The sequence below is a fragment of the Coenobita brevimanus genome, chromosome 85 (genome assembly GCF_032717465.1).
Source record: "Coenobita brevimanus isolate Jiangsu-jjx chromosome 85, ASM3271746v2, whole genome shotgun sequence".
Classification (NCBI taxonomy): Eukaryota; Metazoa; Arthropoda; class Malacostraca; order Decapoda; family Coenobitidae; genus Coenobita; species Coenobita brevimanus.
In genome coordinates, this window is record NC_137038.1 from 8,278,099 (window position 1) to 8,339,046 (window position 60,948).

Consider the following 60,948-nt stretch of genomic DNA (forward strand, 5'->3'; position numbering starts at 1 on the left):
ACCCTACATGGAGTTGTTAAACTGAATACAGTAAGACCTCACTATAACAGACTAATTAGGGCCCAAACCGTTCCGACAAATGCAAAATTCCAATAAAAGTGACATCGGATTTCCCCCTGCTAACCCGGACTTTTCCCAATTTATCAGACATTAGTCCAGATTGCATGAACGATTTTTAAACTGTTTTGACTACCATTGGGGTACTTTACTGTGATATAACTTAACTACATTAATCAAATGGTATAATATGTATAATGATACCCTTCTGTACACTGATAAACATGTCTTTTATATACCTTATTGTGGTGAACATACCTGAAGTGGTCAGGCAGTCCGGACTGCCTCTGGCTTTATCAGACTTTTTCCAATATATAGGAACGGAATATAGTCTGGTAGCTCCTTGGGTCCGATAAAAGCGAATTCCGGTCTATTGAAGTCCATTATATCGAGGTTTTACTGTATTTATGCTGTTTTTGGTAGATTTCTGCACCAAAACCCTATCGTCTCTGAAGGGCAACCAGTCAGTTACTACTGACAGTGATGGGCAGTCAGGCTGGTACTATAGACTTATCATTCTCTGCTATTAACCACTGATAGTGTCCCAAAGCTGCTATTAAATATGTCCATGATGGCAGTCCGCAGACATACAGTATAATTAGGGTGCGACGGATAACTCAACAGCAACATGGCTTCACTTACATTTTCTTTGAAATTTTATGAATCTGGCCGCAGGTCTCAAACCACCTCCTGGGAATGTTTGGCTTGGGACAGTATCATATAGTATTGTATGACCATGATATGACAGTAGAAAACGTGACATTTGTTTGGCATTCTTTTTACTGTATGTCGGCAAAATCAGCCTAACCTAACTTAATGTAGAATGCAATCCTAACCTGAAGTTCAATAAGTAGAGTACAGTATGATCTTAAGACCCATACAACTTCTCCATTAACCATTTCACTCTGATGACTTTCATTTTTTTCTAGCTACCTGGAGGCAGTTTCGATGAGCTTAGGAGAGACATTTTAAAGTGAGGGGAATATTGGAGATTGATCCTAACCCCTTCCCTACCAGAGGTATCTCCTAAACTAAAACATGCCAGCTGGAGGTAGCAAGAATAAAACAGGAAGGACATCATTTTCATTTTCTTTTTTCAAGGCTCCATCATGCTTGCATGCGTCAATCTTTGTCACCTAATGGCAGCACTCAATGCAGCTCGATCTCTGGCAGCTTCACAACTAAGTCCCTTAACCCTAAAGTCACACTCGATGACATCATCCCATGTCTTTTTCGGTCTGCCTCTCAGTACCCTACCCCCAACATTAACACTTCTTACTTTCTGCACCCATTGAACATCTCCCATCCTCTCCACATGCCCAAGCCCTCTCAATCTACCTCTCCTTATCACAGCACCAGTACACTCCAGTCCCATCCTACCTCTCAACTCTTCCATCGTAAACCTAGTCTTCCCAGGCCTTGCACTCAAGGACGCACTGCACATCCACCTAATCTTGCCATTTCTGTACTTTTGAGCCTGCTTAATCTCCTCTTCCTTTACTGCACAGGTCTCACTACCATACAACATTACACTCCAGCTGGAGTGGACTGTAGCACCAGTCGAGCAGGGCAGTACTCCCAAGGTGGATGGAAAGCTGATGACAGGGAGAGCTGGAGCTCCCGTTTCATCAGCCCTCGGGACTAGGTCCCGATCATCCCCCTTTGCTGAACTTCTTCAGTGTCTCAGTAACACAGAGAGTACACCAGCATGCTCTCCATTACAAGTTGCTCTAACTATCAACACCAAACTACAACAGTGGTGTTCCTCAGGGCTCTGTCCTATCACCAACTCTCTTCCTTTTATTCATCAATGATCTTCTGAGCTGTACATCTAACCCTATCCACTCATACGCTGATGACTCCACCCTTCACCTTTCCATTCGGTTCCCGCGCCGCCCATCTCAACAGTTACTTCAAGAAACAAGGGATGAGGCTATGGCACACCTAATGTCTGACTTGGCTCATATCTCTGACTGGGGTAAAAATAATATGGTTGTCTTTAATGCATCTAAGACTCAGTTCTTACACCTATCAACCCGACAAAATCTTCCACAGGTATACCCACTAATGTTTAATAATATTCAGCTTCATCCTGCATCATCTTTGAACATGCTTGGGGTTTCATTTACTCAGGACTTATCTTGGAAAGATCATATTACATCTCTTGTAAAATCTGCTTCCAAGAGATTGGGTGTGCTAAGCCGACTCCGCTCTTTCTTTACCCCTGCACAATTGTTGACTCTATACAGGGGTTTTATCCGCCCCTGTGTGGAGTACAACTCTCATGTGTGGGGAGGCTCCCCACATACAGCTCTTCTCAATAGGGTGGAGTCAAAGGCTTTTTGTCTCATTAACTCTCCTCCTCTTACTGACTCCCTTCAACCTCTGTCTCTTCGCCGCACTGTTGCATCTTTATCTCTTTTCTATCGCTACTTTAATGGTCACTGCTCCTCTGAACTGTCTGCTTGCATTCCTCCACCCCTACGACGGGCGCGTAGCACCCGTCTGGCAGCAAACTCTCATCCCTTTTCTGTCCAACTCTCTAATGCAAGAGTTAACCGTTACTCCCAGTCTTTCATTTATGCAACAGGTCAGCTCTGGAACTGTCTCCCTCTGTCTGTATTTCCTCCTGCCTATGATCTCCAGTCTTTCAAACGTAGTGTGTCCAGGCATCTCAAAATGATCGGATCTTGAATTTGGCTCTCTGTTGTATTTTGTTTTTCTCTTGGAGGGAACTGTCACTGCGGGCTTCCTCGCATTAAAAAAAAAAAAAAAAAAATGCACAGTACACACCACACTTCCTTTTCAAAATTTTGAAAAATGGTGTCGAATAACATAATCTCGGAGTCCCCGGGGGGGGGGGAATCATAAATTCCCCCACTTTCTATCCCTCTCCCGGTGACGACTCAAGATCCCTGGAACCACTGTCTGACTCTCTTCTTCTTCATTTCTGCAACATTCGTGACCTTTCCTCTAACTTTCGCTCTGTTGAGCACCACCTCTCCTTCTCTAAACCTCACCTTCTTTTTCTAACTGAGACTCAGCTGTCTGAGGCAACTGACAGCAGAGACCCTTTTCTGTATCCTCCTACTTTCTCTATGCTCATATCAAAGCCAAAGGTGGCTGCTGTGTATATATACGCAACAACTTCTTGCTCTCGTGTTCCTGAACTGAATTCTCAACACTCTGGCTTCTGCTTTCCTGTCATTCTCTAACTAAATATATCGATGCTGTTTACTGATCTAATTCTACTTACTATAAAAAACTCTTTGACTATCTTACTTCTACGTTGGAACACACTCTATCCATTTCTCCTTTCTCTGAAATCTCCATTCTCTGAGATTTCAATGTTCACCACCACCTTTGGCTCTCCTCTCGTTTCACTGATCCATCTGGTGAACAAGCCTACACTTTTTCTATCCTTAACCCCTTAACCGCGGGGCGTCACTTTTGTGACGCTTGGGAGCAAGGGATCATACCGCGAGGCGTCACTTTTGTGATTCTGTGTTATTTTGAATTCGCCCGGGCTTTCAGGTGGTGGCTTGTATCATCTATCAGTACTGCCAATGTCCAACACTAGTCAGCACTCCTAATCTCATCTGTACTCCCATCCATTGTTGACAATTTAGCCATTTCTCCCCGTTCTTGACCCCTCCATTACCCTCTCCTCTCGCCTGCCTGGCTGTGCTACGCTAAGTAAATCTTCCCTGGAATTTTCCACTGATTTCATTCATAGAAATAAGCCCTATGCCCTATTCTTATACCAAATAATATATACAAAAAAAAAAATAAGGTAAGTGATAGTGCCATACACCTGGAATTGGCTAATTATCACCTGACAACACCTCACGAGCACTCGTTCGCTAATTTTCGCTGTTTATTTCCCCTTGAAATATGCCGTATAATCTATTCTCGAAACAAAAATATATATAAGAAAGGAAGGGAGAACCCTAAGTGATATTTACATTCACCTGGAACTACCTAATTTATTATGTATTGTCTAGATTTCCTGCCAGTCATTTCATAGCGTATATATTAGCAGCTGTCACCATGCTGACATTGGCAGCATTGCACTCCCCCTAGGCCACCACACTGTGTTCAGTTTACTGTCGTCTTTCAAGGTGAAACCACGTCAGATTCGCGCCTGTCCAATTCCGCCGCATTTTAGCCCCATGCAAAGGGCCCTGTGACCTCTGTCCCCTACTAAACCTCATGTGGAAAGGGGTAAAGGGCTAAGTGACTGCTGTGGAACATGAACTGGCTAATTTGTCATTGAAAATGATAGACAGTGACTACGATCTTTCTGGTGAGTAAAACAGTGCAAGTGGAAATGTAAATAATGTGTAAACAGCAAGTGAAAGCAATGAATGTAAATATAAGTGAACAGTGGAAAATAGTTTTATAAGTTACCGCAAGTGACAGTGCATAACACAGCAAATAAAATAGAAATGTAAATAATGTAAATAAAATAGAGAATGTAAATAGAAATGTAAATGAGTAGTAATATAAGAATACGAGTATACATGTACAGTATATACTAGGAGTAATGAAAGTGAAAGTTTCACTCTAGCATGTATGAATACTATGAGTTATGAAACTGGAAGTGAAAGTGACAGATGCACTCTCAACGCTAGTATACAGGACGAGAAAGTGAATGCTACATATTTCACTGAAAGAGAAATTGTATGCCTACAGTGACAATAAACTACTATTACTGAAGGAAACTTATGGATAAAGACTGTAGATATATATAAGTGTTATATAGTAATAGAAATATAAAGTGTGAGTGTTTTTATGAATAATAAATGACAGAACACCAGCTGCAAACGAGCGAAAGTGGGAAGGTCATATGCCCTCGTAATTTTCATAGCTTTCACAGTGTTTTTTTTAGATTCCAAACTATTTGAGAATCATAGAATAGTGTTTCTAGTGATAATATCAGGCTGTGGTAATCATATTATGGGTTGTCAGGAAGTGTAAAGTGGAGATTTCGTTACCCAACTTCAGAGGTCTCCACAAGTCTTATGGTACTCGACGAAGGCTCATCAAACATCCCAAGAGAAAGCTGAAGGTATGTGCCATATGCATATTTAATTTTAATATTCTAGGACTAATAACTGATTTTTGGCAAATATTTTTAGAGAGTCTGTCGGAGCATGAATATGCCCGCAAGACACGCAAGTCAAGCAAAAACAACCCTGCGGTTTAGGGGTTAATGACCTAGAGCAGCTTGTACACCACCCTACCCATATCCCTGACCGCCTTGGAGAAAGCTCCAACATACTTGACCTCTTCCTTACAACTAATCCTTCTGCTTATACTGTTAATCATTTCTCTCCGTTGGGCTCCTCCGATCACAATCTTATCACCTTAACCTGTCCTATCGCTCCGGTACGGCCTGCGGACCCTCCAAAGAAACGTCGTCTGTATCACTTTGGAATTCCGGATTGGGAGGCCCTCAGGCAGTACTTCTTTGATTTTCCTTGGAATGATTATTGCCTCCATGGCCGGGAGCCATCTGGGTGTGCCTTGTGCATTACAGAGGATATTCTTTCGGGCATGGAAGCATACATTCCTTTCTCACATCCTATGACTAACGCAAGAAAGCAGTGGTTTAATCATGCTTGTTCTAATGCTGTCCACAACAAAGAGAGACCCTATAAAAGGTACCAGAGCCATTCTAATGCTGTCCACAACAAGGAGAGGGCCTATAAAAGGTACCGGAGCCAACCCATCCTTGAATCACACCCTTTTTACGTATCTGCCTGGAATCGTGCTCTGTTCTTCGCTCCGCTAAAAATAATTTCATCTTTACTAAATGCTCTCAACTCTCCAACTCGAATTCTTCCCACTACTTCTGGCATCTTGTCAAAAACGTTTCTAACAACTTCTTATCATCCTTCCCTCCTTTTTTGTACTCTAATGGCTCTGTAGCAAGTTTTTCTACTGATACCGCATATCTCTTCGCTCAGATTTTCTTCTCTAATTCCACCCTAGACGATTCTGGTACTGTTCCTCCATCACTTCCCCCCTCTGACTTCCTCATGGCTGACATAAAAATTTATTCAACTGATGTATCTTCTGCCATCACTGGCCTCTATACTAGCATGGCATATGGGCCTGATGGGACCCCTCCTTTTGTCCTCAAGAACTGTACTTCTGTGCTTACATCCTGCATAGGTAAACTCTTTCGCCTTTGTGTATCAACTTGTACCTTTCCTTCTTGCTAGAAGTTTGCCTTCATTCAGCTTGTCCCAAAGAATGGTGGCCATTCCCAACCCTCTAGCTATCGCCCAGTTGCTTTAACATCCTGTGTCGTAAAAATTTTCGAGTCTGTTCTTAACAGAAAAATTTTAAAGCATCTCTCCTATCACAGCCTTTTTGATCGTCAGTATGGGTTCCGTCAAGGACGCTCCACTGGCGATCTTCTCACATACCTTTCAGACTCCTGGTCATCCTCCTTTCAATACTTTGGCGAAAGCTTTGCCATTGCACTTGACATCTCAAAGGTTTTCGATCGAGTCTGACATAAATCTTTAATTTCCAAATTGCCCTCTTACAGTTTCTATCCTCCTATCAGTGCCTTCACCTATAACTTTCTTTCCTGTCGTTCTGTAGCTGCTGCTGTAGACGGCCACAGTTCTTCTCCTAGATATGTCAACAATGGTGTTCCTCAGGGCTCAGTACTATCACCAACTCTCTTCCATTTATTCATCAGTGACCTTCTAAGCTGTACGTCTAACCCTATTCACTCATACGCTGATGATTCCATCCTTCACTTTTCAATTCTGTTCCCGCAACGTCCATCTCAGCAGTTACTTCAACAAAAAAAGGATGAGGCTATGGCACACCTAATGTTTGAGTTGGCTCGTATCTCTGACTGGGGTAAAAGTAATCTCGCTGTTTTTAATGCATCAAAGACTCAGTTCTTACACCTATCAACCCGACAAAGTCTTCCACAGGAGTACCCACTAATGTTTAACATTATCCAGGTCAGTCCTGCATCATCTTGGAAAGATCATATTACATCTCTTGCAAAATCAGCTTCCAAGAGATTAGATTTGCTAAGCCGACTGTGCACAGTTGTTGACTTTATACACGGGTTTTATTCGCCCTTGTGTACAGTAGAGTACAACTGTCATGTGTGGGGAGGCTGCCCACAAACAGCTATTTTCAACAAGGTGGAGTCAAAGGCTTTTCGTCTCATTAACTCTCCTCTTACTGGCTCCCTTCAAACTCTGTCTCTTCGCCGCACTGTTGCACCTTTATCTCTATGCTATCGCTTCATCAGTGGTCACTGCTCCTCTGAACTGTGTGCTTGCATCCCTGCACCTCTACGACGGGCGTGTAGAACCCGTCTAGCAACAACTTCTCATCCCTTTTCTGTCCATCTCTTTAATGGAAGAGTTAACCATTACTCCCAGTCCTTCACATATGCAATAGGTCAACTCTGGAACTGTCTCCCTCTGTCTGTATTTCTTACTTCCTGTGATCTCGTCTTTCAAACGCAGTGTCCAGGCATCTCGAAATGAACAGATCCTGAATTTGGCTCTGTGTTGTATTGTTTTTGTGTTTTCTTGGAGGGAACGGCTTGCGGGCTTCTGGCCTTTGGTTCCTTATTCCTTGCATAATAATAATAAAAAAATGATGGTAGTAATGGGGTTAATAATCCCGACCCGCTGCATGATGTCCAACAGGCTACCATGACGACTCCCTCTTACCACTCCCGCTTGTATGACTCGCACTCAACTAAATCAGATAATCTGGCTGAAATAGATCACTTGAGTCTTGGTTCCAGTATTAACACTCAGGCTCCTACGACGCACTGAACTAAATAAAATCCTGTATGATCTGAAATAGAATACTGCACTTGAATTCTGCTGGTGAGAAACTATCAGCATTAACATTCAGCCTTCTTTGACTCATCTAGCTGAATAAAATCGTCTTACAGAGTCTGGAGTAGATTACTAGAGTTGTCCTGATCATTTGAGGGTTAATATTAGCGGCGTCAATACTCAGGCTTCTATTACTAAGGGACGAATACTAGATTTGTCGTGATCATTAGAATTAATAATAGCGGTGTCAGTACTCAGGCTTCTGAGACTACGGGACGATTTCAAGTGACATATGGGAGGCTTCGTAGCACATCTTTCTTAGCGTTCAGTCAATCAATCATTTCCCGTGGCACCCCAGGGGATGCATAGGGCCGCGATGAATTCTCTACACCAATATTTGTCTCTTGCCATCTCCTTCAGGTTCCACCAACACTCCTCTCCTGCTTCTCTTTTCATTGTCCTCTGCCAGGTTTCCCTCGGCCTACATCTGCCTCTTCTTCCTCTGGCAGTCCACTCTGGCACATCCTGTATTAAACTGCCATCTTTTTTGTATATGTGCCCCAGCCATTTCCAGCGAGGCAGTCTAACATATTCATCAACTGGTTCCACTCTCTTAATATCCGTTACTCTTTCATTTGTAACTCTGTCTTGTCACTTTACCCCAAGAATCCTTCTCAGTATCTTAGCGATACAAGTTGCATATTTCACAGGCCGGTTCACACGAGCAAAATCGCGGTCGTTTTTTGCCGGAATTTGCTTCCCGGTAGAAATTCCGGCCGCTTTTTTCGCCGGTATGGAGAGACCGACATGTCGGTCTTTTTTTGCCGGAATCGGGAGAAAGAGGCCGGGCCGATTTAAATGGAAGCACCGAACAAGGCAAAGCTCTGGGAACGAAGACGAATACAACATCTTGTTTACACTACCACCACAACTAATCTCACTTTAACGTTCGTTCCAGTCTGGGTGTATCTGATATGAGCATGAGTATAAAAGTATGATTATTTAAGTATGAGTTAAAGGTAAAGGAATCTTGTACATTATTTATGCTTAAGAAAATTTATGCATACGGCCCCCGAAGCCCCTGATAGCTGAGTGGCAGTAATGTTGCTTTTATATTTGTAAAATCGACACGGTTTTTGTTAATGATATCAAAAAGAGGATATTCAGGTGTAATGTTTAGAATGAATTTCTAAGGCATAGATGATACGAAATTTCCAGTGCCTCACATAATACGACCCTTACTCAGCTAAATAAGTCTCCTGGTATTAGCTGGAAGAGCACACCAAAACTGTCCTTAATATACAAGGGTTGATGGTACCTGTTAGATATAGTAAGATATACACCACTCTGCAGCTGAAACAGATAGATAAAAACAGCAGCAGACGCCTTGCAAAAACATAAGGCCAGACTTTTCACATTTTTGCATATCACTGTGAGGTTGTGAGAGAGAGGGTGGGGGGAAGGGGAAGGGTGGTGCAGGGGTGAGGGCACAGTGTAGAGCTCTAAACTGTGGGTGAGGATGAGGGTGCAGGAGAGTGTAGGGGTGGAGGGATAGGGTGGGGGCTATGGAAGTGAGATTGGGAGTGAGCAAAAAGGGAAAGGGGTGGTGGAGAGTGGAAGATTGGATGGTGGAGTTTGGGGGGGTATGGGGTGATGGAAGTGAGAGTGATTGAGGAGAGAATGGAGGGGGTGGAGACTGGAAGATTGGATAGGGGAGTATGAGAGGTGATGGATGGGGTGAAGCTGGGAGTGATGGTGAGGGTAAGGTGATATGGAAGAGAAAGGGGTGGTGGAGAATGTAGGCTGGGGGTGGTAAGAGGTGAAATGGAAGGGAAATGAGAGGTGGAGGTGCTTTGAGGTGAAGGTGGGTGGGTGATGATGGAGGGGTGAAGTGGAAGAGAAAGGAGAAGGGGAGGAGAGTTAAAGAGTGAAGGTGGGGTAGAGGTGGAGGGGTGATATAGAAGAGAGAGAAGTGGAGAGTTGGGTAAAGTCGAGGAGAGGGTGGGGGGTGTTATGAAAAAGAAACGAGAGGAGGAGGAGGGTATAGGAGAGAGGGTGGGTGGGTAATAGTGGAGGAGAGAGGGTGGGTGGGTAATAGTGGAGGAGAGAATGGGAGAGGTGCTGTGGAAAAGAACGGGAAGGTAGAGGAAACCTTAGGGATGAGGGTGGAGGACGAGTGGTTGTGGGGCGATATGGAAGAGAGGGAAAGGTAGAGTTGAGAAAAAGGGGGGGGGGAGAAAAAAAAAAGAAGGGTTAGAATGAATGCCTACTGATTACAAGGTGGTCATTAAAGCTGTCAGTCAGTTTTTACAGAGTCCCTTCTTCCCTCAAACTATGAGAGGCAACCGTTAGTTTTACTATCCAGGTCCTTTTTTAATTGGGTACCGAAAGACCAGGAAAAAAAAGACACGACCAAGTTTCGTTTAACTTATGGAATGGGTTGTGTGGTGTTGGTAGTGAGGGAGTTGTGGGGGTGGGGGTGGTAGGGGAGGGGAGTGTGTGGTGGTGGTGGTGGTGGTGAGGGAAGAGGGTGATGGAGAACAGGAAGGGAATCACCCAAACCACCGCCAAGGTTAGGGAAGGAGGGGCCTGGGGTGGACCAAGGGCTAGGTTGGTGGTAATGGTAAGGTGAAAATGATTGAGGTACTTGTTGCGATGATTCTCTCTCTCTCTCTCTCTCTCTCTCTCTCTCTCTCTCTCTCTCTCTCTCTCTCTCACAACGTATATATACCGTAATAATATTTTTCTCGTAATTAATGTTTGTTTTTGCAGGAAGAACGAAAGATATGGAACGTTTCCGTATTCACCTTTCCATGCCCTTCACACACACACACACACACACACACACACACACACGGTAATGATAATAAGAATAAGAATATTTTCCCCTTCGGCCTAAGTGAGATGTTTATGGAGACAGACCAAGAGACACGGAAAGGTACAGTCCACGTCTTTCCAACAAATCATGGTTGCGACAGGGAGATAATCGTTAGTTCATTTCTGAATCCGGGCCCACGAATGTCAAGGCAGCGTAAAAAAAATCAGTGGGTAGTGAAATATCCGTCATGGGTTTACTGTAATCCCACGAAGCAAGTAGCAGTCATACTGTGTTACGTCATGGCGTACTCCATCTGGCAGAATCAGGTGACGTCATTTGCTGAAACTGATACAATAACTTACTGTAATGCTAGGTGTTTCAGGGTCAAATATAATTCTTAGGCCTAGATATGGGTTGTTAGTATCGCGCAGGATACTACTCAGGTCAAGGTCGGGTAAGGTGAATAGCACTTAGGGCAGAGGGGTTATGCACTATTATTGCAGGAAGTCCAGGTTTTATATATTGGTGGAATTGATGGTACTATTTCGCTGTGGGTAATTATTACTTTAACACTGTGGCCTGCGTATGATCTTAGTGTTGTGCGGCGTTATTATTTGGTAGCGTATTCACTGTGATAGACCCGTATTTCACTGCCTTGCTGTGTTCACTGTTTCACTGTTACCTTGTTTATTCCACCACTTTTTTATTGTCACTGATGCTTTCTCACTGACTTCTTTTATACTGTTAATTCGCTGTTCTGCCTTTACTTCACTATGTCACGGACACTGTGCTTTCACCGTCACTCCTTTCGGGTCTGGTCGTCGTGGCGGTCAGGTACAAGGGCTGCGGTCTCCGGTGTTCGGAGACGCCGTCAGGAGGGGGCTGCGGCGTCGGCCTACATCGGGGTCTGTCAGGCGTGTCCTCTCAGGGTCCGGCTGCAGGGAGAAGAGCCCGGTGGTAGTCATGGGGCCTCTCCGGTACTCCTCCAGGCTGGGGGCTCCATCTGGGTCGTAGGTTGGTGAACAGGAGTCAGCACCTGACGGAGGTGTGTATGTGTGCGCGCGCACACACACAAATATACGTATGTTTTTGTTTTAGTCGTGTGTGTATACTGTACAGTAAATATACGTATGTTTTTGTTTTAGTCGTGTGTGTGTGTGTGTGTGTGTGTGTGTGTGTGTGTGTGTGTGTGTAATAATACATCCTACTCTGGACATAGGCTATAAAACCTGTTTCCAAGGTCTAGTAGTCCACCCACACATGGACTTCCCACTCGCCCTTGCACTTCACCACAGGAGCATGCCAAACACTGTATAGGCCAATCTGCTTATGACATGGCTACATTATAATATAGGAGGTGCTTAACTAGGTGACATCGCAAAGTACATCAACATCATAACCCTGTTTTACACAATACCCTGTCGACTTTTAACGACCTTGAGTTGGTATTTTGTCATTTTGAATGCTGAGATGGTGGTAAAAATAAAAAAGTGCTGGAGGCCATATTCTGGGTATTAGTTACAGGAAATAAGAGACAAAATGATGAGAATCTTTGCTCATTTGAAGTGGACGAACTGTATGCAATACTGTACATGGATTAAGAAATCACCGAGTTTACAGTACAGTAGTACAGGTCAACTCTGGAACTGTCTCCCTCTGTATTTCCTACTTCCTGTGATCTCCAGTCTTTCAAACGCAGTGTCCTGGCATCTTGAAATGAACGGATCTTGAATTTGGCTCTCTTTCCTATTGTTTTCGTTTTTTTTTTTCTTCGAAGGAATGGTTTGCAGGCTCCTGGCCTTTGGTTCCATCTTCCTTGCATTAAAAAAAAATAAAAAGGAAAATTATACAGCTGTTTAAATAATGATGCCGTAGTATATTTGGGATTGAAAGAGTTCATCCATCCACCATCCAATCCTATGTTGCCTCAAGAGGAGCATAGGAGCCCGAGGCTAGGCAAGTTGGTTCTGACATTTAAGATGAGAGTGACCAGCCTCACTCATCCCTGAATGGCATTATGTGAACAATGAACCCCAACCACCCCATGGGGTAGAAAGAGTTACAGATCAAAATATAGGAAAAGTACCATAAACATTTGTGGTAGGTGGTGGCGACCATTATCCACTCACTTAATGTAGTGCTACCTACTTCTTCCTTAGCCTTTATCATTCTTTTTCTGCGTCTGCTCTCCTCTCCTTCTATTTCCCCCATCTTCCCTGTCACTTCTTATTGCTTTTCTTTCCTTTACAGGTGGTTTTACATTGAGTGACAAGCCAAATGGTTTCCTGTAAGCCAGGAAATCATTTACAATGCTGGGTGGTAACCATATAACCAAACCATATGTGCTTCCTACATGTCAACAAGTGGGTTGTGGATGGTTAGTCCCCTTTCCCGTAAAACAAATAACTCGAGGTCAAATGGCCACCCCTTACGGGATTATGGTGTCTAGCAATAGATAGATAGATAGATAGATAGACCATAAACACCTCTTCTGTTAATTCAGACTTGTGGTTCAGGGGCTGCAGACACTATTAGAGAGGCTGATCCAGTGACAGTACAGTAAATCAGTGTCGTAAATACTTTTTTTTTTTTAATTTTTTTTATTCATTTTTTGCTAGTACCAGTAGGGTACAGTACTAGGTATTCCAAGTGGATATGCCCCATATAGGGTTCAAATCCGAGGAATGGCTGGGGTTTTATTGCTCACTTGTTGCCATTCTGGGGTGAGAAATTGATCTTTCTTCCCTTAATTGTCTGTACTAAGCAGTCAAGACCCAGACCTTATGCTTCTGTTGGGACATTAAAGTGGATAAACTTTGGTAACAGGTGAATACACCCCCAAAATTCATGTCCCCAAGTCATTCCAGTTAAGTTTGTATAGTTTAGTTAAAGTTAGGTAAGGTTAGGGTAAATTAAATTAGGTTAGATTTGGTTAGCAGGGATGAAAGAATGGGGTGGATTGGCCATGGGGCTGGATTGGCAAAAACATACCATGATATTCCTATCCACCTGCAGGTAATGTGATCATGACGCGGAGTGGAGGGTCCCGCAGTGGAGCTCCTCGTCCACTGAATACAGTACACGTGGAGCATCCCTCCCACACGGGCACACTTCTCTACGGACTCAACACCCTGCGCTCAAAGGGACTCCTCCTTGATGTTACCCTGGTGGCTGGTGGTGAGGCTTTTAAGGTGAGTGATGTACTGTTGTAAATGTTATCATTTGACTAATTTTTTGTTGAACAGTCCTGATGCATATTCTGAGTTGTGTGTTGGATTTAAAAAAAAGTGACTTGATGATGATTGGGATTATGAGGTACCATAGTAGATGGTTGGCTGTAATGACTCCGGGAAGTTCTACCATGAGATTGAAGTGTGGCATGAAGTTTGTTACCATGCCACACAGTCATCAGTCTTAGGCAGGAAAATTCAGCAATATGTAGTGTAAAAGTCCAAGCTGAGACTCTCAAAGTGTTACAGATCTTGTTACACATCTGTGATAACTTTTCCCAAGAGTTCCCTGCAGCTGTTGGGAGTTATTTACCTGGTTTGGCACTTGGTTTAACTTACAATCCTTAGAAATTTTTGGCTGTACCATAGCCAACCCTAATATGGGACTTCCTTAACATGTAAACTGCATCATACCTCAGTAGAGGACCTGCCTCTGACTGTGATGTACAGTCACGCGTAGAAGAAATGATACCTTTCTAGCCAACCCCTCCGCATTTTGTCTGGCAGCATTGTAACCTTTACAACTTCAGGTGATTGGAGTTGGGCTTTGAGGTACTATGCCTGAGTGAACCCCACCTCGAATTTAGTTTCACTTCTAGATGAACTAATGTAGCTATGCCATGTGTGGAAATGCTCTTCGTAATATAACTTTGTATATTAATTAATCGTATTATAGTGCAAGCAGCAAATCCTTTAACTTCAGTAGATAATCGAATGTTGAACACTTTCACAGTGTAGCATGTATCATTCACATTAAAACATGATGAGTTGATACACAAAAACAGTTATGATGTCGTATCTGCCAATGATTTCCAGCAAATCCCCACACAATTCAAAGCATTCCTTTGAAGTGATTACTACAACTTGCACCCTATAGCCTAACGTATGACACGTTTAAAACTTTAATGTCACATTACCGACTGGGAGTTGTTACGTCAGAACATGTCCTGGAAAGACCAGTGATCAACCTTGTACTGACCTGCACATTATAAACATCTTGAGGCTGAAAAAAAAAAAAAAAAAAAAAAATGTCATTTGCATGAGGCTACTCAATTTTAAAGGTGGCATGTCTTCATGATGTGTTATTTCAAGGTAGGCCACAACACCATGGTGAAATAGGGACACCTCTTTGACATTATTATGGTTTAACTCTTTTGATGAGGTTTGTAAAATAACTGTGATCTTGATGACCTCTTCAAAAGAAAAAGAATTGATGCATAACCTACAGCCGACTTTGTGATGTATTACTGGATAAAATATATTACTGCGGGAATGATACTGTTATAACTAAAACAGTAGTTTACTGCAAAAATAAAGATGAAAGTTATACCTCTATTAGGCTGAGAGTTTCAGATCACTCCTGTAGAATTACTGCATTACATGCCTCATGATATTTTCACAGAATATGAATTTCTTCATTATGTTTGTTTATTGATTTTATCGTACGTTTATTGTTAGGTATTTCATGTTACCCGGTACATTTTTGTGCAATAAGTCTTAGATAATACATCCTCTTAATATCTTACACAAAATTTTAGCATTTCACTGTTGGTGCCATAATGATCATGCAACTCAAATCACCTGAAGTTGTAAAGGTTACAGTGTTACCACACGAAACGCGATGGGGTTGGCTAGCGATGTATCGCTTCTTTTATGAGTGACTGTACCTCAGCAGACTGATGAGAATTGAATTTCCTGTATTCTTATTATTTTGTTGCCCAGTACAGCTAAAGTATTGTAGATATTGACCTGGAGATATGTCTGCCCACATTTCAGTATGCCTTCTTCCATCTCATATCCATAAAGCTGGTACAGATATTTGATGAAAAAAATGAAAGTCATCATTATCATCATCCGGACCTTCTTTCTTACCCTAGGGCAAGTTGAGGAGTAGCAGTGTCCAGACAGCCCAAGTTTTCCCACTCCAGTGGGCCATGCCTCCATTCACTCATCATTCAAGCCCCCGAATCCTGGCTTTACCTGACAGGCCCAAAAATTTCATCACATTCTGTAGCTTCACATAAACGTATCCAGTAGAGTCAGTGTGAACACTGGCTTGTTAAAAAAACGGTGCCAAATCCTTGATCATGCACATCTTCGCACAACAATAATCCAGCCAGCTCTCTCTTGTCAGTCTCCTAGCCTCACTGACTTCCATACCTCTGTTCCTCACACATTCATCCACATCCCTCCACCTTCTCCTTGGCCTACCTTGCCTCCTCCCTCCTTCAGATTCGCTCAGATATGCCTTTTTCATCACCCTATTGTTATCCATTCTCTCTGCATGACCATACCATCTCAGGACACTCTGTTCAGTTTTGGTGTCCACAGACTTCCTCACTGCACATCATTCACGAATCACATTATTTCGTATCCTATCCACTCTCTGCACTCCACAGACATTCCTCAGCAGTCCCATCTCCACTACTGTCATTCTTGACTTCTCATTTTCATGCCACACCATAGCCTCATATTCCTATGTTAAAGTTGGCACTAACACTCCTTCATGTAAGCCTTGTGGAGCTGCAGCACTCAAACCTCTGTTTCTTATCAAGGCCTTCATAGCACCAGCTACCTTCCTTCCATGTGTCAGTCTACTTTCCACTTCTTTTGCACATTTTCCTCTCTTTTCTATCAATATACCAAGGTATTTGAACTCTCTCACCAGTTCCAGTCTCTCTCCATTCACTGTAACATCACACTGGGAATCACCTTTTCTCTCGATTACCATCACTTTACTCTTTTCTGACTCTCATGGCACGACACTCACCGACATCAGCAAAACTCAACACTAGTCAACCAAGCTTTTGTCAGGTATTTGCAAGTAGCACTGCATTATCAGCATACAACAAATTTGAGATATTCCATCCATCACCATTCATTACCCACACCATCCCTCTCTCCATTACTCTTGTTTTTACTTCTCCCATCTCTCTGAAAATTCACAAGTTCAGGACACCATAGCATCTGAACTGGTGTGCTTTCTCTTTGAGTCAGTATGACTTGTAAATTGAGGGGGTGCATTACTATATAATAATCATCCTTTATATTCCTAGTATACCTATTAAAACCTTCACTGAACACACACAGGCTCACCGTGTAGTCCTAGCCTCATGCAGCGACTACTTCCGTGCCATGTTTACCGATGAGATGCGGGAGCGGTGCCAGTCGGTCATCCACCTGAATGGAGTGAGTGCTGGCGGACTGGGATGCCTCTTGGAATATGCATACACAAGTCGTCTCTCTCTCAATTTGGCCAATGTGCAGGAGGTATTGGCGGCAGCAGCTCACGTCCAGGTCCTGACAGTGGTGGAGGCATGTTCTACCTATCTCCAGGTGGGTAGTCATTTTGATTGTACAGTACCTGACATAGATTTGCCTCTTGTTTTAGTCAGTTGCTTGTTATTTAAAGTGAGAATCAGATAATGCCACAATCATACATCATTTCCCTGACATTATCTCATAGCTAGCAACAGATTTTATTACTGTACTAATTTCCTATAACAGCTCAATGTTCAGCGTGTAGAGGCAGCAGTTTCCCATCAAGTTAGAGTAAACCAGGTACTATATAATGAGGTTAGGGTAGAGTAGCGGAGGGTTAAGGAGGAAGAAATTGAAGATTGTGAATGAAAGAGGAGGGAGAGTTTAGAAAGAGAGATGTAGACTAGGTGTTGTGTTTACATTTAATTTAGTATAATTCTACACTGGGTGGTAACCATATAACCAAATTTTGGTGCCTGGTGGTTTAGTGGGTAATTATGGCGCTCCAGTCGGATTGAGCCAGTGAAGGTTTATATCTAAGGGGTTGTTGGGGTTGATTGCTCATGTAATGCCATTCAGAGATGAGTGAGGCTGGTCACTTTCATCTTAAATGTCAGGACCAACTTGCCTAGCCCTGGGCTCCTACACTCCTCTTGGGGCAATGTAGGATTAGATGATAGATAGTTAGATAGAATGTTTTGTTGCTGAAAAACCTTTGTAATGCCCTGAAACCTCATCAGACATGAGAATTTACTTGTTAAAGTGTATTTTGAGATATTTGAAGGTACAGTGTATTTCGTACACAGAATATCTAAATAATAAAATCAAACTGAGTATGTGTGTGTGTCTTTGGGTTTGTTTGTTTCTTTCACAAGAACAGTAATGTATATCGACCTAATTCATTTTGAAATAGTTTGGAATAAGTCCAGGGCGTGACAGAAAAATACCCTCCCAAAAATTTGGCAGTTGTGCGTGATGCTGCAGTGTAAAATTGTCAGAAATCATGACACACGAAAATGTCTGTCTGTGCATTTGTTTGTTTCTTTCATGAGAACAATAATAGATATCAACCTAGTTCTTTTTACATTAGATTGGAGTAAGTCCAAGGGGTGTCAGAAAAATACCGAACAAATTTTTGCGATTGCCCATGACCCGATGACACGATATTGTCAGAAATTGTGATGTATGAAAATATGCTCAAATAATTTTTTCGACTTCTTGGTCAGAATTGGTCATTGTTGGCTCAGTAGCGGTATAGTAACAAAGGTAATGGTATTTGCAAACATTTTGTGATGGGAAAGCTATTAGGTAGTACTGCAAATTTCTGTGGGCAAGCACTAGTTTTGTTATAAGATACTGTATATAGCAGCGGCATATGTTTTTTTATATCAGCCCTTTGTTGTGCCCCAAAACATCATCAGACAGTACTGTATAATCTGCCCTTTTTTTGGTCATTTACATATATAATTGCACAAAATTAACTAACTATCAGGTGTTCTGTTCTGCTTACTGGTCATCACTAGACATAATCACATGATATGAAGTAACAGGTAATTGGTATTCTCACTTAGGAATGTTGTGTGTGTGTTAGAGGAGTGGGAGTCTGTTGCAGATGTAAGTATAATGAGTTTCAGTGTGGTATCTGGTGTTTTTGTGTGTCACTGAGTTTGGTCCAGTGAATTCAGCCAGCTATACAGTATATTATGACTGAATTGACAGGTTTAAGTATTGTCAGTATAATTTGCCTTCGCAAGAAAATATATACAGATTTCTATCTATCTATCTATAGCCCGACGCCCTAATCCTGCAAAGGGTGGCCGCAGACAAAACGCCTCCAAGTCGCTCTGTCACCCACCATTTGACTACCCTCCCCCCAACTCACCCCCCTTCCCTCATATACCTCTCAATTCCATCCCTCCACCTCATCCTCGGCCTACCCCTCCCTCTCCCTCCCTCCACTTCACCTACATACACCCTCTTAGTCAGTCTTTCATTTTCCATTCTTTCCACATGTCCAAACCACCTCAGTGTATTTCTCCTAATCTTCTCAGCCACATCCACATCCACCCCACAACATTCCTTCACTTCTTCATTCATCAACCTGTCCCTCCATGTCACTCCACATGCTCCTTTCAAGTAACTCATTTCCACTTCTCTCACTCTTGACTTGTTCCCCTCTTGCAAGGTCCACGCCTCGCTTCCAAATGTCAGGGTAGGGATCACAATACTGTCATGCAGTGACTTCTTAACTTCCATACTCACCTCCTTATTTCTCATCACTGCTTTCAGTGAACCAACAACCTTCCTTCCCTGCTGTACCCTTTCATGCACTTCATCCCCCAAAGTTCCATCCTTACTTAATATAGATTTGCTACTGCAAATATTATTGCTTCAAGGATGGTCAACTCGGAATAAAGGCAGAACTTGGCACCGTGAGACACCAGACTTAACTTACAGTGTACAGTAATGGGTTTAAGTTATACACCTGATCTAGTTGCCTACTCATATCAAGGAGGTAGGGCCACCTTTCCAAAATAGTGAGCTGATTCACTGAGCCAAACTCACAAAGGGATGAATCTGTAAACAAATGGAGTTGGTACTCTTACTGAGCACTGCTGATGGTACATGATGCAGTTGTTTTCATGCACAGAACGTTGTATACCAGCCCTTGCCATTATTGGAAGGCACAGAGTTCTTAATTTTCAATACTTTTTTGGGGGAACACTGCCACATAGTTCTGTGGCCACAAAGTGATTGGAAGCCCTGTCATGGCCTTCCCTGATGTTATCCACAGTGACTAACTTTCAACATGTAAATAGCATCCCCACAAACATGTAGGACTGACTGTATTCAGATCAGTATTTTGTAATCATGAATAGGAAAGTTTTTTGTGATAAATGAAGTGTAACACAAAATTGTGGTTGGTGGTGGAGTCAGCATGTAAAAGTGACCCATAATGAAGTGTGAGACTGTTGCCCTGGTAGCTAAGTGGTAACATGTAGCTGTCTCGCATCTACCAGGCTGAGTAATGCATGTGTTGTTCACTGACCCCTGCAGTTTATATAAACTAACTCTGAACTCTTGGTAGTAGCACAGGTTTTAATTTATTATAACATTTGTAATTTGGTGAAGTATTTAGAGTCATTTTGGCAGTGTAGAGAAGTAAGAGGAAAAAGGGTGATTTTGTCAAAGTAGTTAATAACAGGTTGGCCTTTATAATTGTTTTCTAACACTTGATCGATAAGGTTTTAGTTAACGTGGTCACATCTTAGATAAGTTACCTATATTACCCAAGGGCCCAGTACTTGTATGTGTTGTGTCATGTCAGAGTAGTAAAATGCAAGAATCATATTGTTTTTATTAATGATATTTGTAAGATTAGTTGAGCAGTAAAAGTTATGGATTTTTAAAAAGTAAAGTTTATTACTGTAGCAGTAATAGTTTGGTATAGTTTGTTCATTGCAGTAACAGTGATAGTTTAGTATAGTTTGCTCATTGCAGTAACAGTAACAGTTTAGTATAGTTTGTTCATTGAAGAAACAGTAATTGTGCATTTAGCAATTCTCAATGCACTTCCAGAATCAGATTGACTTGGACAACTGTGTGGACATTGCAACCATTGCTGAGACGTACAGCTTAGGTCGACTACGTGGGCGTGTGTATGCATTCATGAGCGCCCACCTGCAGCAGCTGGGTCGTTCAAGTGACTTCCAGCGACTGAGTGTGAGCCAGTTGGTGCACCTGCTGTCTTCAGACTACCCTGTGGACTGTGGTGAGGCACAGGTGTTAGGTGTGGTGGCAGGCTGGCTGTCTCACTGCCCTACCCGTGCCTGCCATGCTCCTGCCCTTTTGCATTGCCTCAACCTGGCTGAAGTGCCTCGCCCTGTCCTAGAACGTACTGCTCGATTGCCTGGCCTGGGGGATGCAGTAGTGGCAGCAGTGAGGGCAATGGGGCCAGGTCGAGGCCCCGCACCTCCTGCAGGCCTGGTTAATTCCCGGGGGCTGGAACTAGGAGTGGTGAAGGTGGGAGGGTTCAGCATCAGTGGTATCACTAATGACCTGAGCTACTACCTAGCTTCAGCAGGAGTGTGGCGCCACCTCACAACCATCCCCCATGTGGAACAGTGTAACTATGGCACAGCAGTACTCAACAATCACTTGTATGTTGTGGGTGGCTGCTTTAACCAAGCCCTCCAGGAAAACATTCATCCCTTTGGCTTTCGGTACAGCCCCCAAGCTGACTGCTGGACCACCATGGCCCCAATGATGAGGGAGCGCTGCCGCTTCTCTCTCAGTGTGCTGAATGGCCGCCTTTATGCAGTAGGTGGAGCATGTGAGGCAGGTGAGGGAGGAGCTGGAGAAGAGGAAGGCCCCTGCGAGGCTTATGACCCCAAAACTGATGTGTGGAAGAGTGTGGCGGGGCTGCCAGGACCAAGGGCACAACATGGGGCTGCTGCACTGGCTGGTCGTCTATATGTATGTGGTGGTTTGGAGGGGGACAGGGTGTTAGACTCCTGCTTGGTTTACTGTCCTGCTGCTGCTGCCTGGCTGCCTCGTGCCCCTCTCCCCACTCCTCGTGCTGACCACTCTGTTGTGGCATATGCTGGATGTTTGTATGTGGCTGGGGGATGGCGTGAAGATGAAGGAGGTGGAGGGAGGGTGTTGGTGGACACTGTGGACTGCTATGACCCCCGCACAGACACCTGGACCCCTGTCACCCGTGTCCCCACTCCTCGTTATCACGCCGGCATCACTGTTGTCACATCCAGACTCCATGTTGTTGGTGGTTTTCACTCTGATGCCACTTTTGACCGTGCCACAGGTGTGATAGAGTGCTATGACCTGGACACTGGGTGTTGGAGTCAGGACACACCATATCCTCAGGACATCTGGGAGCATGGGTGTGTGCCGCTCTACATCCCACGCTGCAGGGATGATATGGAAGTCCCGGCACCCACAAAATAGTGTAATGCCCTTCATTTACGGTAAGCCATACCCACACCCACAGTAAGTAATGCACATTCATCGTCACATACCAGTATACAAGGAGACAGTTATTCACACTTGCCCAGATTATATAATGCACAGTCATTGTCACATACACAAGCATACAGTTGCTCACACTCATCACTCAGCACAATCTCTTTTACTCCTCTGCATTATTCTGCATGCCGTGTTTACCCAGCAACATAGCTTCCTAGATTACTACATATCACTTGCTCAGTCACTCACAGACAAGTACTTCAACTTACTCTCATATTCATATATATTCACCTTGACTGCACTGCCCATATTGCTTACACTGCCTTTATTGCCACAGCCCTTAATCCCTTGAAGCTGATGACATTTTTAAAACTTTATTCTTGCCACCTTCAGATAGTATTATTCATCTTAGGAGAACCCCTTAGCAATGAGGAGGAACTCTGTAAACTATGTAACCCATTCAGTTCAAAAAGGCTCTCCTAAGCTGAGTAAAATTGTATGGAGGTATGAAGAATACAGTAAAATAAAAAGTCATCATGTTAAAGAGGTTGACATTGATGCTTCCATATGTTGCAGTTTATGGCCTAAGGATGAACATACAGTGTAAGTCTGATAATACTCGTACGTACAGTGTATTTAATTATCAGGCACTGTCGTCTTGTATTATCTTTTATTCAGTACTGTAGTTATATCAGGAATTTAGTCCACACTTTATCAGCCCCATCAGCATGGGGATGGGTGCTGGAGAGGGACTCATTTGTTTGGTGGTAGTGATATAACAAGGCAACTCAACTGCCTGGTTATGCAAACGTCCCTTAAGTACTTTCCTCTCCACCCAACGAAGATGGTGGACTACAGAAGGGCAGTTTAAGCCAGCAGCTTATGAGGGATCATGTTTCAGATAACCATGCATTTGTAAAAACAACAGCCTGAGGATGTACATTTATTTTCCCTCTGGCTACTGAACAGACAGTTTAATGCAGTTAGGGGAGATCCCATGTACAATATTTGAAAATGTTAATGAAAGCTGTTTCAAACCTCTTCCATTCAAAAAGTCTTTCCTAAGTTGAGTAACTGTTATCTGGCAGTAACAAGAATAAACTAAAAGAGTCTTTATCATTTTCAACTGGTTGAGCCTTTAATTGGTTGTAGGATACTTAACAGTATGCCAAATGCCAGATGATAAATAGGTGAGAGAAATCCCCATTAATTAAAAACTTAAACTGTTTCCTGTATTTATGCTTGTTTAAGAACATGTTCATACTGGTACAGTATTTATGTGTATGTATCAGTTCACTAAGATGACATAACATTTATAATTTATTCTTACTGCTACCAGGCAATTTTATTTATCATAAGAGAGCCTGCTGATATTGAAGATGTTGTTGAAGGCTATATCTGGCCCCTCCAGTCTGCAGTGTCTCCCCTGAGTTGAAAAAAATTGAAGGTAGCAAGAATGAATTATAAAATTCATCACCAAATTAAATGGTTTATTTGCCTCCAGCTTGGAAAAATGTAGTCTGGGGTTAGCAAAAATAAAACATAAAGAGCTGTCATAATGCTGAAGGGGTTACTTTCTTCAAGGTCTCAGGTCTTACTTCTTCCACGTAGTGACATTTATCATTTTCATCAAGTGAACCTGTGATGATGTTATTTAACTTAGTGTAGATTCTGTGAACTGGAGGAGTCAGAACTAGCTAAACCATCACCGGTAGGGGTAATTTCTCAGTTGAAGAAGTTGTGTAGAGTTGTAAGAGTAATATGAAAATAGATTTCCTCAAACTGAAATGGTTAATCGTCTTCAGTCTGGTGATGTATTTTTTGTTATACTGTAATTTTGATATCTCCAGATGATTTTATCCACCAAAGAAGCGACAAGAGGAACTGGAAGGGTATACATCCTTCATTAATCTCTTCATTGCTAGGGTCTCTTCTAAGCTGAATAACATTGTAAGTAGTAGGTATAAACTGAAAAAGGTGTTCTGTGATTGAAACAGTTTATATTATATTATGTCAAACAAACAGTAGGAAGGATATGACAGGTACGATAATTGCATTCTGGAAGATATTTTTATTATTATCATTTTTATCATTATTATTAACATTATTATTATTATTCAAGATGTCAAGGAGAAAGCAAATTTAACATAAGGACTATATACACGCAGAGTTTGGGCATTTTTAGAGAACTGCTGAACTCTTTCAATCTGATATGTATTATACATTTCATTCTTGTTACTGTCGGATGATTTGAGGGGTCGCGCGACGTAAGGTGTTCTCACACCAAATCATAAAGCCCCATATTCTCGCAACCTTAACTTTTTACATTTTGACTGTAGAATGTTTATTTTATTTTTTTCTAGGAAAGGTTTTTGAGTGTAGATTGTGATTATTATAATATATTGGCCATATCTGTAAAATTAATATTAATTAATAATATATTTTTAAGTTTCTTATTTTCCTGAAATTTTTCCCCTTTTTCTGGCAAAACTTGACTGCTTAAGCAAAAAACAACATTGACTAGATTAAAGATAAGTACCATTAAACAATATGAATGTGTTATGGCCCCCCAATAAAGGTGGTTTGCCATTATTGCTTTAGAACAACTTCGCCACAAACTTACCGTTTTTACCAGTTCCTGAACACTCAGGAACACTTTCATCACCATCACTACAATGACCGGACAGTGTTACCCTGTAATCACACACGAACACGAAACTTCGTAAAAGTTGCAAAAGATGGCTGTAAAACAGCAAGACTTTCCTTTTGTGTGCTGCAAACAAAGCACAACAATTGGGACTGATGAATGGCGTGGCAAAGACTCCTGCCAAACACACCACCACTTACGGCCAGCCAGTCAGTAAGGGAAGCTTGCAGCCTGGCTACTTTCACACTGGCCACAACTAACACATGCACACACAAGCACATACCGCCAAGATGTGTTTCTCCAATCCTGGGCGAATGGCGAGTAGTTAGCATACGGACGATGCACAATACTTTTTTTTTGAAGGACTTTCAACTATACTTCCAGTGGCAGAAGGTGTTTTCATCCAAGGCTATATGATAGAATATGGGTGAAAATAGTGTTACCCAACAAAAATGCATTATCCGGCTGGTGATCTGTGAACCCCTTACGTTGCATAGCCCCTCATTTTATTCAGTATAGTGGTTATTTAAGTCTGTATTCAATCCCTCTTGTTTGAAGAGGGGTCTTCTGAGTAAAATGAAATGGTGTTAGCAAGAAAAAGTTTGAAAAAATTGTCTTCGGATTGAAGGGGCCACTTAAGAGATGTTGAAACTTTATATTAATGTAATGTGTACTTTATACTTTTTACCATTATGATTAAAGGAGGGAAGTATTTTTTTCTTTAACTCTTTAAAGTCAGATGATTTACCCTGCATTTTATTTTATTCTTACTACTGCATAGTTTATTAACCTTTGGATAGTCAGTATGAACTGGAGAGGATAAATATAGCCTTCAGTAACCTTTTGGATACAAAGAGTCTTTGAAAAGTTTTATAAAATCATCTGGTGATAACAAAAGTTGAATATAAAAGTCCATAATCTGATTGAAGGAGTTAAAAGTGCATTAATTATGATTACTCTTGCAGTTTGATTGTTTTTTAGTGTGGGAATGCTGTCTTTGTATATATCTTGGGGTAGGTATGATCAGTCTTATTTTAGAAAATGACTTTTTTTCTTTTATGTATGGTGTGGATATTTATAATGCTTGATATCTGTTCTTTCAGCATGTTATGATTCATTTTATAATATCCATTCACTGTTTTCAAAGCACATGCCTAGTTTGCTGTATGAGGTGTTTTAGTGTTTGGGATTTTTTAATTTTGACATTTTTAAGTATGGTATGATAGTGTATGCTTCTTTGTTTTTGTGGGTGCATTAGATGTATTATATATTTTTGGTTTTTGTTTTTTCCCCTTGTGCAGTATTCTTAGCTCAAGTCATTGAGTTGATATTAGAGTATAATGCAATATATATATATTTTACTCAGAGTGTTTGATAGATTTGGTAATCATTGTTTTATTTGTTTCCTTTTATAGTCCAAGACTGTCCTGCTTAGGAGCCTTGATAGCTGGTGTTTAAAAACTGTAGTTTGCTCACTAGCATCAATTTTACTGCTGCTACAAATAATGAAATTGTCTTTCATTCAGTGATATTGTAATAAAAAGAAATACTGTAGTGGTAGAGCCATTTTTGTTTTGTGGCAGATAAAACCTTACTAATGTTAGATATAAGATTTAGCATAAGGGTCAGAGTGGTTGTGACAAGCATAATCTATTTATGTTTGACAGGAGGGTGAATTTCTTGGTATATATAAAACCAAGCAATGTACAGTAATATTTATGATAGAATTAAGCCTGTGAATACACTGTCAGTGTAAGTAATTGATGTGAATGCAAATTTGTAGTGTCCATTGTGCTTATGTTCTTTAATGAATCTCTTAAGCTATGGACTGTTCAGCATTAGCAGTAATATTAGTCCAGGGGCTTCTTAGTGCAGAACATATAGAGAACTTTTTTTTTTTTTTTTTTTCCAAAATCCACAAATTTGCCATTTGTTAGAGGAAGTTTTTTTTTTTTTTTTTTTAACATGTTGTATAACATGAGAGAAAACAGACTGGTTTAGGGCAGAATTTACTGTATCTGGAGATGACATAATACCTGTAGTAGTATGAAGTTTGAACTGAAAGTGCTTTATCAGTAAGAAGTCAACAAACATGGAAAGAGCCATGTAGAACTGTTTAGAATGCATGAAGAGAAAGTCGACATTTTTATGCATTGCTGTTAACCAGACCAAACCTAACAGACATATCTATTTATCTATCTGTAGCAAGAAGCCATAATCCTGCAAGGGTTGGCTGTTTGTGTTTGAGTTAGTTGTTTTATGGGGAGGGGCACTAACCCCCTGCCAACCCACTTGTTGACATGTAGGGAGTGCATATGGGTTGTTTATGTGGTTACCACCTGGCACTGGAAATGGTTTCCTGGCGTACAGGAAACCATTAGGCTTGTCATTCAGTGCAAATCCACCTGAAAAGGAAAGAAGAAGAAGAATAAGTACAGGAAAGATGGGAGAAATTGGAAGAGAGGAGAGGAGACAGAAGAATGATAAAGGTGAAGGAAGACTCAGGCAGCACTACATCAAGTGAAATGACTCTGGTAACTTAAGAACACAAGCTAAAAAAGAAATATTGACAGTGAGCTAGGTACTGTATGTCCATAATTACTACTGTTTTACATTAAATTAAATAAGAGTTAGCCTAATGAAATGTAAAACATTTGAGGGCTGTTGCAGCCCAAAAAGAAAAAAGAAAAAGTCCAGATGTTCCATTTTCTGATGGAGTTGCAGAAGAAAACAGCCATCTGTGTCCTGCTGAAATGCCTCTCTCTCTCTCTCTCTCTCTCTCTCTCTCTCTCCAAGTACTACACCACACAGCTAGTTGGTGATATGCCTAAACTAGACTAGTCACCTTGCCAATATTTGATTCCCAAGACATGACTGGTGGATTGTCACTCATGTGGTACCAGTTAGTTAGTGTAGTAGGCTGGTCATCTACCCTCAGGTACTGGACTAGGGTAGGCTAGCCATGGGCTTCAACACCTTGAAGGGAGTAGTATATGATTGGCTGTTACTATTTTCTGCTAACAGCAGTATGCTGGAAGAAAAGATTTTGCAGTATGTGGTTGGTGGGGGTACCCACCAACCATTCACTCGATGAAGTGCACTCTCGGGTGACTGTCCTGTCCTCTCTCTTCCTTCTTTCCTTCCTTCCTCTTCTGTCTTTCTTTCCTCTTGTGTCTGCGGGTGACTCTACAATGAGCGACAAGCCAATTGGTTTCCTGTACACCAGGAAACCATTTACTATGCTGGGTGGTAACCATATAACCAAACTATGGCTCCTGGTGGTTTAGTGGGTAATTAAGATGCTCCAGCCAGATTGAGCCTGTGTAGGTTTTTATCCAAGGGTTGGGTAGGGTTTATTGCTCACATAATGCCACTCAGGGATGAGTGAGGCTTGTCACTTTCATCTTAAATGTCAGGACCCACTTGCCTAGCCCCGAGTTACTACGCTCCTCATGGGGCAACACAGAGTTAGATGATGATGATGATTCTGCTGTTTATATTAAAAAAGTAGTTCAAGAGGCAAATAAAATATGTAGCAGTAGTATAAATTAAAAAAAAAAAAAGACCATCATACAGAAGAAGTCAGTAGAGCTTAATGTCCACCATCATTACTATTAGAGTTCTCTTTTTAACTAATAAAGTCTGGCAGTAGCAAGAAATAAATATTTGTGTCATCATTCTGAAGAGATTAAATGACTTGCAACAAGAAGCTAAGCCATTTAGTAAAGTGGGAGGCCTATGGACAACTGTTATTATAAAATATGTCAATACCTCATGCATACACAGGTAGTCCTCACTAAAAGTCTGGGGTGTGTTGCAAAATATCACACCTTTGATCCATAATTTTGGGGAACTTGTAGTTTTATGTATACCAGTGAAAATTTAATAGGCAGCTACTTTTTAAGGTACTTGCAAAAGCAAATGTCAAAATGGCCATTTGTAATGAGGGCATACTGTAATGTTGTATGAACTTAACCCCTTTAATCTGGTGACATATTTTCTGTTATATTTTTGCTAACACCAGGCAGTTTTATTCACCTATGGAAGGGCCTCAATTAGTGAAGGAATCATTGGAGGCTGTTTGTAACTCCTCCAGTTAAAAAAAAATGCTTATAAGCTGAGTAAAATTATCTGGTAGGAGCAAGAATTAAAAGAAAAAAAAATCAGATTCAAGGGGTTAGGAAATCAAGGTAGTAAGATTAAGGAGTAGATGTCCAGTTTTTCATATATTGTGAATTGCTGAAGAGTAATACAGTTGGTCCTTGTTAAATTGTCAGGAGTGTTTGAAAATATATATTTTTCCACACATTTGGTGGTGCAAATTGGGGGAACTGGCAGATCACTCTTATAGGTATCAGTGAAGCTTTGAGTGGTAATACTTTTGGCACAAGTAAATTAAAAAATACATGCATAAATAAATAAATAAAGGCATCATAACGAGGACTTCTTATGCCCCTTTCTGTTGCTTAGGTTGGGACAATCAGAAAACTGGAAATGTAAGAAAAAACAGTATGATGTCAGTTGGAAGTTTTGCACTTTTTTATGCAGTTATCCGCTACTGGATGATTTTATACCATTTAAGAGAACCTCCCATTAGTGAAGGTTAATGGAAGCTTTATTTTACTCCTCTATTTTGCAAAGGCTCCCTTGAATTGAATACAGGCATCTATAGGTAGTTAAAATAAAATTTAATTGTCATTAAACTGAATGGGCAAAGTGCATAAAATATAAGTTATAGCTGTAGAAATTCCTGAGACAGGCAATGGAGGATGAAAATACACCTACACCTATTCTTCCAGTATCAAAAAGTAATCCAGGCACTGATTATAATTCTTGTGTGCTCCTTTTTAACTTCATCAGCCCAAGGAAGTTATCTTCATTTTATCCTTGATACCTCCAGACAAATATGTTAAGCTTTGGAGAGATCACATGTAATATTAGAAACATGTCCATTAACCCGATATCTCTTCCTATGCTGAATAACATCATCTGAAGGTAACAAGAATAAAATGAACCAGAAAGCACTCAGAGAGCACATACCTCCACCAATGCCATTACCATTAAAAAGGATCCAGATCAGGATCTGTGGATGTAGGATCTGGATGTGGATCTGCCCCCAAATTTAATACATTCCTTTTTGGTCCGTGGTCCACTCTTCCGCAAAATTTCATTGAATTTCATTGAGAACTTTTGGCAATATTGTGTGGGATATTCTGGATCTGCACCAAAATTTAATAATTTCTTCCTTGGCCCATGGCTAACCCGTCCATCATAACTTTTTGAGTAATCCTGCCAATGGACACAAACAAAGAAACCAACCCTGGCAAAAACATAACCTCCTTGACGGAAGTAAATATCATTGGCTGGAAGAGGTTAAGGACTTACACCTTGTATTGAAGGTAATTTTGTGACATTCGTTAGGTTCTTCCTGTCATACCCATTATCTTGTTAAAATCTTACAAAATTCACCAGATTATGTTATCCCATTTCATACCTACAATTTTCAAAGGGTGGTTAGAGGTTTTTAGGTTGTTTAATGCCTCCAAGGTGTCAGCTGCACATCTACCTTTAACCCTGTCAGGTGACTTAGGTTTTATTATGTTCGTGCTGTCTCTGGATGATTCTGTTTATCTTAAAGGAGTGTTTCAAACTAGAGGGGTTAGATATAGTTTCAATGAATTGCATGAACAGGAGAGTTTTTTTTACTGAAATAATGTTTAGAGTGAGAGTAAAATTAAACCAGACATCATGGGAGTTAATGTTGTTGGACTGTGGTAACTTATCTTTGGACCCCCAGCACATCGGAAAAGTAATGTACTGTACTGTAGGACTTGTTACTGTTTTATAATGCTGAAAAGTTTTGTTCCATCCGAAATGCAGTGGACAATGTATGCATACGTAATGCTGTCTACTTGCATTGTTTTAACCCCTTAAGCTTGAGTACATCATTTTTGCTCTATTCTCGCTGCCTCTAGGTGATTTTGTTAACTGTTGAGAGACCATATATAATGACAGAGAAACAGTCTCCACCACAGAGGGTGCTTGGAGAGGCACAGCATCAGCCTTTGACCTTGACCCTTAATCTTGATCTGTGGTGGATCTGCTCCCAAACCAAGTCACCTCTTCCCAGACCCACTTATAGCGTATGTGTCCAGTTTTATCCCAGTCAGATATATAGTATATTGAAACAGACTTGATCACAATAACTGCACCTCTTCTTTCACTACTTAACCCCTTTACAAACTGGTGCCTCACCCCAGGCTAAATTAAATTGTCTGAAGGTAGTAAGAATAAACTACTGTATAATACATGTTATTGAATCTGAGGGGTTACCAAAGGTTCAGTCTATCCATCCATCCATCATTCAATCCTGTGTCGCCCCATGAGAAGCGTAGGAACCTCGGGCTAGGCAAGTTGGTCCCAACATTTAAGATGAGAGTAACCAGCCTCATTCATCCCTGAGTGGCATTATGTGAGCAATAAACCACAACCAATCCTTGGATATAAACCTGCACAGGTTAAGTAAGTGTTGCAAAAATGACAGAAACAGCCCTATGTATATAATGTGAGTTCGTATATGGAGCAGTTTGAGATAGTATTGTCTTTGGTTATAGTATTACTGCAGTAAGCCTGGGCAAATCTTTTACCTTTATTCTTGCCATATCGTGATTATTTTTTTCTGCGTGGAAGTAATTTCTCAGACTGAAGAGGTTAGTCATCATCATCGTCATCATCATCCCAGTCTCTTTTCTCACTCTCAGATATGGTAAAGTAGGCTCCAGAAAGGAAGAAAAAAGTAAAACCATATTAGGAGAACTAAGCCTCAGCATACCCAAGGAAATGGGCACACACTGACTCATGCACCATTCAAGCCCTTGGAGTCCTGACAGCACCTTGCAAACATAACCTTCCACACACATGGGCTTCATAATACCTATCAGTATCATTCTGATGTGTGTTGTAAAAAAAATAATAATAAAAAATAAATAAATAAATAAATAAATAAAGCCACCCTTTGTCATGGGCCCTGTCACACACGCTTTATCCAACTATTTTCCTCCCTTGTCAATTCATTATCCTCCTTACCTTGTTTTCTCACATGTTCTTTTACCGTATGTGTCCACCTTATTTTCAACCTATCAAACTTCCTCACTACTTGCACACTTACTCACAGATAATCTTTTCACCATCTTATTTAGACTCATTTACTCCAAATGACCATACCATCTATGTGTAAGCATGCTGTCTTCAGCTCTGTTGTCCACAGCCTTCTTGTCATAAATCACATTACAGTATTTCTTATCCTATCCATTCCCTGCACTCTACATACATTTTTCAGTAATCAGTCTCTACTACTGTAACATGGGAGGGGTTAGAGACAGATATAATGAACCCTGTAATATGGTAAACTTTCCTATATTGACTAAATTGACTGAATCATTTGGTAGTAGCAAGACCGAACTTAAAGAGTGTCACTGAGATTGAAGAGATTAAAAGTACAATAATTGTAACATAACATTCCCAGATGCATTATTGGTTTTGCATGTAAAGATTGGTACATAATGGTGGCTTGTGTTAAGTGTGCAAGCATATATTAATGTAAGGTTAATATAATTTTTTTTTTTACCACTGTACTTATATTTTGACAGGATAATGGTATGATAATGTTTTGCCTTGTAAGAATGGAGGACCTTCACTTCCTGAAAAGTGATTCTGTTATCTTTTGGCCTGTCGTGCACTCATTGTCATTCAAGGAGGTTAACGTAAATGATTAATCATCAGATATAATTCATTATACATAAATACTGTATGTAAGCACATCCATTGTTTTGATGTAATTGACTTGTATATAATTTTCTGGGAAAGTTGAATAACATTCAGTAACTTCATACTGTAGTCAAAAGATTGTATTTTCTTGGTTTATATTTTTATTTGTGGGCATGGACTTCTAGTATGATTGTAGTGTCACGTAAGAAAGTGTCAGTCATATTTAGAAAAAAAAAAAAAAAAAAGTAAGAGCCAGTTTTTTTAAGGTAATGGCCACAAGAAACATAAAAACATTTTTTATGTTTTTAAGTGATAGAGTATAATGGGTTTGCACAGTGTGTAAATGGATGGGCGGTCCATGACCTCTCGCACTGCGATTTCGCGTACTGTGAATACATAATCTTATGGAAAAATTAACATATTGGTGGGACCCCCATAACCCTTGATATTTTTTTAACCTTAGAGATATAATAAAGGGAAAAATTTTAAAACATATACGACAGATATAGCTATAATAACAAAAATATGGTCAGTCACCATAAAAATAGTAGACGACAGGCCTGATGGACTTAAATAACAGGAGTTCTGAGGCGCAACAACACACTTAGAGTCATGAGTGTCCCCACCACACTGGCATGTTTAACGGTTGCCAATGTTGTATTATTCTAGGCTTTGACGAAGAAATGCAGCAGCATTCATTATGGTGGGGGTTGCAGGTATGCCAGATGGAGCAAGTGAGTTAGGTGGGGCTGTGGAGGTGGAGGGGATGGCAGCAGGCGAGTCAGGGGAGGTGGTGAGGGGAGGAGCCTCCATGTCATCCTTGCTACTGCTCACATTTTCAGCAATTTCCTTCATCTCTTCTTGTTTGTCTGTTTCATTCCTTATCTTGCTACGGACATATTTGCAGTATAAAAACTTGGCATTCGCGAAATAACCGTTATTCAAGTGAATCCAAGAAGTGCTATTTTACAAACTGGGTATCTGTTCTAACTTCTCGTTATTGTTGAAGTTGTTATTGACAAGATCTTACTGTAGACTCCTCTGGAGCACCTTCTCCACGAGCCTCTAACGTCACAATGGGCACATCATGCGGGGGGGGGGGGGCAAGGGGTCGTGTAGTCTGGGAAAATAGCAGTTTTGGGCCACTCCTTGCCTCTGCCTCGCGTATTGTGGGCTAAACTCGTCCATTCAGAGTTTTATGATTATTATTTTTGGTCACTCATGTACTATGTGATTTGCGCACTGTGATCACACGTACTGTGTGAGCCCACTGTACTGTGCTTCATTTGGTAGCTTGAAGCATCCCATCATAGAACACATTGGTAGTGCACATATTACTGTATCTTTATGAGCAGCAACACTGCCTGTGTACTGAATGCTGTTTCCTTTTATGTTTTGACCTTTAAAAAACAGTATGTTGATGTACACATCCCTCCCCTCTTTTATATGTATTGTTCAGCTCTGCATGACTGGACCAGTGAATTGTAAGATAGGCCTGTTGTGCCCATAATAGGCTTAAGAGATCCTCTGGTTTACAAAATTGCTATTTGTTGCAACAAAATGGCCTGAAGTTACTGTATTTCAGTTGGTTGTCAAAGCAGCATGTCAAGCTACAGAGGTGTTCATAATGTCTTATTTCCAGATGCAAGAAAGTAATTTTTTTTTATTATGGTCCTAGCTTTTTTTTATTGCACCATCAGTCAAAGAAAGAAAGCAGGTTAAAGATGAGTGAAAAGTGCAGTTTTTTCTGCATTTTTATCGTTTAACAAAATTGGATGCATTAGGATCAGTAGTTATAAACAGTAATCCATTGCTAGATATTGTTAAGAGAGGAAGAGTTACGTGGTGCATCTGTTGCTGTAAGCAGCATCAAGTTTGATCAGTGTTCTTGATGTACCACAGTAGTTTTTTTATATCAATATAAACGTATTGTGCATCAAGCTTTTTTGGAACATATAATGAATTGGTACTAGAAACAAATAATGTCCTTGGTTCCTGATCCTCAGATTAAATAGGAAAAAAAAAAATCCTGACCAGTGCAAGCAATGGAGCCAGTGACAATCTGTAACATGTCCTCTGTTGTTTGTTGTTCCCTTGTATTGTCATAGATAAAATATTGTACTATACCTGAATTGTCAGTATCATCATTATGACATTTTTTAAAAATGTTCTCAGATACCTTGATGCTTGGTGAACTATTGGGCTCAAGCACTTTAGCCATATGTGCCCCATAAGGGTTTAAATCCTAAAAACGATTGGATTTTGTTGCTTACATAGTGCACGTCACTGGAAAGCAGCTGGTTATTTTTGCCTGAAATGTCTAGGTTGAGTAGCCTTGCCCCAGGTCCCTGTGCTCATGATGAGGCAATGTAAGATTGAATGGATAGTGTATTATTGTTTTTGTTTCATTTGTATTCTCATAGTGATTGAATGCTAATATATATGGCAGTGGGTAACTGTAGAAATGTTAGTAAAATATAAGTACAATGCTGTATTATGAAGTCAGAACTGTGTACAGTAGAAATACAAAATCAAAATAAGTTACAAAGTAATGTATATGTACTGTAGTTCATGTTTGCACTGCTGCATTGAATTTTAAGTGGGACTTATAGAAACTTGATTATTGTAATGAGTGGGCAGTTAGGGTGAGATCAAGTACATAACTCTATCCTAGCAGTAACTATTGTAGTGCAAAAATAAGTGTATGTTATTTTTAGTAAAGCTGAATAGCCTCACAAAGGTAAAAGCAGTACAGGTAAGCATTGGTTAAAGCAGACTTTTTTAGTTAATATTGGATTGAGTGTGCTTAAGGTGTCCAGTGTAGTGAGGTTTTCATGTTTCAGCAACATCCATATTTTAGTCTCATCAGTCCACATCATATTTTGTTACTTTATTCTTGCTTCTTCTTGACATTTTTTTTTATTCAGCTTAGGAAGGATCTTTACCAGCAGAGGTGTTAAGTGATATCAAACCCTCCTAGTTTGAAATTCAGTAAAAGGAGAATAAGATATCCAGGAATGTTAAGTATGAAGGAGAAAGCATATCACCAGATTCAGGGGGCCAAGTTGAGTTGAAAGAACTGTAACACTCATTCATACAATCTTTTTGCAAGCACTATACAATACAGTATATTCTCATTTATTTGTATTTATTAGTACAGTAATCCCTTCAATAACCGATGTAATAGAGCCAAAGGCATGCCCAGAAATTGGGTTTCTCTGGGAATTGGGAAAATTCCTCCTGGACAGGTTTGGGAGAGTGTGTAAGAAACGGAATCTAAAGGTGAATGCAGGGAAGAGTAAAGTGTTGGTCTTTGAGAGAGGTGAAGTCAGTGAATGTACAATGAGGCTGGATGGTGAGGAAATGGAAAATGTGAGTATGTTTAAGTATTTGGGTAGTGTGATGAGTAAGGATGGAAGTTTGGAGGGTGCAGTGCTTGAAAGGGTACAACAGAGAAGAAAGGTTTCTGGTTCCTTGAAAGCAGTGATAAGAAACAAGGAAGTGAGCATGGAAGTGAAAAAGTTACTACATGACAGTATTGTGATACCAACTCTTAACGTATGGAAGTGGAGCTTGGACGTTGTCGGAAGGACGCAAGTCAAGAGTGAGAGCAGTGGAAATGAGTTATTTAAGAGGAGCCTGTGGAGTTACATGGAGACAGGCTGACGAATAAGGATATAAAGGAGCGTTGTGGTGTGGATGTGGATGTGATAGGAAGCATTAGGAGGAACACACTGAGGTGGTTTGGCCATGTGGAGAGGATGGAGAGTGAGAGACTGACAAAGAAAGTATGTGAGTGAGGTGGAGGGGGGGAGAGGGAGAGGGAGGCTGAGGATGAGATGGAGGGATGGGGTGGAGAGGTATATGAGAGAGGGGGGTGTGAGTTGGTAGCAGGGCAGTGAAATGGCGGGGGACAGGGCGATGTGGTGGCGATTTGTTTGTGGCCACCCTGTACGGGATTGAGGCGTCTGGCAATAGATAGATAGATAGATAGACAGGTACTTATGGACCCTAATGCTGCCTAACTCAGAAAACCACCTTCGTAACTCCCTGCAGGACATGCATAACACCTATTTAAGACCCTATTTCCACAAAAAAGGGACAGAAAGCATGAAATAAATGAAAAGGAACCAGAGAATGAGGAATTAGAAGTGAGTATGGAAAATATTTAGCAGTGTACAGGGTACCTACAATACGTCCATGGCCATTTCAAAGATTAACCTGCCTCCTCTAAGGCTCTGGCAGTGGTGAACATGCCCGTGAAGCACATACAGTAATCCAGTGTTGTGCTGCACTTAATCCTTTGCAATGTGAATTATAATGGTTTAACACTGCACATTCTGTTCTTACTTGCGCCATGCCAGGTGCAACATGCCAGTTTGCACTCTGCACTTAAGCCTTTGCACTCTGAATTCTAATTTCTTAACACTGCACAACACTGTAAATTCTTATGTGGTCTAGTGGCGAGGTATTGCAGTTTATTCATTGTTTATCCACCAAATGGAGCACGTGCGGCAGCCATTGTGATAAGTGTCTAGTGACGATGGTAGTTAGGAAGGAACCGGGGAGAGGAGGAAGCAGAGGGCCACAGCTATTTGCGAAAACACAACTGTTTGGCACCATGCGCCAAGTTCAAAGAACGGTTCAAAAAACTGTCGGATTTTATATATTTTCATTTTCATTCATTGCCAGACACCATATATCCCAAACGGGGTGGCCAAGGGCTTAGAGTTAATTGTTTTACAGGGAGGGGCACTAATCCTCCACCAACCCCACTTGACGTAGGGATGCCAACAGCATCTGGTGTTCCCAGGTGGTCACCCATCCAAGTACTGTACTAACCAGACTGTATATATATATATATATATATATATATACATTTTTTGGCCACTTGGGGGTTCCGAAGGCCCGGGCCCAAAATGTCCGGGAATTGGGGTGTCCAGAAATTGGGCACCTGGGTATTACATGGATTACTATACCTTCATAGCAGCAGCCTTCTCATTTCCCGAAGTCATTGTACTTTCCAGCTCCTTTACAAAATTCCCTGTTTTATCTGTCTACATCAGAATATTAATGGTTGTATTTTTAAAGCTGAGTGTACAAAGATTTAGGCAGTCTTTTAATTTATGACAGTCAGTTCTGAAAAAAAAAAAATGTGAAGAAAGGAAATGGTTAGCCTTCAGTCCAAATTACATAACACAATTAGCAGTTCATTGGAAAGGTCTAACTTTGTTTAATTTTTTCAGTGTTCTCTGTATTTCAGTAATGATGAAAAATTGGGCTTTTGCCATCCTCATCACTAAAGTTCAGTAATATAGCACTTAACCCTTTCACTTTGACATGTTTCCCTTAAGTTGCATAAATAAGCTTGCTAGCTAAAGTTTATAGATCTCAAAATGTAATAGTGTATGTGTACTTCATTGTTCGTCAAAATAAGGATTGCATAGATAGAAAAAAACTAACTCCCATGTCCAACTTTTCCAATCTTCAGAAATATAATATTATCCAGATTAAACTCATCCTTGGCAATCATAAGCATCTACAGTACTTTTAACTTGTCTATAATCCAGTAAAAGGTTTTTCAACATTGCTAAGAATAGAGCGTAACTGGAGGTCCTTCTGATGTTTTGCAAACTAAAGAAGTTTTTAAATGCTCAGATCAGTGACTATGGTGAAATAACATGATAGATACCATTTTAAGTTTTTGTAAATTTATGGCATACTGTACTGATATCTTGTGTATATTTTCTGTGTGTACTGTAGTAATGTAATCCAAATTACTCTGTAATCTGGAAGAAAAAAAAAAAAAAAGGCTGATGGTTTGAAAGGCGGCATATGTTACACGTTCAGTGTAAAGGACATGAGTATAGTGTTATGAAAGATGTCTGGGCTTAGGTGGTGGTTTAAGTTTGAGAATATTTGTTTTTTAGGGAAGTTTAGTATAAAATTGATAGTGTTTGAAGTTTTAGCAGTTATCGTTAACAGCTGTTAGTGATACGAAGTTTTGGCTGTATCTGGCTATTGGTAATATGCATAAGAATAAAGTGTGTGCAGCAGTAAGTGAAAGGACTGTTTATGTGGTAACACACAGTTTCATTATTACCTATGATACACCTACAGTAAGAATGGTACATGTTACAGTATTATCGCCCAGCCATCAAAATACTTGCACAGTACATTGCAGTATAACTCATGTTGTCAGTTTAGGAATTTTTGTAGTACCTCTTTTATATATATATCTACGTCTATCTATCTATCTATCTATCTATCAATTTGAATATTACACCATATGTCATTTCACCTTTTTTTTTTTTTTTTTATCATCATAGATTGCAATGCTGCAAGTGAATATGCACACACAAAATGGTAAGGAAGAGATGCTAGAAAGTGTCCCAAGCTTATGTCAGTATAAGCTAATGCATAAGCTAAGGTAAGAAATAGGTAGGTAGAAGAGTAAAAAAAATAATAGTATAGTGAAATAAAATAAAACTCAGACTGGGAAGTACCAGAATGCCTGGTAACTTCTGTGATCTCTCTTGTGGAACATGAGCAGTGCCTTGTTTGTAAACCAACCAATAAATGTTTGTTAAGCTTCACTGTATTTTTTCTTTATCCATGGTTTTCCTAGTGTGTTTATTGTTTCTGAATGTAGTCTAAGAATCCTTGCCTCACTTGTATTCACAGCATTATTTGTTATGTACACTGTACTGCTAAATATCAGATAAACAAAGCATTCCATCTGCTATTACTTATCATAGTGGTATTTTTTAAATGCAAACTTATGAATACAGTTTACTGGGATATTGTTTGGGTTATTTGAGCTCTTCGGGTGATGGTTAGTATCAATACGGAATTCAAGTGTTGTAGTACACACACACAGTTTAATGTTCTCTTGTATGATTCATGCAGTATTCTATTACTATGAGATCTTTTATGATACTTTTTTTATGTGCTGTCTACCATTGGTTGCCCCTGTACAACATTGCTAATTAATGTGTCTCATTATGTTAGTTGTTGTTCGAGGAACTTTAGTAATTCCATCCATCCATCATCCAATCCTACGTTGCCCCATGAGGAGCGTAGGAGCCAAGGGCTAGGCTAGTTGGTCCTGACATTTAAGATAAGAGTGACCAGCCTCACTCATCCCTGAGTAGCATTACATGAGCTACAAACCCCAACCACCCCTTGGATATAAACCTTCACTGGCTCAATCCAATTGGAGCTCCGTAATTACCCACTAAACCACCAGGTGCCAAAATTTGGTTATATGGTTACCACCCAGTACAGTAAATGGTTTCCTGGTGTACAGGAAACCATTTGGCTTGTCACTCAGTGTAGAGTCACCCACAGGCAGGAGAAAGAGGAAAGAATGAAGGAAAGAAAGACAAGAGGGAATGTAAAGTCACCCGTAGGCAGAAGGACAAGGAAAGAAGGAAGACAGAAGAGGATGGAAGGAAAGAAGGATGGAGGAGAGGAAAGGGCAGACACCCGAGAGAAGCACTACATCGAGTGAGTGGATGGTGAGCGCACTCACCTACCAAAACTTTACCACAACTTTAGTGAAATGGGAATATATATTCTAACTAAAATTTCACCATACAAGGACTGAATTAATACATGTCATGATGGACAGTATTGTGGTAGGTGGTGGCAATCATCATCCACTCACTAGATGAACTGCTGCCTACATTTTCCTTTACCTTTATCATTCCTTTTCTGCCTCTGCCTTCCTCTCTTCCTATTTCTCCCATTTTTCCTGTCACTTTTTATCATCCTTCTTTCTTTTTCAAGTGACTTTACACTGAGTGACAAGCCTAATGGCTTCCTGTAAGCCAGGAAGCTATTTACAACGCTGGGTGCTAACCCTATAACCAACCCACTTGAGTTCCCTACACATCAACAAGTAGATTGGCGGAGGGTCAGTGCCCCTCCCCGTAAAACCACTAACTCAAAAACTAACAGCCACCCCTTATGGGATTATGGCATCTAGCTATAGATAAACAGATAGCTGATGAACAGTTTGTTATGACAGAAAGGTTGTGTGATTCATATGCAGTACACCACCATCATCATCAGGTTCCTGACTTCAACTGAGATGGAGATCCATTAAACAGTACTGTTTAACCTCTTTCTGGGATATAGAGCAGGAGAGATTAGGAACTGCCAGTTTTAATATCACTCTTTCCCACCCCTTTTATGACATAAGAGGTATGAGGATACATGCAACATAATTGCTGAGCGGTAGGGTCACCAAATTTTTGCACCAATAGAGGAAGGTCAAATTCATGCCTTTATCCTTAGGGGTAAAGAAGATTCTGCATTTTTATCACTTACCATATAACCAGCCATTATGTACAGTAGAGTGGATGTTTAAATACGTAATTGTAATACTGAATTTGGTCCTATAAAATGATTAGTCAATACCTCACTTAAAATCTAGGATATTTGCAGGAAAAATACTGCTTTATGTGAAAAACTTTAAGTGAGACATACTTCTGGTTCATGAGTGAGATGTTAAATGCTCAAGAAGCATTTGTATTTGCTTCAGATCACTGTTATGTTGAATCACAGGCAATTTTAACTGAAGAAAAGGTGTTAATTCATCAGCAGCATAGTAATAAATCAAACTGACATAGCTTTACATTAGGATTTACAATACAGCACTAGTAAGATACATGCCTGGTGGTGCAGTAGTGAAGTTGGAGTGAAAGTTTTGATAATGATGATAATATAGTACTAGCATATTTTAATTGGACTATACATCATAGTACAGTAGTGTTGCTTTTGTATACAAAAGTGGTCAAAATGAAAAATGTTAAGTATCAGAAACACCTGTTTCCAGCCAAGAGTAACTGATGTGAAACTCTTAGAGTCACCTGAGCTTTTTGTTCATGTCATGTTACCATGGCCTCAGGCCAATAAGATACTACTGAAATATTGATGTGAAAATCAACCGAGTTCTTTGTTCATAGTGGTAGGTGGGGATGCTCACTATCCACTCACTTTCTTTCTTTCCTCTTCTGTCGTTCTTTCCTTCATTCTTTCCTCTTCCTTTTGTTTACGGGTGACTCTACACTGAGTGACAAGCCAAATTATTTCCTGTACATCAGGAAACCATTTACTCTGCTGGGTGGTAACCGTATAACCAAATTATGGTGCCTGGTGGTTTAGTGGGCAATTAAGGTGCTCCAGTTGGATTGAGCTGGTGCAAGTTTCTATCTAAGGGGTGGCTTAGGTTTATTGCTCACGTAATGCCACTCAGGGATGAGTGAGGCTGGTCACTCTTATCTTGTATGTCAGGACCAAATTGCCTAGCCCCGGGCCCCTGCGCTTCTCATGGGACAACACTGGATTAAATGATGGTGATGATGATGATGATATAGGTCTATCACAATGGCCTCAAGGCCAACCACCTACACTTAAATATTTTGGATTATGTTAGTCAAATCTTTGGTCCTTATACTTAGAAAGGTGGAAAGGAGCTGTATGTTACTGTTACCTGTAATGTTCTTAGTTTGAAATTTCTTTTGGACTTTCAATATCTTTTTCACCATGCATATAGCCTGTCTGTTCCTTAAACTCAGAAGGACTGAAATGCAGCAGAACTGGGTATTATTGGGCAGAAATACAGTAGAACTGGGTATTATTGGGCAGGAATACAGTAGAACTGGGTATTATTAATACTTTTAGTGTTCTTAGGTTGAATTTTCTTTTCAACTTGCAATATTTCTTATGTCACATTATTTTCTTATGTATGTATCTTTATGCGCATGTGTTCCAGGTACAGTATTTGTATCATCATTATACAATACTTCATCACAGTATGTGTAACTTAGTATCCATGCTTTTTGGACATCTACTGTATACCATTAATATAAGACAAAAGAAACTTTTGATAGCTGCACCCTCCTAAGTACCTGTACATCTCAAATGTGTCCTGTGTCTTTGGATACACCTCTCAGGCATTCTTCAGACACCTCACTTGTACACCACACACACCTATGAAATTCTGCTGCTGCAACTTGTCAGATTTCATCCTTCAAAAGGTACAGTGACAGAGTAAGTGAAGCAATCAGAGACACACTAGATTTGACCAACTCTGTGGGTACAGCAATAAATTTGGAGTAGATATAACTTGAAAATAATTTTTTCCAAATACCTACCATTAATTATACTTAACATAAACTGGTAGCCATGGTTTTCCACATTTGTACATCATAAATATTTCTTCACATATTGTAAAACATTTCCTTGTTTTCTCTATTTCTCTACCATAAATAATACTTCATGCACAATTCATTATCTATGTTATCCAGATACCTAATCTATAAACATGACACCTCGTGGTGTCCATGTTTTCCATATTTCCTGCTGAAGTCCCCTTCACCCACCCCCCACCTGCAGATCAGATTTGGCTATGTCAACACCAGACACAGTAATTTCTGCATCACATGAATTGAGCCTTATCAAGACTATTCAGAGCTTCCTGGGAAAATTACATCTTGCGAATCAAGTGGGGGTATTTTTCTTGTTGTTGTGGATCACCCGAAAGTTGGTTAGTTTATAATTTCTTTCTTTTTTCTTGATTTCTCTGTTTTATCTCTTACCATCCTTGGGTGGGGAAAAAAGTTTTTTTTTTCGTTCACTTGTTTTTTGTTTCAGCATCTTTTTCTGCAGATGCCATTATAATTCTCTCTCTCTCTCTCTCTCTCTCTCTCTTTCTCTCTCTCTCTCTCTCTCTCTCTCTCATATTAACTCATTAACCCATCTTCCTTTTCATTTCACTTATTCCAGTCATTGCTCCTTAGGTGGCACAGCCCTCCATCATTCCTTCTCTCTTCATCTCTCTCCCTGTCCCTCCTTTCTCCCTCCCTCCTTTCTCTCTCTTGCCTTTTCTTCTTTCCTTCTTCCTACTCTTTCCTCCCCCCTTCATTTCATCTCTCTCTCTCTCTCTCTCCCTCTTTTCTTCCCTTCCACCATTCATTACTGCATTCACTATTTACCTGTTTCTCCTCCTCACCTCCTTCCCCCCCTCCCTCTTTGTTCTTTATCTTACTCACCCATTCATTCACTAAGTCACTCACTCCCTACCTACTTCCCTCCCTCCCTTCCTCCTTCCATTACTTTATACCTCCCTCCCTTGCTCTCTCTCCCCTGCCTTCTCCCTCCCTTACGCACACACTCCCAACCATTCCTCTTCCTTCCTAACCTCTCTTGCCCATTCACAGCTTGACTCCCTTCTTCCCTTTCTCTATTTCTTCCTCTCTTCCTTCACTCCTTACCTTTCCCTTCCTTATTTCACTAACTCCTTCTCTACCTTCCTTCCTCTCTACCTCTCCTCTTCCTACCATGCATTACTGTCTCACTCACACCCTCACTTTTTTTTTATCCTTCAACCCTCGCTCCCTCACTCATTTTGTCACCACCCTTCCTTTTCTCTCCCTCCTCCTCCTTTCCTCCTTATTCCCCCCCCTTTTTCTTTCCTCTCTCCTTGGATATCCCCCACTTTTTCATCCTCTTTTTTTTTTTCTCCCCCATCTCTCTTACTTCCTCCCATTTTTCCCATCTCTCTTTTCCTTATTTCTTCTTCCTCTCCCTAATTCTTCTTCCCTCCCTTTCTCTCCCCCTGTTTCCCTCCCTTTCTCTTTTTCTCCCTTCCTTTCCTTTCTCTCCCCTCTAACTTCCTCTTTCCCATTCCTCCTCCCACCTTCTTTCCATCCCTTCTTATCTCACTTCTGTCCTTGTTTTTCTCCATATCTCTTAAACTTATGTTCTTTTCCTATTATCATCTCTTTCTTTCATCTATTTTTCTTCCTCTCTTCTTCCTCTTTCCCTCCCATTCTTTTCCCTATACCTGCCCCTGTTGCCTTTTCCTCCTTTTCTCTTCTCCTCTCTTTTCCTCCATCCTTTTTCTCCTTCCTTTCTCTTTTCTTGCATGCTTTTCCCTCACATCTCTCTCCCTTCCTTTCTATCTACCCCCTTGCCTTTCCTCACTCCCCTTTTCCCCATCCTCTCTCTCTCTCTCTCTCTCTCTCTCTCTTTTCCCACTCCCTTCTCTTTCCTTCTTTTGTTTTCTCTCTCCCCATCTCTTCGTAGCTCCTTTTTGCTCCTTCTTTTGTTCTCCAACTTTTCCTTCCCCTTTCTTTATTGCCTTCCTTTTCTCCCCTCTTCATTTTGTCCTCCTTCCCTTCTTCCTCCCACCCTTTCTCTTCTATTTCCCTTCTTTTCCTCTGTTCCTTTCTTTCCTATTTTGTGTTTTTCCTCTTAATCATCCCTTCCTGTCTTTGCCTTCCTCATCCCCCCTCTTATCCTTCCTGCCTCTTCCCTTTCCCTCTTTTCCACCACCTCTTCACCTCCCACCCTCTTTTTTCTCTCACTTTCTTTCCTCCCACACTTTTCTTCTACCCCATTTCCATCCCACCCACTTTTTCTTTTCCCCCTTTCTGTCCTCTTCCCATCCTTTCCTCCATCATTTTCCCTCCCCCCACCGCCTCCTCACCCCATGTTCCACCATTCATACTCTCCTCTCTCACTGCTGTCTCTCAGTCTCCTGCGCACACTGTCTGAGGTAGGTTCTTTTCCTCTCATTCACGGGCATCCCATTCACCCTCTTTGGTTTCCATTATTTTATATGCCTATTTATTATTTGTACCATTAGATGTCATTGTATGTGTGCAGTATTTTCCAAAATATCACAACTTTTACCATACAAATGTTGCTGTAAATTTGGGAGACCCAACAAATTAATTTTATCATTTGTAATAATACTTAAACAGGTAATTTTTGGTTACTTAGCGTGAATATGATAACAAAAATATATCAAAAGGGCATCATATATCAAGGACTTCCTGCATTTCATGTCTTGTCCACTGCTGTCATTGGATTATAAGCTGTGGTATACTGATTACTAGTGCAGTGAGATACTCTTAATTAGTGTTGGACATAATATTGGACATTAGTATTACTAGACATTAGTATTACTTATTGCTATAGTTAGTACTTGTTTAACCTTTGAACACAAGACATTTCATTCATCATATCCGATACAACAATAGGGACCTAGGGTTAGGCTACTTAGTCTAGACTAGTTTAATTCTAGATGTAACTTCGTCTAGACCTAACTATACAAAGCTGCTTGCCGTACATGTTTGGTGGAGGAGTGCTCACATCCTTGTTTCAGTGGTGTAAAGAAACTATGTTCAGTAAGCCATTAAATATAGCCTTTTTACTTACTTTTTTATTTATTTACTTATTTTTTCTGTTAAATTTTCAGTATACAGTATTTCTAAAAATACTCTATCCAACCTCCATTCCCACTGATAAAACAAATTTGTCAGTTTTTGCCAGTTCTAGTACCAGTTGCAGCTATGGACAAATTGTATTGTTTTGGAATATGAGACTGTTAAGTACTTTTTTTTTTCTGTTTCAAATTCATGTAAATATCTCCACAGGCATTTTTGTGATGATGGGTCAGGAGAGTCAGCAAAGCACCCTGGTCTACCTCTTGCATCTCTACTACATCCCTGCCATTGTCATCCTTGGTAAGTTGAGCCCATACTTTTGAGCACTTGCGAGACTTTCTGGCACATCTTCCTTACCTATCTACAGAAAGTCTTTTTTTTCTTTCTTTCTTTTTTTTTCTTTTTCTTTTTTTTCTTCAATAGTTAGTAAAAAAAGTGCCTATTAAAGTGGCATTGCCATTTGTAAAGCTGCTTTGCCAATTTCCCCCATTATACAAGGTGTCTTGGGACTTGCCACACTAACTTCAGATGGTGATTCTAGGGCAAATTTCAAATAAAAAGTGCCATATCAACATTGGTTCAATTCTCAACAATTTCTGATGAGTTTATCTGCAAAAAGGTCTCCCTCATAATTAATCCACATGGTCATCAGTAACTGTAGCTCCTAATGGTCAAGAAATGGAACCATATTGATATACAGTGCCCTCGCATTGTGAATGAGTTTATGGGCGGCAGACGAGCTGATTCACTGTAAATTCACTCACTGTGAATTAACATATCGTATGGGAAAAATAGCATATGGGCAGCACCGCTCCCTCAAAGTCCACTTTTTGGCCATTGAGATGTACTAAAGGGCACATTTCAAACATATAGTACAGATATATAAAATATAAAATACATGGCTATTTACCTTAAATGAAGCAGATGGCAGTCCTGATTGGCTTGAATACAGGTGGTTCTAAGGCAGGGAGATACACTTAGGGTGTCCCTGCCACATCACCTTCCACTCCCTCGTTCCTATCACCTGTCCTGCCCTCATTACTTGACTGAACCACTTCCCTGCGTGCCACTACCTCATTCACCTCTCCCAGTAAACCTTCAAGGTCCAAAGATGACACCACTGACATCACATCATCATCGTCTTCCCCATGAAGTGTAGCAGACGGTGTAGAGGCAACTGGCTCATGTTCTTGAGGTTAATAGTAGCATGTGATGAGTGTTTGTTTTCATCTGTTGACTTCCATATTGTGCCTTTCAGTGTAATAACGAAAAGTGGTTTCTGCTCCACTGAGCTGTTCCTGTGTCCTAAGGTTGCTGGTTTCATTTACCTTGACCTCTTCTTTCAAAACATCCACTGCCACTAGAATTTTACTGATCTTCGACATAGGCAAATCTTCGTCCCCCATTGGATTCTGCTCAACAGGTTGCTTGGATTTGCCTCTTGTGCAGCATCTACTGGGGGTGGGAGGTGTTCACTATAAGAGATGGTGGTTATGGCCTACTCTTTCCCCCAATTTTGTTCACTTGGGGTTCAACTTGTTCATTGCGCTTTTGTGGACTTGATTACCCCCTGCTCATTCACTAGGCAAGTCGTTTACTCTGAATATGTTCATTATGCGAGGGCACTGTCCTGGTCATCATCATCATCATTATTATCCGGACCTGCTTTCCCACCCTAGGGCAGGGTGAAGAGTAGCAACGTCCAGACAGCCCAAGTTTGCCCACTGCAATGGGCCACGCTTCCATTCAGTCATCATCAAACCACCGGAATCCTGGCATTATCTGATATACCAAAAAAATTCACCACATTCTGTAGCTTCACATAAACGTATCCAAAAGATTCAGTCCGGACGCTGTCACATTAAAAAGGGGTGCCAAATCCCTGATCATGCACTTCTCACAACATTATCCAGCCAGCCCGATCTCTTGTCAGCCCCTTAACCTTACCGACTTCCATACCTCTCTTCCTCACACATTCATCCACCATATCCCTCCACCTTCTCCTTGGCCTACCATGCCAACTCCCTTCTTCAAATTTGCACAGATATACCTTTCTCACCACTCTATTGTTATCCATTCTCTCCGCATGATCAAACCATCTCAGTGCACTCTCTTCAATCTAGTGTCCACGGACTTCCTCACTCCACATCTTTCACAAATCACATTATTTTGTATCCTATCCACTCTCTGTACTCCACTTACATTCCTCAGCAATCATATCTCCACTGCTTTCACTCTTGACTTTTCATTTTCATGCCACACCATAGTCTCGCATCCATATGTTAAAGTTGGCACTAACACTCCTTCATGTAAGCCTCATGTAGCTGCAACACTCAAGCCTCTGTTTCTTATCAAGGCCTTCATAGCACCAGCTACTTTCCTTCCTTTTGTCACTCTACTCTTCGCTTCCTTTGCACATTTTCCTCTCTTTTCTGTTGCTGTACCCAGTTATTTGAACTCTCTCACCAATTCCAGTCTCTCTCCATTCACTGTAACATCACACTGGGAGTCACCTTCTCTTGCAATAACTATCACTTTACTCTTTTCCACATTTACTCTCAGGGCACAACGCTCACAGACATCAGCAAAATTCTGTACTAGTCTACCAAGTTCTTTTCCGGTATTTTCAAGCAGTACTGCATCATCACCTTGCAACAAATTTGAGATATTCCATCCATCGCCATTCATTACCAATGCCATCCCTCTCTCCATTGCTTATGTTTTTACTTCTCTCATCACCCCGTCCATATACAGTATATACTGAACAACCATGAGGACATCACACAACCTTGTCACACGCCCACACCGATTGTGAACCATTCACTCAGGTGCCCATTAACACATACACATGCTTCACTACCATCATAAAAACACTTGACAGCACCTAGCAGCTGACCATCTACCCTGTACATGCGGAAAACCTTCCACAGTCCTTCTCTGTCTACTTTGTAGTATGCATTTTCCAGATCCATGAATGCCATACACACCTTATAGTCCTTCTCACATGCCATCTCCACTATCTGTCTTACTGAAAATATTTGATCCACACATCCTCTGCCACTCCTAAAGCCACCCTGTTCATCACTTGCTAGGACTTCTGATATCTCTCTTACTTTCTCAGTAATTCTTCCATATACCTTCCCTACCACCCTCAATAAACTTATGCCACGATAATTCTTGCATTCACTTTGCTCACCTTTATTTTTGTACAAGGGTACAATCACAGCCTTTTTCCACTGCTGGCACAGTTTCACTCATCCATGACTTCTTACATTTCTCCAACAAGCACTTCATTCTGCTTTCACCACAACACTTAATCATCTCTGCATACACCTCATCAACCCCAGCTACTTACCCATTTTTCAGCCTCTTCACAGCATTCTTCGCCATTTTTCAGCCTCTTCACAGCATTCTTCACCTGTGCGAGTGTCACATTTCCTGGCACTGCATTCCTTCTCTGCGCATCCCCAAAACCAATCATGTTTATGGTGGCTCTGCTCTCTCTGTTCCCATTCATCAGGTTTTCAAAAAATTTCTTTCCATCTGGTTTTTCCTTCATCCCCATGGGTTAATAATCTACCACTTACATCCTTTGCATTTTCACATTTCTTTCCACTGACGCTTCTACATTTCCACACCTCCTTCCAGAATAACTTCCTATTTTCAGAGTAATGTGCATTCATTTTTCTTCCTAGATCATCATTTACCTCCTTTTTCCTCTTCACTGGTCCCTTTACGTGCTTCTTGCTCTCGATATATTCAGTTATATTTCAGCTGAACCCCTGTCCTGTAGCCACTTTAGTCACTACTTCCTCTTTTCCTCCATTGCTCTCTTAACCTCTTCATCCCATCATGCCGTACCTTTCGTCTTTGCTGATGCTAGCATTTCTAACTAAGCAGTCTCTATACGCATTCCACAGGCTGTCCAGGTCCATTTCATTCCAATTCACTGATTCTAACTCCTCCCCTACTTCGGTCCTGTATTCATCTGCCATTTCTTTGAGCCTCAGTTTGTTGATTTCAGCCTTTCTCTTTGACTGTTCCGCTCTCTCTTTGTCCACCTCGCTCCTCACAGCTTGACCTTCCATACTACAATCATATGATCCGACAGACCTCCAGATCGTCCTCACACAGCCCTCGTATCAGCATCCATTCCCAGCATCAACTTTTCTACAAGCACGTGATCAATCAGGCTCCTTCCAACGCTGGTAATATTGTTAATTTTTAGATTTTAAATTAGTCACGGAATCTTCTTTTGAAGTTAGTACATCAATTCCTGGGATACTCTGCATTGTGCCAGTTTGTATCGTAAAGTTTATTTATAACACATAACTGACATACCGTATATAGAGGACTAATCGCATCTCTGCATAGATCAAAATATTGTTGTTTTTCATATATATATATATATATTTATATATATATATATATATATATATATATATATATATATATATATATATATATATACACTGTACAGTAAAAATTATGTTGGTAATGAAAGGTTCTGATTAACCCCTTTGATCTGACTGTATATTTTTCATTTCATTTTTTCTACTACCATACAATTTTATCCAGCTTAAGAAAGACCTCTCAGACAGAAAGGTTTTATCAACCCCATATCTAACTCCAGCCCTTCAGAGAATCTTTCATATTCTGAATAAAATCCTCTGGAGACAGGAAGAATAAAATTAAAAGTTTGTCACCAAAAAGAAAGGGTCAGTACAAAAAAGAATATCAGATGATAACATTCATACATCATCTAATCCTGTGTTGTCCCTTGAGGAGCGTAGGAGCCCAGGGCTAAGCAAGATGAGACTGACCAGCTTCACTCATCCCTGAGTGGCATTACATGAGCAATAAGCCCCAACCATCCCTTGGACATAAACCTACATAGGCTCAATCTGATTGGAGTGCCCTAATTACCCGCTAAACCACCAGGTACCATAAGTTAGTTATATGGTTACCACCCAGAGTAGTACAATAAATGGTTTCATGGTGTACAGGAAACCATTTGGCTTGTCACTCAGTGTAAAGTCACCCTTAGATGGAGGGAAGAGGAAAGAATGAATCAAGGAAAGACAGAAGAGGAAGGAAGGAAAGAAGGAAGGAAGGAAGAGAGAAATGGGCAATCACCCGAAAGCAGCACTACATCGAGTGAGTGGATGGTGAGTGCCCCCACCTACCACCAATCAGATGAAGAATATTTCACCAAAGTAGGTATTTAGAAAGCCTCCTAACCGATGAGATTATACATCATGGTTAGGCTTCACCTTACGTAATCTACTTTCCCTTTTAGCCTTCCACTATCCCTATCAGCCTTCCACTTCCCCTCCCATCCTTCCATTTTCTCTCTCAGTCTTCCACTTTCCCTCTCAGCCTTCCACTTTCCCTCTCGTCTTTCCACTTTCCCCCTCAGACTTCTACTTTCCTTTTCAGCCTTCCTGTTTTACTTTCATCCTTCCACTTGCCTTCTCAGTCTTCCACTTTCCCTCTTAACTTTCTGCTTTCCCTCTCAGCCTTCCACTTTCCTTTTTGGCCTTCCACTTTCCTTCTTAGCCTCCCACTTTCCTTTTCATCTTTCTATTTTCTTTCTCATTTTCCATTTTTCTCTTTCATCCACCAACTTTCCTTTTATTATCCTTTTAATTTTCTTCTTGTTCTTTTACTGTTCCTCACTCCTCTTACATCTCCTTCCTATGTTTGTCCACCTTAACTTGGATGAGATTTCTTCCATGTGTAGCTCATTTCATGTAGTTCAGTTGCCCTATAGCTCTATGTTGCTCAGTGGTTCTACATACCTTTCATAGCACTTCGTAGTAAATGGCATTGTATTCTAGTATTAATTTCTTGTTGCACTTTAGCTTTCAAGATGGAGAGATGACAGTTGTATGGAAGTTAAGGTGGACAGAATATTGTTGTTCAGTCACTCTAACCACTATAGTACTTCTTACTTCAGTAGACTATGAATCTGCTTAAATGATATAGTTATATAGAAAAAATGGATGTGGGTAGGGTAGTGAGATTAATAAATGTATGTGTGTGTTTGAAGGTGTGAAAGGCACGGAAGGTCAAGAAGGAGATGGCTAGATATGATAAATGAGTAGGAGAATGCAGTGCAGATTGTGGAACTTGAGGAAACAAAGGATTTAATGGGATCGTGGCAGAAGGAACCCAGTGTGGCTTGGTTATAACCACATTTCTCTGGTGGCAACAGGGGTACCAGTAAAAATAAAAAAGTACATCCTTGGCTTGAAGGATTAAAATCTCTGTACTATTCTTCCCATCCCAGGCATTGCAGGGAACCTAATGAGTATATCAGTGTTCCTGTTAACTCACCTCCGCCGCCGCTCATCATCGTACTTCCTAGCAGCTATGGCAACTTCTGACTCGGTGTGTCTGCTCCTCCTGGCATGTCGCTGGCTAGTCAACAACACTTTCCTGCCATCGCTCAGACTGGGTTTCATGGACTCACCTGTGGCATGCAAAATAATTAACTATGTAGGGACCACAGGAGCATCCATTAGTGTGTGGTAAGCCATGTTGATTTTTGCTCTCTCCACTTTTTTTTCCCCCAACAGTAGGGAGACTTTTTGCACTAGAGAGGATAAATGTGCTATAGCCTTCATTTACCTCTTTATTACAAAGGTAATTTGATGTTGCCCATTTTGACATTCTTTTTTGGCAGTGAATATTTAGTAATTTACAAAATAATTGCTTATCAAAGTTCTTTTACCACCTATAAAGCCGATTTGCTAGTTCCCCCCAGTTTACTCTTTTATCATTTATGTAGAAGTTGTGATGATTTGGGACACAGACCTGATTTATGATGGGGACAACCCACATTTCCTCACTCTGTTGTGAAAAAACAACAAGTTTTATCCCATTCATCATAATCCTGACCTTTTCTCCTACATAAGTTGTGTATGGTAAATAATCCTACTAAATCCCTGTCTGACTGTAGTGTACACCTCATTACAGAAATATAGGTAATAGTAGCAGCCAGTCCCTCTTTATGTCCTTCAAGGTGCAGTTGTCCAGAGCTAGACTACCATTGTCCAGTAATTTATGGATAGATAACCGGCCTACTTCTGTTGGTGGCATTACATGTTAAAAAAAAACTCCAGTCACCTCTTGTGTATCAAACTTAAGCCTGGCAATCACTTCAGCTGCCACATTCTAACAACTGGACCACCAAGTTATTTGTCATTCATCATCATTCGGCCTTTTCATCCCTGCTTAGATATGTATGGTAATATAAGATCAATAGACCCCAGGCTGACTCTAGCATATACTCCATTGTAATAAGACGTAATCATCATCTTGACTTTTTCTCCATCATAATAAAATGTGGTAAAAATTACTAACTAATCCTCAGGCTGACAGTAGCATATACCCTGGAACGATGCGTAGCAGTGCAATTCCCTCTGATGAGACGGTCCATGTGTACTGTGGGCCGGGCCAAACGTACCATCTTGGCTGTCACCGTACTCAATGCAGCCTCTTATCTCTACCTTCTCCTGGTCATTGGACACTCCTCTGGCGTGAGTAGTAGTAGTAATGGTAGTGGTAGTAGTTAGTAGTACAGTAGTAGTGGTAGTTGCAGTAATGGTAGTGGTAGTGGTTAGTATTAGTAGTAATGTTAGTGGTAGTGGTTAGTAATGCAATAGTGGTAGTAATAGTAATAGTGGTGGTGGTAGTAGTCATAATAGTAGTAGTAATGATAGTGTAGTGCTTAGTAGTGTAATAGTGGTGGTAGCAGTTCCAGTAGCAGTAGTAGTAGTTGTAGTAGTAGTTGTCAAATTAACAGTAGTTGTTGTTGTTAATACATTGCCTTGAGGTGTTACGTCATACACAAAGTGTTTTTGCAGTCATGTGTTGGATGCAAAATCACATCCAGACAGAGGAAAGGTCAGTTGGACAAGAACAGGAAGGGCCTTTGCCATGAGTATAGTCCTTATTATAGTACAGTAGTGAGTAGAGTCAGCCTTCACTGTCTCATTTTTATGTTTTTTCACTATTAATCCTATTAAAGTTCTATTCCTATTTACAAAGCTGATATGCCAGTTTCCCCCAAATGACAGTACAGGTACCAGTTATAGGTATATGGGAGAAAATGTACTGTAGCTTGTCTATTTATGGAGAGACTTTAATTTATGCCAATAAAGGGTAATATTTTTGTGGATAGTTGAGTAGGTAGGAGGCTGAAGAGGTGATATTAAGGAAACTAATGCATGACCAAATTTCAGAGTAACTTCAGCTAACAAAATTACAGGGGCTATATTCTCAAACCTTCCTAAGCATAAGTCATGCATAAGTTTACATATTTATAGTTTTATCGTCATTCATACAACTATCAACTGATTAATAATCAAATAGGAATGAATGTCAAAGTGAACAGTATAACTAAAGAATATGATTTCTGATAATAATTTACTGGCATGAAGACTTGTTTATTGTAATATTTGGCACATGGTAGTATGGTTGTTAGATTGCCCCACTTGCAGTGATAATCTTCTATAGGCTGGATATCCAAGAGGTGACTGGAAATTTTTCGATCATGTAATGAGTTTTTTCAGTCATGTAATGCCATCAAGAGAGGTAGGCTGGTCATCAGCCCTTAAATGTACTGGAATGAGGTAGCATAGCCTCACAGCACCTCAAGGTGGGTATTGTGGGATTGGCTGCTTCTGCATTTTACTTCATTTACTACACTGGGTGGTAACCATACAACCAAATTATGGGGCCTGGTGGTTTAGTTGGTAATTAAGGTGCTCCAATTAGATTGAGCCTGTGCAGGTTTATATCCATGGGGTGGTAGGGGTTTATTGCTCACATAATGCCACTCAGGGATGAGTGAAACTGATCACTCTTGTCTGAAATATCAGGACCAACTTGCCTAGACCTGGGCTACTATGTATCTCATGAGGCAACATAGGGTTGAATGATGGATGGATGGATGCTTCCTCTAACTCTTGAATATATTTTGTGCTGTTTGTGATGTGCTGTAAAATGAGATTGTTTGTTACTGTGCTTTTTTTTTTTATTTTTTTTTTTATTTTTTTTTTTTAAATAATGAATACTTACCCTGATTCCCAAATATATATTTTTGCAGTTTGTGACATGTGGGATCTACCCTGAGTACCAGGCACTTCTGATGCACCTGAGCTGGGTGGAAGTGGTGGTCATGTTCATACTGCCCTTCCTCCTCACTGCTGCCCTCAACACCGTCACCCTCTACTGCCTCTCCACACGTAACTGCCGTAAGGTCAGAGAGAGGAGCAGTTGAAGATAATAAAGCTGTAGTTTGTCTGCCTTAGCTCTGTGAAGATTTATATCATTTTGCAACTCATTTCACTTAGCTCAGTGGCAGCCCATACTAGGACAGTGATACAGTTCTGGATCCTTTCCATAGTACTGTACTTCTTTATGCACCTAAACTTACTGGAGATTTTCATTCATTTTCAACTTATGACATTACATCAGTAACGCAATAACATATTCTGGGGGTTTGAATGATGAATGAATGGGAGTGTAACTTTGGCTAGTGTTTCATTCTCTTAGGTTCTTTCTTGCTTTCTGGACCCTACCTCTCCCCACCCTTATGTGGGGAAGGAGGTTTGGATGTTGATGTTGATGAACATATTTTAATAAAATTCAAATAATTAAACTGTTCCCCTCCCAGCTTGGGACCAAACTCAAGTCCTATCAGCAACAAAAGTACTTCTCTAACCATCGTGAGGTGAAGTGGGATTCCAGGGGCTTGAATGGCAAATGAATGATGAGTGGAATGGCGAGTGAATGATGTGTGGTTCATTTCACAGGGCATGCTGTTGATAGTTTTCCCATTTTTATTGTTGCTCCTTCCTTGTTTATGGATCCTACGGTACCCCAATCCTTACATGCGAAAAAAGATGATGATGATGATGGTGATGGTGATGCTTATGGTAAAACTGATCATTATGGGTATGTGCTGAAAATGTTTGACTAATGTGACACTGTTTCTTGGGTTTTCTTCCAATACAGGGTTATGAAGAGAAGAGAGTGCCAGTCCCTCTTACATCTTCTCTCCCACAAGACCAAGAGCTACCATCTTCTTCCTGCAGGCCTACTTCTTCATCCTCATCATCTTCCTGCTCCTCCTTTTCCTCTTGCTCCTCTTCTGTCATTCCTACACCAAATAACTTTGAATCCAGTATAGCCACAGCTATTACAAAGCTTACAGACTTCAAGCAGACTATTGTTGTTAAGTCTGCTGGGACAAATGGCAGAATTAAAAGACCAGTTGTATCGAGAGAAAATGATGCTAGATCAGCAAAATCAGCATGGATTAATCTTCATTCTTTGATGCTCATACCAAATGATGTTGCCAAAGCAAATGAATCTGCAAGCATTCATGCCAAGTATACTGTACCTTCATCCATGAGTTCAACCAAAACTACGCAGTCATCTCCAGTTAATGTCAAATCTTCTTGCTGTCATTCTAAGTTCTCAGAATCACAATCATTCAGTGGCACAACACAGTCATGTAGCACCAAGTCTACCCTCAATGGTACCTGCAGTGATGATAAATTTGTCTTCACAAGTTCTTTTGATTCCAGGTCTTTTGTCAAAAGTGGTAAGAAGAAAAACTATAACTTTAGTGGCCATATGGATACCAGAAGCTTTCAGAAAAGTAAAACTCTTAAGATGAAAAGTTGTAGTACTAAAGGTATTGAATTAAAACATATGAAAGTTGAAAAGTTCGGATTATCGTCGAAAGACTGTGTACTTACAAGAAGCCTGATGGACATTAGCAAGGATGTTAACACAAGTAGACACCAGAGCACTAGATTTGCAAAGCTTTCATCCAGGAGCCAGTCCTTTACACTGAAAACATTTTATGTTGGAAATTATACTTGTACTAGAAAGAACAGGAGTAAAAATGCTAGAAATAAATATAACAGGAGAAACTATCTAGTTCCATGCTCTAGAAACCACTCCTACAGCACTGATCATGATGATACAGATGACAGAAATAATGGTCTTATCCTAAATGATTTTAACCACACCAACCACAAACATACACCTAAACCCCAAGGTTTCAGTAGTAGTACTAAGGGTGCCACAGACCATAGTATCCCACAGTGCCATAGTAGTCAAATATCCGATTTTGTAGCTCCTAAGAATGACAGAAAATGTAAAGTAAAGGGAGAAAAACAGAAAACCATGTACACATATCTTACTGTTCAGGGCCAAACTCTGAAAATAGCACATAAAACTGAGGAACCTCTGAAAAGTTACCTTACCACTAAAAATGCTGCAAACGTGACTGTAGATCGTAAAAATCTTGTTGTTGGCAGCGTCAGAAGTCGCTGGAGTCACATGTCAAGAATCCATCTGGCTGCCAGGGAACGAGCCCACACTAATTTTACCAAGATGCTCATCTTCATATCAACCACCTTCATTATCATGCAACTTCCGCAGTAAGTATTTTTTTCCCCCCTTGATAACAGTAAAGTAATGGCACTCTTCATTAATAGCCAAGAATGTGCTCCCAAACATCACGTCCAATTCCAAATGCAGGTAACTGGTACTAAAATTTTTGGGGAAGCGACAAATCATCTTTATCATTAGCAACAGAAATTGTGTTTGAAAAATTTTGGTAGTTTATGGGACTTGGGAGCAAAAATGAACATCAAAGATATTGATTTGTTATGAAGACCTACTGTACTGCTGTATACTAATACACCAACAAATTTATCATTCCAGGATCTCTTTCAGTGCTGTAGTTTCATTTCGTTTTTGAAGGCACCAATATGCTTGCATGCGTTAGCCTTGGTCACCTAATGACAGCTGTCCACGCTGCTCGATCTCTGGCAGCCTCCCTGTTCGGTCCCTTAACCCTGAGGTCATATTTAATGACCTCGCCCCAGGTCCTTTTTGGTCTACCCCTTGCAACCCCACCCCTAATATTAATGCATCTCCCTATCTGCACCCAATTATCATCCCCTATCCTCTCCACATGCCCAAACCACCTCAGTCTACCTCTCCTCATCACAACATCAATACATTCTAGTCTCATCTTTCCTCTCAACTCTTCCATCGTAAACCTAGCCCCCCCAGGCCTTGCAATCAGGGATGCACTGCACATCCATCTTATCACTGTCATTTCTGTATGTTTGAGCCTGCAAACATCATCTTCTTTTACTGCCCAAGTCTCACCACCATACAGCATTACACTCCTAACACATGCTGCATACAAAGATCCCTTAGCACACAGGGAGAGCCCTTTCAATGTCAGGAGAGGCAACAGCTCCCTCAACTTCTTCCAACCACTTCTCACCCTAGCCACAGAGCTAGTTCCAGCCCCACCTTCAGCACATGTCTCCCAAATAACAAAACCCTTCCACACACTCAAGAGACTCGCCAGCAAGTTCAGTCCTTTCATGCCTGACAATCTGCGCTTGCTCTCCCCGACACACCACACTCATAAAATCAGCATTATCTCGAAGTCTACCTCTAACACCACTACATCTCTTATGCACCGACTTATCACAAACACTGCACAAGATGGAATTACTTCCCATGCCCTTGTGGCAAATTACACATGGCCACTCTCCCTCTTCTTTGACAGTACTGCCACCAACCCTAAATTTCATCACTTTTGTTTTATCTGTATTTTCTCTTAAGCCCTTGGGTCCCATACTCTCTCTCCACTTTCTAAATCTTTCCTCTGCCTCCTTTTCATTCTCTGCAATGAACACCAAATCATCAGCATACAACATCTCCCATGGGAGTCCATTTCTGAAGTAACGTGAGAGGGCTTTAAGTACCATGAGAAACAACAAGGGACTCAAAACTGACCCCTAATGCACACCAATATTCAGGGAAAAATCATCACTCAAATCTCCATTCACCCTTACCTGGGTGCAAGCACCCACATACATGGCCATAACTACCCAAAGCAGCCACTCCTCGATCCCAAGCTTTCTCATTGCCCACTTCGCCACCTCTCTAGGGACTTTGTTCAAGGCCTTCTCCTTTTCCTTCCTATATATTTTCCTGAAGCTGTCGAACAGTATACCATCAGTGGTCCCCCTGCTTGGCATAAACCCAAACTGCATATCATCAATATTCACTCTTTCTTTAATCATACCTTCTAGAACTCTCTCATTACCTTCATTATCTGATTTAAAAGCTTTATACCTCTATAATTTCCATTTTCCAGGGCATCACCCTTCCCTTTGTACACATTTACAATTACACTCTTCAGCCAAGAATCTGGGACAACACACTCATATATAATCATATTTATCAGGTCAGTGACTAAACTTACTCCTATATCTCCTGAGGTCTTCAATATTTCAGTAGTCAACCCAGACACACTTGCTGCCTTCCCAACCTGCATCCTACCTATTGCCTCACTCACAGTAGCAGCATCAATCAAAGGCCAAGGGCCAAACACTGGATCTGCTGGCTTCAAACCTTCCCTGTCCCAGTCAAACTCTTCATTCAGCAACTGGCTATAATGCTTTCTCCATGCATCTTTAATATCCCCACTCTTCAACACTACTCTTGCTTCATCATTCTTCACACACTGCTCACCTATAATATCCCAATTCTCCCACTTCACCTGATTTGCCACCTTAAATATCATATTCTTCCTTTCCACACAATTTAGGTTATCAAGTAAAAGTCTCTGTGACTCAGACTTCGCCCTGTACACCTCTCTTCTAGCCCTATGCTTGGCAGCCAAGTATTCCTCCTTGCTACCACCCTTATTTTTGGATCCTGACTGATCTCATCCTTTGGTGTGAAAAAGGTCATGATGATGATGATGATGATGATGATGATGATGATGATGATGATGATAATAATGATGATGATGATATCTTTTTGTACCAGTGCCATGTTAGTTGCTAAATTTCTCCTCTTCTCCCATCCTCAGCCGTGCAGTGAGATTGTATGTGCTGCTACATTACAACTCAACAGCACCGGATGTCATGGCTGAGACGGAGATGGAAACTCTGACAGTACTACAGCAGGTCTTCACTTGTTTCGAATATACCCAGTCTGTAGTCAATTTTCTTCTGTATGTTGCATGTGGTTTGAACTTTCGCCAGTCCTTACATCAGCTGCTATCTTAATGAATCAGTTGAACTGCAAGATGGTGTACAGCACTAAATTGGATATGACTGTTAGTGACATTACTGTACTTCTTTGACTAAACTCTTTTCACTTTAACTTGGCCTAAAATTGCCATCTCTCCATCTTGAAGTTTGATTTGTAACAAAAGATCAACACTAGAATACTGCTGGTTACTAAGAATTGCCATGGACATGTGTAGCAGTGCCTTTTTCTGTCACTGATCTACATGAAACTACAAAAGAACAAAACCTGGGACAAGTTAAGGTGAAAAGAGTATGGTGAATGGGTTATCTCCTCCTCTGATTTAATAGAGTGGCTGGATTGACAAAACTGGTACAGCAACAAATCAGTATGTACTGTAGACCTTTCACTATGAGGACATGTTTTTGCTTTATTTTTACATAGTTTTATGCAGTAAAGGAGAAACTAAGATGAAGGGGTCAGAGACATTCTACATGATGGTGAACAGAATTACCCAGCAGCAGCAAGAATTTGGTAGAGATTCTCAGGCTTAAGGTTTGTATATACTGTACAGTAAAAATACCGGTATATCTGACATACACTTGAAGAAAGTGGTTAGTGAGGTACAGATGTAATGGTTACTTATGGCTTCAAGAAAAACTAACAACCAATCCCACCTCACCCACTTCATGTTGTAAGTGCCCAGTGCCAGGCGACCATATTCCATATAATAAAAGGGTAGATGGCTAGCCTATAATAAGCCCTAAAAATCCAGGATGTAAGCATGCAAAATGCCCCTGGTACTTTCAGTGAATGGTCTTTAAGAGAAATTTGCATCTGATTCTTGGCTGAGGAAAAAAAAAAAATCTGACTACATAACAACTTTGCAAAGAATCACAGGCAAATTTAAATGAAGAATTAGTATTATCACCAGTTTAATAATGAAACATTTCCAAGTGCAATAACTTTAAATAATGCTCAGCCATATTGTCCTTTGATGATAATACACTATTACAGT

General features: G+C 40.7%; 2 protein-coding genes across 2 annotated transcripts; both read left to right on the top strand.

The window, feature by feature from the left end:
* The first annotated feature begins 13,730 nt into the window (after positions 1-13,730).
* Positions 13,731-22,166, top strand: LOC145410336 (kelch-like protein 26). The gene is made up of 3 exons (XM_080280474.1): positions 13,731-13,901; positions 17,031-17,276; positions 20,781-22,166. The coding sequence occupies exons 1-3, from the start codon at positions 13,737-13,739 to the stop codon at positions 22,164-22,166; spliced, it is 1,797 nt and encodes a 598-aa protein (XP_080136600.1). The 5' UTR covers positions 13,731-13,736.
* Positions 22,167-46,063: 23,897 nt separating this feature from the next.
* Positions 46,064-60,484, top strand: LOC145410414 (thyrotropin-releasing hormone receptor-like). Its single transcript, XM_080280567.1, has 6 exons — positions 46,064-46,139; positions 52,132-52,372; positions 53,218-53,383; positions 54,955-55,107; positions 57,072-57,304; positions 60,385-60,484. The coding sequence occupies exons 1-6, from the start codon at positions 46,064-46,066 to the stop codon at positions 60,482-60,484; spliced, it is 969 nt and encodes a 322-aa protein (XP_080136693.1).
* Positions 60,485-60,948: the final 464 nt, after the last annotated feature.

Excerpts from the sequence above, each read along its gene's own strand:
- LOC145410336 (XM_080280474.1), top strand. The coding sequence starts at position 13,737 with ATGACGCGGAGTGGAGGGTCCCGCAGTGGAGCTCCTCGTCCACTGAAT. Across the intron at positions 13,902-17,030 it reads CTGGTGGTGAGGCTTTTAAG|GCTCACCGTGTAGTCCTAGC; the intron begins GTGAGTGATGTA and ends GAACACACACAG. Across the intron at positions 17,277-20,780 it reads CATGTTCTACCTATCTCCAG|AATCAGATTGACTTGGACAA; the intron begins GTGGGTAGTCAT and ends ATGCACTTCCAG.
- LOC145410414 (XM_080280567.1), top strand. The coding sequence starts at position 46,064 with ATGGGTCAGGAGAGTCAGCAAAGCACCCTGGTCTACCTCTTGCATCTC. Across the intron at positions 52,373-53,217 it reads GGAGCATCCATTAGTGTGTG|GCTGACAGTAGCATATACCC; the intron begins GTAAGCCATGTT and ends ACTAATCCTCAG. Across the intron at positions 55,108-57,071 it reads CCACACGTAACTGCCGTAAG|GGCCAAACTCTGAAAATAGC; the intron begins GTCAGAGAGAGG and ends CTTACTGTTCAG.